The sequence below is a fragment of the Callithrix jacchus genome, chromosome 1, assembly GCF_049354715.1.
Source record: "Callithrix jacchus isolate 240 chromosome 1, calJac240_pri, whole genome shotgun sequence".
Lineage (NCBI taxonomy): Eukaryota > Metazoa > Chordata > Mammalia > Primates > Cebidae > Callithrix > Callithrix jacchus.
In genome coordinates, this window is record NC_133502.1 from 68,164,741 (window position 1) to 68,236,829 (window position 72,089).

Below are 72,089 nucleotides of genomic sequence, written 5' to 3' on the forward strand. Positions count from 1 at the left end.
AGCTCTTGTAAAGCAGGCCTGGTGGTGACAAAATCTCTGAGTACTTGCTTGTTCGCAAAGGATTTTATTTTTCCTTCACTTCTGAAGCTCAGTTTGGCTGTATATGAAATTCTGGGTTGAAAGTTCTTTTCTTTAAGGTTGTTCAATATTGGCCTCCACTCTCTTCTGGCTTGCAGAGTTTCTGCCGAGAGATCTGCTGTGAGTCTGATGGGCTTCCCTTTGTGGGGGACCCGACCTTTCTCTCTGGCTGCCCTTAGTATTTTCTCCTTTATTTCAACCTTGTTGAATCTGACGATTATGTGCCTTGGGGTTGCTCTTCTTGCAGAATATCTTTGTGGTGTTCTCTCTATTTCCTGCAATTGAGTGTTGGCCTGTCTTGCTAGGTGGGGGAAATTTTCCTGGATGATGTCCTGAAGAGTATTTTCCAACTTGGATTCATTCTCTTCATCACATTCTGGTACACCCATCAAACGTAGGTTAGGTCTCTTCACATAGTCCCACATTTCTTGGAGACTTTGTTCATTCCTTTTTGCGCTTTTTTCACTGATCTTGGTTTCTTGTTTTATTTCATTGAGTTGATCTTCGACTTCTGAAATTCTTTCTTCTGCTTGGTCAATTCGGCTATTGAAACTTGTGCATGCTTCGCGAAGTTCTCGTATTGTGTTTTTCATCTCCTTTAATTCATTCATATTCCTCTCTAAGTTATCCATTGTTGTTATCATTTCCTCGAATCTTTTTTCAAGGTTCTTAGTTTCTTTGCATTGATTTGAAACATGTTATTTTAGCTCACAAAAGTTTCTCACTATCCACCTTCTGAAGTCTAATTCCGTCATTTCGTCACAGTCATTCTCCATCCAGCTTTGTTCCCTTGCTGGTGAGGACTTTTGTTCCTTTCTAGGAGGCGAGGTGTTCTGGTTTCGGGTGTTTTCCTCCTTTTTGCGCTGGTTTCTTCCCATCTTTTGGATTTATCCACCTGTCGTCTGTGTAGTTGCTGACTTTTTGATTGGGTCTCTGGGTGGACCCCCAGATTGTTGATGATGAAGTATTTCTGTTACTTGGTTTTCCTTCTACCAGTCTAGCCCCTTTGCTGTATGACTGTAGAGGTCCACTCCAGGTCCTGCTTGTCTGGGGTACACCTATAGCAGCTGCGGAACAGTGGGGATGCTACCAGTTTCTTTTTCTGCTATCTTTGTCCCAGAATGATGTCTGCCAAATGTCAATCTTTTGGATATAGAGGGGTCAGGGAGCTGCTTGAGGAGACAGTCCGTACTTTATAGTAGCTCAAGTGCTGAGCTGTGAGCTCTGATGTTCATTCAGGGCTGTTAGGCTGCTACGTTTAGTTCTGCTGCAACAGGACTCAAAAAAAGCCCTTTTTTTCTCAGCTGCTCTTTCTGAAGGGGTTGGTGCTTTGTCTTTGAGTGTCTGCCGGGTTGTCCTGCCCAGCTAGGAGGCAGTCTTGTCCTGCCGGGGCTCCGCCCTGCTGGTGTGAGGTTTACCCTGTTTCTGCAGGCTCCGCCCTGCAGCCGCGGGCTCCGCCCTGCGGCGGAGTCTCTCTGTTGTACCAGGTTGCCTCGGCAACGGCAGGATGCGTCAGCAATGGGCGTGTACCTCAGTAGGGGCTGATTGCCTCGGTAATGGCGGACGCCCCTCCTGCACGGAGCTGCGCCTTAAGGTAACCTCCTAACAGCCAGCGTTTCGAATCCCATTTTGTTTGTTGCACTGCGCTACCCCTAACGCTTTGTCCTGGGCTGGCTCACTGTTCAAGTCCCGTTCAGTCTCAAGTTCAGCCCTCTCAGGTCTCAGGTTGCCAGTTCAACAGGGTACCCGGAACAGTGCGCTTTTGTGCGGACCTCTGTGGAGTGCCTCTGCGCTCCAGCGCGGGCCGCAGCCGCTCCGGCTGCTGGGTACACCAGTCAAGATCTCTGGCTGGCGTCCCGCGTTTGTTTTATATCTGGGAATTTCCCCGTTCTGTGGGCAACAAAGGTCCGTTTGGAAATGCGTCCCTGACTCACCTACTCCGCGCATCCAGCGAGAGCCTCAATCCTGGGTTGTTCTCACAGCGCCATCTTGAGTCGTCCCCTTCGCTCTTGTCGAGAATCTCTTTAAACCAGGAGGTGGAGGTTGCAGTAAGCCAAAATTGTACCACCACACTCCAGCCTGTGTGACAGAGTAAAACTGCCTCAAAAAAAAAAAAAAAAAAAAAAAAATTGTTGGAATGCCTAGGGCCATAAAATATGTAATACTTAAATGTTCATAAGATATGATCCAAAGGGATATTTTGGGACACATTAAGAGCTGCTGGGGCATAGGCAAAATGATTAAAAAAAAAAAAAGACACGAGAAAGCACTGAAGAAAAGAGACCCTCTGGTTCTCTTTGCTCATGGTCACCCACAGCATCACCTTCACAATGCTAGTAACAGCTGCAGCTCCTGTCCTGTCATATTCAGCCTAGCCCTTGCAGTCTGTGGCACTTAATGCAAAGTCTCTGTGGAGATACAATGACAGATTGCAGGCTTGGTTGTGAGGGTGGGATACAGCTTTTGCTGTAAAGGCAATAAACAGGCTGTGTTCTGGGCCTGGGATCGTCATGGATGAAGTGGGAGCCTCCTCCTGTCCACCTAGGTTGCTACCTAGCCTGACTGAGAGGTAAGTTATAAAGTGGGCAGTGAGTCTTCAATGTTCGGTCCCGCTTCTGCCTTCCCGCAACTGCTTTCATCCACTACCTGCTCTCCCAAGCAGCACAGTCGCTGCTGGAGAGTCCAGCATGACCATTAGCTCACTTGGTGACTTTGAGTGAATTCCTTACTTCATTGAGCTTCAGTTTTCCAATCTGCAAAATTGGGCTAATTTCAATGACTGTCATCAGGATTAGAAAAAAGGCATTTAGAGCAGCCTATGGTTGGTGTTTTGTACATTTTACCTGCTGCTGGCTGGTGTGCAGGGAGAAACAGGGAAAAAGACTTTGTGGGCTACACAGGGCTGTGTGCTGGTGATCATGGATACCTAGGGCAGCAGAGAGACAAAACTGTTAGTCTGGAAACTGTGTTCCACTATGGGCTTGTGCATTCACCTGTCAAATGGGCAAGTGACTCCTATTGGTTTCCATGGAAATATAGAAATTCATCTGTTGTTTATTTCACGTAAGGATGAATTAGGAACTTAGAGTTTTTGGAAGAAAAGTGCCCATTACATTCTAAGTTAAAAGATTTAATCATCCAATTTCAATCTTCAACATTCTTGGCAAGTGATGCCGAAAGTTATTGTTTCATTTATTATACTAATTAAGTGTATTCATGGAAAGGATGCATGCACATTAAAAATAAATTTATTTGTAGGAATATATCTCTGGTATTTACCTTCATTATGTGCATCAGTGGAATAGGATTCAGGTTATATCTAGTCTTTGGATAGGAGTGTCCTAAACATTAATTCATAAAGCAGCATTTTGGTATTTGAAGGGCATTTGTTGCCCTTAGGAAACCTGCTATGTATGCACTGTGCTAGGCCTGTTTGTAAATGTCTTTGGGACACAATGTAGCTAAATTGCTGATGTTAATTAATTCTATAATTCATTATGGAATAGAACTCATGGCATGCAGAAAAGGAAAGGGATCTTGACTTGTCCTTGGCATTCACCTACTCTGGGCAAATTTCTGGAATGGAACAGGCTAAGTGTGTCATTAGCATGTTCTGACTCCTTCTCTGCACTTCTCATCTGCCTCCTGGAGCACTCTTCTCTCACTCTCCAACATCAGTGTCCTAACTGATATCCTGAGGTACAACTGTGGCATCTCTGACTGGGAGCCCCTGCTCCAGACCACTTGTCCTGTTTCCCTCTCCCCACCTAGTCATAATGTTGCAGCTGATCTCAGCCAGGAGGATGAAGACAAGTGTGTAGATTAAATTAATTCACACTGTTGTCTGGATGACTGATATCCTCGTGTGTTTATAGTGCTATTCTTTAGAAAAGAGAATTTTTCTCCTCTCCTTTCTTCACCTTTTTTTTCCCCAATGAAAAAACATTCAGACCATTTGACAAAGTGAAGTGAAAAAATTCAGACAACCTGAAAGACAAATTTTGTAAGCAGGAGAGGTAATATATCCCACCTGGGAGTTTTTGCTGATTTCAGTTCTTTTACGACATCTCTTCCGAAGTATGTCCTCTGGTTGTTTAGAGGTGTTGCCAATATGGGAAGACCTTATCAGGAAGGACTACAGAATTTGTGGAATCCAGGGCAAAAAGAAAATATGGAGCCCCTTGTTAAAAAATTGTTAAAAATTTTGGCGGGGCATGGCGGATCACACCTATAATCCCAGCACTTTGGGAGGCCGAGGTGGGCAGATCATGAGGTCAGGAGTTCAAGACCAGCCTGGCCAACATGGTGAAACCCCCGTCTCTACTAAAAATACAAAACATTAGCTGGGTGTGGTGGTGGGTGCCTATAATCCCAGTTATTTGGGAGGCTGAGGCAGAGAATTGCTTGAACCCAGGAGGTGGAGGTCACAGTGATTTGAGATGGTGCCATTGCACTATAGCCTGGGGGACAGAGTGAGACTCCATCTGAAAAAAAAAAAAAAGAAAAGGAATTTCAAGATGTGACCACAGAGCATTTTAGTCTGTAGAAATTTCTTTTGCACACTTGCTTAGTGTTCTGCAGAGATTCTTTTGGGATGCTCAAAACTGTTTTCTTTTTATGGTGTTTCTCCTTGCTTCACTTTAAAGCTCCTATACTTGTATATCACAACTTCAGTGTTCAAAATGAAGCTCCACTATCCACTTGAGAGGGTGGATAGAGGGGTTTCCTTAAGGGGGCCACAGGATGAGGCCTGCGCTGTGAGTTGAGCTCCTTGCTGTGGCCAACTATGGAGGCAAGGGATCACCATAAGAAGTGAGAGGTAAGGAGCAGGACAGTCTTCCTGATGGTGTTCTGGCACGTGTGTACTCAGGCATCCTTCACATACAGTCATGCACGTATAACAACGTTTAGGGCAACAACAGACTGCATATCCAATGGTGGTCCCATGAGATCATAATACCATATTTTTACTGTACCCTTTGTATGATGTGTTTAGATACACAAATACTATTGTGTTAAAATTGCATACAGTATCCAGTACAGTCACATACTGTACAGGTTTGTAGCCTAGGAGCAATAGACTATACCATATAGTTTAGGTGTACAGCAGGCTGTCCCATCTAGGTTTGTGTGAATACAGGCCACGATGCTTGCACAATGGTGAAATTGCCTCATGATGTATTTGCTGAACATATCCCTGTTGTTAAGGAATGTATGACTGTATATCCAAACTTAGAGGATGCACAAAGGAAAGTGTGGAAAGTGTTAAAAAGCAAGTTGCCCTGCTTCTGTCTTCTGGTGAATTTAGTAGATGTTTGTTTCCTCAGAGATTCTGATGGTATTAGCAATCCTTCAACCTTATATTTGGTTTTAAATTAGAGTCTTCTAGCTGGTAATTGTTCTCATTTTCTGGGACTAATATACTCACTTCAGAAAGAAAGGAACCAGACCCCTAACCCCAACATATGTGCTTCAGTTATTTTATAGTCTGTTTACAGGAGAGAAATATATATATAAGAGCCAATATGCTTTCTCAATTGCATCTCCTAGTGAGACTTGTTTTACCTCGAAATTCAGGTTTATTTTCTTTCTAGGAAAGGTATTTTTTTTTTTTGAGACAGAGTCACTTTCTTTCACTCAGTCTGGAGTGCAGTGACATGATTATAGCTCAAACTGTAATCAAACTCTTGGGCTCAAGGGATCCTCCTGCCTCAGCCTCCTGAGTAGACAGGACTACAGGCACAAGCAATAACCCCTAGCTAATTGTATTTAAAGAGATGATGTCTCACTGTGTTGCTCATGTTGGTCTTGAACTCCCGACCTCAAGTGATCCTCTGGCCTTAGCTTCCCAAAATGCTGAGATTACAGGCATGAGCCACTGTATTTGGCCAAAAGGCAGTGTCTTCATTCCAAAAATTAAAATAACCACTTAAATACAATTTTTGGGGAGAAGACACAGTTATGAGATAAAAATAAAACATACCCCAGAGCCTACATACTTAACATTTTTTAGTTAGATGGGTTTTTAAAAGTCAGTCATGTGAGATTTAAATTATAGGGAGGCACACTGATCAGCCTCTCTGTCCATCTACACTGCAGCCAGGACAATACTTCTAAAAATCATCTTGGATTATATTATATAATAGAGGATCTTAAAAATGTGCACTTTGTGAAAGTGTGCATTACCAACTTAGTGATTGCAGTGGGTCACCATTCTTAACCCCAAGGGGAAACTCTGGGAGAGCAAACAAAATGTGTGCCTCACTATTGTTTAATATTGTGCCCTGTATTCTAGCTTCTATTATTTGAAGTGATTAAAATGTGCTTTATAACTATATACTGGGCCTGTAGGTGAAATGTTGACAAGCCAAGGCACAGATGAGAATCCCAAACTGAGACAGCTTAAGAAATGTCCAGGGTCTTGTAACAAATGAAAATGTCACATGGCATGAGGTCATGTTAGAAAACCTCAAAGAGGATAAAAGATGTTCCACAAGCAACAGGCCAGTTTATAAATGGATCTATGTGGGATTGTTGTTAGTGTCCATCCTTGACCCAAGGAAAGACCTGATCCATTGGAAATGTTTTGTCTCTCTAACAAAAGGAAGCAGGGCATAGAAAGGACAAAAGAGGGATTTTGGATTATTTTCATGGCAGAAGTCCATACTGGTGAGCTACCTTTGAGACCTGACAGCTTATCAGGACGTATTAGAAAACTTTGAAGAGGATACTGAAAGCCATGGATGAGGTCACTAAGGGAGTGAGGCAGGTGTGGAAGAGGAGAGGCCTGATGAGGAGCAGCTGGGGCTGGCAAGGGGCTGGTGATGTAGGAGGAGCAGAGAGCACTATGTCTTGGGACACTATGCTGGTAGGTCAGTTGCAGTAGGAGCAAACTGAGAAGTGAACATTGGGTTTGCCAACAGTAGGGGTGGGGTTAGGCCTGCAGTGGGCTCAAGAGAGGACCAGAGGAGAGGGTTAGAGACAGTGTAAGTGACTCTTGCAAGAAGTTGTACTTAGAAGGGTGATATGGTTTCACTGTGTTCCCAACCAAATCTCGTCTTGAATTGTAGTTTCCATAATCCCTATGTATTTTGGGAGAGACTTGGTGGGAGGTAATTCAATCACAGGGGGGTTACCCTCATGCTGTTCTCGTGATAGTGAGTGAGTTCTCACAAATCTAGTGGTTTTATAAGGGACTTTCCCCTTTTTTGCTTGGTACTTCCCCTTCCTGCTGCCATGTGAAGAAGTATGTGTTTGCTTCTGCATCTGCCAGGATTGTTAAGTTTCCTGAGGCCTCCTTAGCGCTGCAGAACTGTGGTCAATTAAACCTCTTTTCTTTATCAATTATCCAGTCTTGGGTATGTCTTTGTTAGTGGTGTGAGAATGGACTAATAAAAAGGGAGGGAAAGCAAAGGTGGAATAGAGAGATTTTTATTGGGGGGATGGTTGGGATGCTCAGAAATGTTCCTACAGACTGGGAAAGCTACATTCAGCATCCTGGCTTTTGTTTGATTTTGTAGGACTGAGAAAGCGTCAAAAAATCTAAAGTCTGGAGATATTTCTAGGCACTGACGAAAGATTGAAACCCTTTGTAATAGAAATGCAGCAGCCAATCTGGTCTTGCCAGACAGGGGAGAGCTAGGCCTCCATGAGTTTGCTGTGGGAGCGGCAGGGAATAGTCTGGGTTTTGCTCTTCCCCGGTGGGCCCTGTCCTGCCTTGGTCCATCCACCCCTGGGTCCTGTCCCTAAAACTGGTCACAGAAGATTATGGGAACAATATAACCAAGACATACTAAATGCTTCAGTAACTTATTGTAGACTTCATGATAGTTACTACTTATTGAGGCACTATGCTGGGTATTTAATATATGTTAGTTTATTTCTCACAACAGTCCTACAAGGTAGGTACTTTTGTAGATGAGGAACTTTATAGATGAGGAACCTGAAGGGCAGATAGGTGCACTTGAATAGCAGGGCAGCTATTCAACCGAGGTCTATTTGATTCCAAAGTTTATATCATGTAATACTGTTTCTTTATTGCTCTGGTGACCAGAATTTTGCTTAATCTTTATATTTTTACTTTTTTTCTTTTTAAACCTTTGCAAGTTTGTTATGTGGATATATTGCATGATGCTGAGGTTTGGGGTACAAATGATTCTGTCATCCAGGTAGTGAGCATAGAATCCAATAAGTAGTTTTTGAACCCTTGTCTCCCTCCCCAGTAGTCCCAGTGTCTGTTGTTGCCACCTTTATGTCCATGAGTACTTGATGTTTAGCTCCCACTTATAAGTGAGAACATACAGTATTTGTTAACTTTTTTAAGACCCCACTTTTTTTTTTATATTCAATTTTTAACTCTTGAGGTAGGAAGTGAGGGAAGATCCCATAACACCTGTTGCATGAAGTACCCTCCATATATGGTAACAATTGCTCTATTTTGTCTTTGTCATATTTCTGTTAGATATGAAGAGCTGTCTTTTAAGCCTAATATTCTGAAATGTGAAGAAGAAAGACATTTATTCCATTTTTGCCACTTACTCTTTGTTTCTAGCTTATCACTTTTCTAACTTTTCACCTCAACACTGCAAGGCTAACTTTTCACTGTATTCTCAAGTGGCTGCCACCTTCTCTCTTCGGCCTTGTGTTCTGCCTTCTCTGGACTCTTCTTAGTAGCATTGTATTAGTCCATTCTCACACTGTTAATGAAGACATAACTGAGACTGAGTAATTTATAAAGCAAAAGAGGTTTAACGGACTCACAGTTTCACATGATTGGGGAGGCCTCACAATCATGGAAGAAGGCAAATGAACAGAGGCATGTCTTACATGGTGGCAGGCAAGAGAGCATGTGCAGGAGAATTGTCCTTTATAAAACCATCAGACCTTGTGAGACTTATTCACTATCATGAGAACAGCATGGGAAAAACCTGCCCAGTGATTCAATTACCTCTCACTGGGTCCCTTCCACAATGGGGAGCTACAATTCCAGATGAGATTTGGGTGGGGAGACAGCCAAACCATATCAAGCATGATGCCGTACTTAAGCAGAACTTCCCACAGAGCTCTATCAGGGATGCATAATGGCTCTGAATGAGACAGGAAAGTGTGTTCTATTTTGTTTCTATTCTGACTCTGAAGAACGCCTAATATCATTGTAAAGATAAAGCCAAAAGTCACAGCAGCCCACTGGACTGATGCTGTTAAGCTGATGTCTAGTTTAGAGTGACTCTCAGAGTGATCAGCTTGGAGCTCATTTTTTTTTTTTTTTGCACCAAGCCAGCACTTCCCAAGGTGAATTTTATGGAACACTGTTCAGGGAGATGTGACAGGAATGCCACAAAAAGGTGGACCCAGTGACAACACATTTGGGAGCTACTGCATGTGCTCTGTCTCTCCTGAGGACTGATAATACTCATTAATGTGTCAAAATGCTAAGAAGTCACATAGGGTGACTTAGCCTGGGTTTTCCTAGCAGCAAATTGTGAAACCACGGAGATGTAGGATATGATAGAAGAGAAGTGGGAAACTGATACAAGGATGGAAATAAAGCCAATAAAGTGTGCATTCCCAAGAAAGTGAGCAGAGCTTTACCCCAAGGGGAAACTTCAGGAGATCATGTGAAATGCATGCCTTAGAATGATCCTACCTGAGGGAAAAAGGGGCTGTGTTATTTTTACACCAACTGCTGTCAGTTATTGCTGATGGCTGCTCCCAATTTCTTGTACTTCTAGCCTGTCACTGGCAGAACAGCCTCTCAGGCTTTGCAGAAGTCTCTCAGACAAAGCACTACAGATCAGGCCATGGAAGTCAGTTGGAGAAATTTAGGATGAACAGAGGATGTGGATGTTGTTTGTTTCGTAGAAAGAACCCTAACCCAGTATTTCAAAAATCTGAATTGGGCATGGAACACTGGTTAGGGATCCAGTTTAGGAAGTGCAGATGTAATAGGGTCACAAATTTAGTATACTACACAAGACTCCTGAAGAAAATAAAACTGGCTCTTATAGACTATCTGGGTCCTCTCACCAGAGCACTTAGGACATTCTGAATCTCCCAAATGTGTCACAAAGATTGTGAGAAACCAGCAATACTGTATTAGGGTCAAACACAACCAATACCACACTGCTGCCCCCAGACCAGATGGACACAGCCACAGGCAGGGCAGCTCCCAGAGCTGGGCTGTCTCAGAGGGTAGCCGCTAGTGTCATCTGGAAGTCGAGCACTTGGAATATGGCTAGTACAACCAAAACACTGATATTAATTTTTATTTTAATTATTATTATTATTTTTGAGATGGAGTTTCGCTGTTGTTACCCAGGCTGGAGGGCAATGGCACGATCATGGCTCACCACAACCTCCGCCTCCTGGGTTCAAGCAATTCTCCTGCCTCAGCCTCCTGAGTAGCTGGGATTACAGGCGTGTGCCACCATGCCCAGTGAATTTTTGTATTTTTTTTTTTTTTTTTTAGTAGAGACGGGGTTTCACCTCGTTGACCAGGATGGTCTCAATCTCTTGACCTCGTGATCCACCTGCCTCGGCCTCCCAAAGTGCTGGGATTATAGGTGTGAGCCACTCCGCCTGGCTATTTTAATTATTTAAATTGTAAAGGGATCTGCATGCATGTGGCTTGTGGCCACCTTATTGGACAGTGTGATCCTAGAGGCATGCTGCCTCCCCGGGGTGCACGTGGGGAGGTGTGCCCCATGCCCACGTGGATGTCCTCCAGCTCCTTCTTACATATAAGGATGTCTCACTATTCTTCTCCCACTCTGGTTTCCACCTCAAGGGTTGCTTACATTTCCTGGTCCTGGTGTTCTTTCAGTAGGCACCTGCTGCCTAAGACTTCTCCAGCAACCCAAAGGGAGCGGCTTTCTTCACAGGCATCCAGAAGATTCCTCTGACCCCTTCCAAACGACCTCACAGCCAAGTGCTGCCATAGAGACACCTTCTCACGCTTGCCTTCTTTAACCCCTCATGGGACTTTGAAGTGAGGTCCCAGGTGAGGCACCTTTTTGAGGCTACCTTTCTCCTGCACCCCAGAGGGGCAGTTTGCAGCAAGCTCCACTCCCGCGGACCCTCAGCAACTTCTCTGTCATCTAGTGACACCTCTCCCATGAGGTCTGCATCTCAGCCTGAGGGAAGGAGCTCTTCCTTGGGGGCTCCCTCAGCCTCATAGTCATGGCTTTGCCTCCTTTTGAGATTCCTAAATTCTCAAGAGTTCTTTTTACCTCTTACTAGTCAGTCTCCCATCATGCCAATCCCAGTTTAGTTAATAATTCCTTACGTTCAATTTCCTGCTCAAATTACTAGTAGTTGCTGTCTCCTGATTGGACTCTGACTGATACCCTGTAATAATCTGACCTTCATTTGGGAAAAGATAACATCAAAAATTGTCACCAAGAAAGGATAGGATGCCTAGAGATGATATATACAAGTTATACACTTACAGACAGAAAATGAAAACATAAGCTATATTTCAAAACTCTCTATGTTTGACTATATAACTTGTGATGATAATTTTGCAACTTTCCAATATCACTATTAGAGAATAGAGGAAGTCCACTGTTCATTGCTTCAAATGAGAAATTAAAAGCTGTAATGGGATATATTACTGTCAATTATTCAGGATAAAAGGGAGAGGAGGTGACTTCACCTTCAGGAATAGTGAGCAGGGATGGTCCATGGAGGTTGACAGTAGAAGAGACTCTTTTCACTTGACTTGGTAAAGACAGAGGAGTCCTCACCAAAAGACCTTTCAAAGCCTTTTATGACAGAAAACTCACCAGCCAAGGACTGAGTACGAAATAAAAGGAATTTGTGTAAAAATCCTTCTGGTTGATGTCTACCTCCTGGTGTTCTGAATTTTTCCTTCACAATCTTATAAAAATGATTTGTTTATTAAATTAGGACTTGGCAAGTAGAAGACAGTGCCTCTTACCTTGGCTAAGAATTCCCCTAAAATGGAATCTTCCTTATCGACTTAATTCTGTTAATGCTGTAACTATCACAATTTAAAGCTGTCATATGTTGAGCTAGGTCTTAAGCTCAGCACTTTTCATTTATGTCCTATTTAACCTTTAAAAAATGCCAGTAGACAGATGAATAAATTGAAGTTTAGAGGTTAAGTAACTTCCACATGGTCATATGGCTGTGGCAGAGCTGGGTTCTGAAGCCAGCTATGACTGACTCTAAATTCTCCTGTTCCTTCTATCCTGCCACTAACATCACTGTTCATCAAAAAGCAATTTTCAATTTTGCCGATTCCCTTAGAAAGCACCATCACTGCCTGCTTTAGTTCCTTCTCATGTGGCTATAAAGACATACCTGAGTCTGGATAATTTATAGAGAAAAGAGGTTTAATTGACTCATAAAAATGTTCTACGGGCTGTAAAGGAGGCATGTCTGGAAGCTGAAGGGGAAGCAAGCACATCTTCACATGGTGGCAGGAGAGAGAAAAAGCATGGAAGGGAGATGCTGCACATTTTCAAACTGTCAGATCTCATGACAACTCTCTCTCTTTCACTATCATGAGAACAGTAAGGGGGAATCCGCCCCCATGATCCAAATCCACCCCCATGATCAAGATCCAAGGGACCTCCCACCAGGTCCCTCCTTAAACATTGGGAATAACAATTCAACATGAGATTTGGGTGAGGGCACAGAGCCAAAACATATCGCTAACTGAAGTAAAAGAATAGAAAGGGCTCCTGAAGAACGAATGCTAAAGATAAATGGGGATGTTAGGGGTAGAGTAGATATGTAAGGAGAGGGCTTTAGAGGATCAGATGGGCAAGGACACTGAGAAATAAAGATAAACACATCAGACCCTGTTGCAGTCTGAAGGTTGGCACAGGCTAACAAGACTAACAGACCTCTTTGGAGCAGGGTCATGACAGGAAGTGGGGGAGAGTGGGGCGGATAGTCTCCAGGATGCTGGGAAGAATGGTGGATGAGAGTGAGGCAGGGTAAGACATTTGCCTGATTTCTTTGGAATTCTCATAGCTGATGGTGGAAATGGGAAAGGGCACTACAGTATTCTTAAATTCATAACTACCCTGTAGCTGATATGTACTCAACCAGGATTGTATACTGGGGATGGTAGAAGGTTTAGTTTCAAAGTATAGTGGCAGAGCAAATATTCTTAGGATTCACTGGCTCACCTTTTCCATGTACGAGTCAAGAACATAATAAAAATAAAGGGAAGCAGAAACCATCTGGACCCATCTGGATCAACAGAACTACTTCCTGGGGAACCTCTTCTGATACCAGATACCAGGGGCAGCCAAGAAAGGGGGACAGATGAATTCCCAGGACTGGAGCTGCAACTTTCTTCCCGGCTGCATCTTCCTGGCCTGCAGAGATGGTGCACGACTCTGTAACACAGTCATCTGGAGAATTCTTAAAAGGTGGAAGGATAGCTGAGGTCTGTGCCATGGCTTCCCTGGGAGTGTGGAGGGTAGTAGCTCTTATCTACTTACAGAAATCCCCTTATGCAGGGAGGAGGGGATGAACGTGTCCAGTTTATGAGCTTTGATAGCTGCTCAGAAAACCCCCAAGTCTACAAATTATACCCAGAATCAGAGCTGCTAAGGAGACTTTAATAGTGAATGGTGATGGTGATGATAACATCCTCAATGATGTCAGTAACAGTAGGAATGTTCCCCACAGCCATCAGTGCCCACCACGTCTCATATGTTGTGCCTACTTCTTTACATGCAGTCTCAGTTAATCCTCAGAACAACCATCTGTATGGATGCAAAAACGGAGGCATGAAGAGGTAAAATAAGGTTAAGTTCTGAAGGTAGAATTTCAGTGCTGGTCTGTTGGACACCAAAACCCAGAACTCCGATCATGATGCTATTGCAATGGACACTGTTGGCTGCCTCTCCTCTCCCTCCTCCAGTCCTCAGGACAATCCTCTGATTTGATTCTGGTATCCGCTTTTCTTCATCTAATCCTGTGATTTGGGGAATTGACTCCATCCCCAAGCCCTGAGTGAATCCTACTTAGGCTAAGCCAAGAAGCATGTGACATTTCTTCAGTCAATTATTGGTCTAGGTGGGGCATAAGATTTAAGTAGGCTCAAGCATGGCCTTGTATTTCATGATGAGAGGAGAGATTGTCTCACCTACAGCAAATAAACAAGATAGTAAGTTGTGCTAGTTACGGCTGGTAGCCTCCTTGTATTAGGACAGGTGATCCAGTAACCTATGAGGACAGGGAACCTGGGGACAAAATGTATACATAGAGGACACATAGAAGACATCTGAGCCAAACGAGCTGTAGGCAAACAGAAGTGGAACTCTGGTCATTTTGTGTGTGCAGCCCCATTGACTATCTATTGACTTCCTCATAAGTAATCTAATAAACTTATTTATTTAAGCCAGTTGAATTAGGTTCCTGTTACTGGCAGTCCAGCATATCCTAACTGATACAGCTCTGCCCTCCCTCAGTAACTTGCAGAATCAAGTGTCCAATGTCCTTAACGGGCATGTACTATCTCAATTATACAAAACATGTTCTGGTTTTATTTAACCTTTAAACATAAACCTACGTCCTCTAGTAGTTAGTTCTTAAAGCTGTGTTCTTACTTTTCTTACTTCACAAATAGTCACTAACTTCCCTTACACCAACGCAGTAAGGGAGCCTAATGATATTTCTTAGCCTACTTTCCCCCCACTCTGATTTGATCAATATTCTAAATGAAAGATTACAAAAGTCATCTTTTCGAAGAAAGTAATGATGAATTGCAGGGAGCAAAACACACCATCCAGAGGGAAGCCTCCTTCTTATAATATACAATAATGCCTGTGGCATGTTTCCAAGCCCCATGGAGAGCTGAGTGGAGGGAAGTGAATGGGGACTGATCATATTCACAAAGGGGGTTTGGATGAGGCTGAGGTGGTGGGAAGGGAGGTGGGATCCAGAAAGGTCAGAGGCCTGGTGCAATTATTCCACTGCTCTTAAGAACAGAAGGTTGAATAGAGAACATCAATGCCCTACTCTTATGTTATGAAGCACTGATGAGAATGGGAGCATAAAACACAGAGAAGCAAGTTAGAAATAACTTCAATTGTATGTACACAATGAAGAAGTTCTGTGTGCAGGGAAAACCTAAGGTCGAGGAATAGTGGCCACAGAAGGTAGAGGCTGGCTTTTTAAGGGACTATGCAGAGAACCTAAGAAATGAAGTTGTTATGAGTTATTAGGGAAGATGGACTGTCATCAGATTCTGTATGCAAATTATTAGTGGAGGCAGATTTGTTCTACATGGCATCATACAGAGAGAAAAGGAAACAACAGTTTTAGAGTTGCCTGATGATATTCAAATCTTGGATCTGGGCTGTTATTTTTTCAATACTGTCAACTTTATACCTGGTTGACAGTATTTTATCACCATGGCTTTGCAGTTTAATCTTAGAGCATCTAATATGCTATCAATACAAGAAGGGGGGGCTTCCTTTGGCATAGATTATGTCAAGTGTTTTTTTTCCCCAGGGTGTAGGTAACATCATCAGTTGTTTTCTTTTGTCTCTGCATTCGCCTTTTGATATTCTTTATAGAAAAACAATGTTATTGCTCTCTCTTTATTTTGTCAGAAAGGACGGTGGAAGCTGGTCAAATACTTATGGCAGGTCATTGCTTTAAGAAGGAAAACTTGGTTAAAACAGATGATTAAAAAAAGGAGAAATAGGAGGAAACTAGGTTTTATGGTTTCAACTTGCTTCCTAATTCTATCCTATATGATGATTGTATTAAGTCCTTATTTTTTCTAAAAGCAATATTGTAAATTAAGACAGTATTCCTGGAAACCCAGTTAACAGTACAAAAATACTGAAAATATTGATCATAATAATAAACGGAAAATGTACAACGGGAAAATATTTTACAAATAATAACTAGATGCATTTAAATATTCCTCCTTAAGCAAAGTTTTCCCTGTAGCCTTCCATCTTTTCAGTACCATTAAGTTGTTGTGAAAATAAGCACGAGTAAGAGAAAATTACCTAGATTAATTTAGCAGATCAAGAACCAGTCCTGCAGGATGCAGGGATCATTCCTTTGCCTCCAGAATCTCAAAGTCTTACTTCCCAGTGGTGGAGAAAGGGTATGAAACAGAAAAAGTAAAGTACAAACTCCATGGTTGCTGATTGCAGAGAGCGACAAGGAAAGATAGGTGTAAGGACCAGGTGTCCTCTGTGATCTGTGTGAACAAGAAATAGACTTAGAATATTTGTTTTTATCAAATGTTATTGCAAATGCTTTTTCATAAGCATTGAGTAAAACTAAGAGATCAGAATTTTTGATGAAGGGAGAAAGTTAGTGCTACCTGTGGTGTTTGCACCTGATTATGGAGTTAGAAGTATTATATCCATATTTCATTTTTAATACATTTCCTGATTATAAAAACATGCTTATTGTAAAAAAAAAATAACTACTTTCATCATCTGGAGCAATCACTTTGCTTTAGTGTATTTCCTCCTGCAGTTTTAAAAATGAAAATCCCAAGAGTTTTCAGAAGTTTCTGGGAAACATGGATATGAATTTAAAAAGAAAAATTTAAGAAGACAAAACAGGAGATAAGAGAGTAATAAATGCATGAAATACTCAGAGCTGAATCGCCAGATCTTAGAAACACTGGAATAAATCTAAAAGAGTGGTCTTGTATATTTTATAATCTTAATTTATATTATAATGAGAAATGAAGCACATCTGACTTCAGAGTCCTCATCTTCTACTGTTTTAAGGATGCTATAAAAGTGACCCATTGTAGAGAGAATTAATAAATGAGAACTAATGGACCCAAACCAGGGACAAGTAAATATGACATAAATATACAAACAACTTTTAGGCACGACCAAAGTATGAATCATATGAAGGCAGCACTCAGTGGATGACTTTTTGCTTAAGGTATCTAATGGTCCTTGTCCAAAATAAATTTAATTGTTACTGTTTCATTACATTTTTTCATATCTCAGTAACCTGGAAATTCCTTTGAGAGTTGTAGGTTTAAAACAATTAAATTGCCGCTTAACAAGCATTGACTTTTGAATTTTGTAAGCTTTTGAATTTTGTTTTGCATGAAATTGTTAGTAGCAGAATGAGGAGATGTGGTATAGACCAGATGTTTCCAGCATTTCCTCTTTATGAAGTATGTTTCCTCTTTATGAAGTAAAATGATGTTAAGACCCTCGTATAATAATTTTTTTTTTTTACTTCGCTTAAGTAAATATGTTTGTGGATTAGTGGGTTCTGTGAAATAATTACCCAGCCCCAGCCCATAGGCTGGGCTTCAGCCATTGAATAACTAGAGAAGAGGAAACTTGTAAAGAAAGACTTACTGTGGGAAATGGAAGTGTTCCCAGGGGCCCTCTTCCTCCTCATGGAAATGTCTTCATATTGCAGAAATGTTTCCAGCTTCCTTGTTTTGTGAATTAGTCTTATTTAGGTCTCTCATGCCAGTCCCACACAGGAAATCATATTTCTGCAATATGGCCCTGTGTCTCCTTCCTTTGGAATATGGTAAACACCTGCTTTGTCCCAACAGAATTAAGCCAAATGATGACATTGCAAAGAGTCTCTTAGCTGGCTCTCTGTTGGTCTTGTTTTTATTGTTATACGTGGACCAAGTGTCTCAGAACTTTTCTCTTAATTTCATGTGCCTCTCACCCAGATTGGCTTTGGAGAGCAATCATGCAACTTCTGTGCGATTCTGCAGATTTCCCTCCGAAGTGAGAGAAGAAACAGAATCACATTTTGAGAAGATATTGCATTGCTGAGACTTCTTTTGATTTATCTGGGGTGCCAGTCCTTCAGCCTTCTGTCCTGTTTTAGCTTTAGATGTAACCATTCCTAGTTATTATTAACTCAGAAGGAGAGAGATGTTTTGTCAATTCAGTCCATTCAGTGACGGCTGCAGAACATTCATGGCACAGTTGGAAAAATAGTCTGTTGCTTTTATTGAAAGGATGATCTTTCCTTTGGGAGGAACAAAACCCATATTCCATGTTATCTGGCAGAGAAACACTTATGTAGTCAGAAAGACAGTTGCTTTTAGCTTTTAAAAAATATACCAATTGAGAACGGGTTTTGTGATGCAAATTTGGTGCCAATGACTAAGCTTCTTTGAAGAGTAAAAGTTGAGAGGTACTTTGGCAGAGCCCTGGAACCCTCCAGGATATTCTGAAGAGATGCTGAAGTTCTTATCTTTCTTGGTTTGAAGGTTGTCTCTCTCACACTGAACATAGTACTTGAAGAAACTTTAGGAATGTAGGCATTAAAGTTTTTTTTTTTTTTTTTAAATTTTTTATTGGATTTTAGGTTTTGGGGTACATGAGCAGAGCATGCAAGACAGTTGCGTAGGTACACACATGGCAGTGTGCTTTGCTTTTCTTCTCCCCTTCACCCACATTTGGCATTTCTCCCCAGGCTATCCCTCCCCACTGCCCCCTCCCACTGGCCCTCCCCTTTTCCCCCCAATAGACCCCAGTGTTTAGTACTCCCCTTTCTGTGTCCATGTGTTCTCATTTTTCATCGCCCCCCTATGAGTGAGAATATGCGGTGTTTCATTTTCTGTTCTTGTGTCAGTTTGCTGAGGATGATGTTCTCCAGATTCATCCATGTCCCTACAAACGACACAAACTCATCATTTCTGATTGCTGCATAATATTCCATGGTGTATATGTGCCACATTTTTCCAATCCAGTCTATCATCAATGGGCATTTGGGTTGATTCCAGGTCTTTGCTATTGTAAACAGTGCTGCAATGAACATTCGTGTACATGTGTCCTTATAGTAGAACGATTTATAGTCTTTTGGATATATACCCAGTAATGGGATTGCTGGGTCAAATGGAATTTCTATTTCTAAGGCCTTGAGGAATCGCCACACTGTCTTCCACAATGGTTGAACTAATTTACACTCCCACCAACAGTGTAGAAGTGTTCCTTTTTCTCCACATCCTCTCCAGCATCTGTTGTCTCCAGATTTTTTAATGATCGCCATTCTAACTGGCGTGAGATGGTATCTCAATGTGGTTTTGATTTGCATCTCTCTGATGACCAGTGACGATGAGCATTTTTTCATATGATTGTTGGCCTCATATATGTCTTCTTTCGTAAAGTGTTTGTTCATATCCTTTGCCCACTTTTGAATGGGCTTGTTTGTTTTTTTCCTTTAAATCTGTTTGAGTTCTTTGTAAATTCTGGATATCAGCCCTTTGTCAGATGGGTAGACTGCGAAAATTTTTTCCCATTCTGTTGGTTGCCGATCCACTCTAGTGACTGTTTCTTTTGCCGTGAAGAAGCTGTGGAGTTTCATTAGGTCCCATTTGTCTATTTTGGCTTTTGTTGCCAATGCTTTTGGTGTTTTGTTCATAAAGTCCTTGCCTACTCCTATGTCCTGGATAGTTTTGCCTAGATTTCCTTCTAGGGTTTTTATGGTGCCAGGTCTTATGTTTAAGTCTTTAATCCATCTGGAGTTAATTTTAGTGTAAGGTGTCAGGAAGGGATCCAGTTTCTGCTTTCTGCACATGGCTAGCCAGTTTTCCAACACCATTTGTTGAACATGGAATCCTTTCCCCATTGCTTGTTTTTGTCAGGTTTATCAAAGATTGTGTAGTTGTATGTATGTTGTGTTGCCTCCGGTGCCTCTGTTTTGTTCCATTGGTCTATATCTCTGTTTTGGTACCAGTACCATGCTGTTTTGATTACTGTAGCCTTGTAGTATAGTTTGAAATCCAGTAGTGTGATGCCCCCCGCTGTGTTCTTTTTGCTTAGAATTGACGTGGCTATGCGGGCTCTCTTTTGGTTCCATATGAAGTTCATGGTGGTTTTTTCCAGTTCTGTGAAGAAAGTCAGTGGTAGCTTGATGGGGATAGCGTCGATTCTGTAAATTACTTTGGGCAGTATAGCCATTTTCACGATATTAATTCTTCCTAACCATGAACATGGAATGTTTCTCCATCTGTTTGTGTCCTCTCTGATTTCGTTGAGCAGTGGTTTGTAGTTCTCCTTGAAGAGGTCCCTTACGTTCCTTGTGAGTTGTATTCCAAGGTATTTTATTCTTTTTGTAGCAATTGTGAATGGCAGTTCGCTCTTGATTTGGATTTCTTTAAGTCTGTTGTTGGTATAGACGAAAGCTTGTGATTTTTGCACATTGATTTTATATCCTGAGACTTTGCTGAAGTTGCTTATCAGTTTCAGGAGTTTTTGGGCTGAGGCAATGGGGTCTTCTAGGTATACTATCATGTCATCTGCAAATAGAGACAATTTGGCTTCCACCTTTCCTATTTGAATACCCTTTATTTCTTTTTCTTGCCTGATTGCTCTGGCTAGAACTTCCAGTACTATATTGAATAGGAGTGGTGAGAGAGGGCATCCTTGTCTAGTGCCAGATTTTAAAGGGAATGCTTCCAGTTTTTGCCCATTCAGTATGATATTGGCTGTTGGTTTGTCATAAGTAGCTTTTATTACTTTGAGATACATTCCATCGATACCGAGTTTATTGAGGGTTTTTAGCATAAAGGGCTGTTGAATTTTGTCAAATGCCTTCTCTGCGTCAATTGAGATAATCACGTGGTTTTTGTTTTTGGTTCTGTTTATGTGGTGAATTACGTTGATAGACTTGCGTATGTTGAACCAGCCTTGCATCCCTGGGATGAATCCTACTTGATCATGATGAATAAGTTTTTTGATTTGCTGTAGCAATCGGCTTGCCAATATTTTATTGAAGATTTTTGCATCTATGTTCATCATGGATATTGGCCTGAAGTTTTCTTTTCTCGTTGGGTCTCTGCCGGGTTTTGGTATCAGGATGATGTTGGTCTCATAAAATGATTTGGGAAGGATTCCCTCTTTTTAGATTGTTTGAAATAGTTTTAGAAGGAATGGTACCAGCTCCTCCTTGTGTGTCTGGTAGAATTCGGCTGTGAACCCATCTGGACCTGGGCTTTTTTTGTGTGGTAGGCTCTTAATTGCTGCCTCAACTTCAGACCTTGTTATTGGTCTATTCATAGTTTCAGCTTCCTCCTGGTTTAGGCTTGGGAGGACACAGGAGTCCAGGAATTTATCCATTTCTTCCAGGTTTACTAGTTTATGCGCATAGAGTTGTTTGTAATATTCTCTGATGATGGTTTGAATTTCTGTGGAATCTGTGGTGATTTCCCCTTTATCATTTTTTATTGCATCTATTTGGTTGTTCTCTCTTTTATTTTTAATCAATCTGGCTAGTGGTCAGTCTATTTTGTTGATCTTTTCAAAAAACCAGCTCTTGGATTTATTGATTTTTTGAAGGGTTTTTTGTGTCTCAATCTCCTTCAGCTCAGCTCTGATCTTAGTTATTTCTTGTCTTCTGCTGGGTTTTGAGTTTTTTTGATCTTGCTCCTCTAGCTCTTTCAATTTTGATGATAGGGTGTCAATTTTGGATCTCTCCATTCTCCTCATATGGGCACTTATTGCTATATACTTTCCTCTAGAGACTGCTTTAAATGTGTCCCAGAGGTTCTGGCATGTTGTGTCTTCGTCTCATTGGTTTCGAAGAACTTCTTTATTTCTGCCTTCATTTCGTTGTTTATCCAGTCAACATTCAAGAGCCAGTTGTTCAGTTTCCATGAAGCTGTGCGGTTCTGGGTCGGTTTCTGAATTCTGAGTTCTAACTTGATTGCACTATGGTCTGAGAGGCTGTTTGTTATGATTTCAGTTGTTTTGCATTTGTTGAGCAGTGCTTTACTTCCAATTATGTGGTCAATTTTAGAGTAGGTGTGATGTGGTGCTGAGAAGAATGTGTATTCTGTGGATTTGGGGTGGAGAGTTCTGTAAATGTCTATCAGGTTTTCTTGCTCCAGGTCTGAGTTCAAGCCCTGGATATCCTTGTTGATTTTCTGTCTGGTTGATCTGTCTAGTATTGACAGTGGAGTGTTAAAGTCTCCCACTATTATTGTGTGGGAGTTTAAGTCCTTTTGTAAGTCATTAAGAACTTGCCTTATATATCTGGGTGCTCCTGCATTGGGTCCATATATGTTTAGGATCATTAGCTCTTCTTGTTGTATTGATCCTTTTACCATTATGTAATGTCCTTCTTTGTCTCTTTTGATCTTCGTTGCTTTAAAGTCTATTTTATCAGAGATGAGAATTGCAACTCCTGCTTTTTTTTTGCTTTCCATTAGCTTGGTAAATCTTCCTCCATCCCTTTATTTTGAGCCTTTGTGTATCCTTGCATGTGAGATGGGTTTCCTGGATACAGCACACTGATGGGTTTTGGATTTTTATCCAATTTGCCAGTCTGTGTCTTTTGATTGGTGCATTTAGTCCATTTACATTTAGGGTTAATATTGTTATGTGTGAATTTGATACTGCCATTTTGATGCTAAGTGGCTGTTTTGCCTGTTAGTTGTTGTAGATTCTTTATTATGTTGAAGCTCTTTAGCATTCAGTGTGATTTTGGAATGGCTGGTACTGGTTGATCCTTTCTATGTGTAGTGCCTCTTTTAGGAGCTCCTGTAAAGCAGGCCTGGTGGTGACAAAATCTCTGAGTACTTGCTTGTTCGCAAAGGATTTTATTTTTCCTTCACTTCTGAAGCTCAGTTTGGCTGGATATGAAATTCTGGGTTGAAAGTTCTTTTCTTTAAGAATGTTGAATATTGGCCCCCACTCTCTTCTGGCTTGTAGTGTTTCTGCCGAGAGATCTGCTGTGAGTCTGATGGGCTTCCCTTTGTGGGTGACCCGACCTTTCTCTCTGGCTGCCCTTAGTATTCTCTACTTTATTTCAACCCTGTTGAATCTGACGATTATGTGCCTTGGGGTTGCTCTTCTTGCGGAATATCTTTGTGGTGTTCTCTGTATTTCCTGCAATTGAGTGTTGGCCTGTCTTGCTAGCTGGGGGAAATTTTCCTGGATGATGTCCTGAAGAGTATTTTCCAGCTTGGATTGATTCTCTTCGTCCCCTTCTGGTACACCTATCAAACGTAGGTTAGGTCTTTTCACATAGTCCCACATTTCTTGGAGACTTTGTTCATTCCTTTTTGCGCTTTTTTCTCTGATCTTGGTTTCTCGTTTTATTTCATTGAGTTGGTCTTCGACTTCAGATATTCTTTCTTCTGTTGGTCAATTCGGCTATTGAAACTTGTGTTTGCTTCGCGAAGTTCTCGTATTGTGTTTTTCAGCTCCTTTAATTCATTCATATTCCTCTCTAAGTTATCCATTCTTGTTATCATTTCCTCGAATCTTTTTTCAAGGTTCTTAGTTTCTTTGCATTGATTTAATACATGATCTTTTAGCTCACAAAAATTTCTCATTATCCATCTTCTGAAGTCTAATTCCATCATTTCGTCACAGTCATTCTCCGTCCAGCTTTGTTCCCTTGCTGGTGAGGAGTTTTGGTCCTTTCTAGGAGGCGAGGTGTTCTGGTTTTGGGTGTTTTCCTCCTTTTTGCGCTGGTTTCTTCCCATCTTTGTGGATTTGTCCGCTGGTCGTCTGCGTAGTTGCTGACTTTTCGATTGGGTCTCTGAGTGGACACCCAGAATGTTGATGATGAAGTATTTCTGTTGCTTGGTTTTCCTTCTACCGGCCTAGCCCCTTCGCTGTCCGACTGCTGAGGTCCGCTCCAGACCTTGCTTGTCTGGGGTGCACCTCTAGCAGCTGTGGCACAGCGAGGGATGCTACCAGTTTCTTTTTCTGCTATCTTTGTCCCATGATGATGCCTGCCTAATGTCAGTCTTTTGGATATAGAGGGGTCAGGGAGCTGCTTGAGGAGACAGTTTGTACTTTATAGGGGTTTAATTGCTGAGCTGTGCGCTCTGTTGTTCCTTCAGGGCTGTTAGGCTGCTATGTTTGATTCTGCTGCAACAGAGCTCATTAAAAAACCCTTTTTTTTTTTTTTTTCTCAAATGCTCTGTGTTGAGGGGTTTGGGCTTTATTTTTGGATGTTCGATGAGGTGTCCTGCCCAGCTAGAAGGCAGACTAGCCACTGTTTGGTTGCCAGGCTCCGCCCTGCTGTTGTGTGATTCGCCCTGTTCCTGCAGGCTCTGCTGTGGTCTCCACCACGCCCTGCGGCGGAGTCTCTTCGTTGTAGCGTGTTGCCTCAGCAACGGCAGGCTGCGTCAGCAGTGGACGTGTATCTCAGTAGGGACGGGTTGCCTCGGCAACGGCTGGCTGCGTCAGCAGTGGGCGTGTATCTCAGTTGGGGCGGGTTGCCTCGGTAGTGGTGGACGCCCCTCCCCCACAGAGCGTCTCGGACCGTCTGCTCGGGATAGTTTGAAATCGCGGTTTTGTTCGTCCCACTGGGTATTTCAAACGATCTGTCCCTGCAATCCCCTGGGCTGGGCTACTGTGCAAGTCTCGTTCAGTCTGAAGTCCAGCCCTCTCAAGTCTCAGGTTGCCGGTTCAACAAGTCACCCGGACAAGCGCGCCCTGTGGGGATTGCTGGGTAGGGCCGGCCGGCCGCCGCCGCCCCGGCTGCCGGCTTTGCCAGGCAGACCTACTGTCTGGCGTCCCGTGTCTTTTTATACTTGGGAGTTTCCCCGTTCTGTGGGCAACAAAGATCAGTCTGGAAATGCAGCACTGACTCACCGTTTGCGGATTCAACGCGAGCTCCAACCCTGGGTTGTTCTCACAGCGCCATCTTGAGTCCAAGCCCCCCGGCATTAAAGTTTAATCCCCTCTGAAAGTAAGCCCTCTGTAGAAAGGTCAGTATAATATCTGGGTTTAAAGCTGGTTCCACCACTTACTGTGTGAACTTGAACAAGGTACTTCATTGAGCCTCAGATTCCCTATCTGTAAGGGGGGAAGATAATAGAATCAACCTCATAGTGTGATAGGAATTAAAGGAGAGGGGGCACAGGATCTGGTAGAGTGTAGTGACTCAAGTAGTGCTAGCTATTATTACTATTATTAATCAAATATCTAACAGTAGCTGGTATTTTTAATCATTCTAAGTCTGAACTTCTCACTCTTGTCTCCTGCTTCTTTCGGGTGCAATACCCCATTAATGATGTCCAGCCAAGACCTCCAGAAACAACTCTTGTACCTGAATAAGGCTGTTTTATTGCTCGTTGCAGTGAGAGAGAACACACAACATGGAAATCATGGGAATCATGGGGGTCTCAGTAAGAGAGTGTTAAAAAGGACCCATGGGGTTTGGACTTTGATTGGGTGATTTGAGGCACGGTCTAAGGTAGCAGGGAGATGCTGTTAGAAAGCAAGGCAATTCTGTGATTGCGAATCTCAACGACTCTTATCAACGAGATTGGGGGGAGAATAAAGCTGTCATTGGTAAAGAAGGAGCAGTCTTCATTTCAACCAAGATAGAATGTTTGATATTTCATAGATGGTACAGTGACTTGCTTTTGTCTGTACTTAGACAAAATTATGAAGTGGCCCTGCTTGGTCTTATTTTATCATGGTCTCAAAGAAGCCTGGTCAGAGGCTGGTTTTCTGTGAGATGGTTCATGTCTAATGGGAGAATCACAGGGTCTGCCTGTGAGACCCAGGCCAGCTTCTGGGTTTCAGGGGCTGCTCTTTTTCCTTTCTCAATGGTTACAACTAGAATTCTAAAGAAACATTCCAATGATTTCAATGAGCATCATCTTCCTTCTTGAAGAGTTGAATAGATCAACCAAGCTTTCAGGAAAAACACATCATTCATTTGTTCATTCAACAGATTTTTCTTTGGAATTTCCTACTGGCATTGTCATATGTGCTGAGGCTCTGACAATGAACAAGAAAGAGGATGTGTGTACACCAGAGCATCTAGCAGGGGAGACATTCTAGTAGGGGAGACGGACACATGAGGAAACAAATGAGGAAACCCAGTGTTTTCTGCTCTTGATAAGTCTCCAAACTGACTGTATAGAAGGTACTCTGTACTGTCCATCCCTATTTTGAGATACGTCTCTTTTTTATCCCTGGATTTGATGCCTCTTTAATAGAAAATGGCAATATTTTGAGACATAAACACCTATCTATACCATACGTGACTACATTTCTTTTCTGATGTGCTGGACATAAAGTGAGAAAGGCTGAGAGAAGTGAAAATAGGGATGTAGAAGACTTCCAGATATTAAACATAAAAGATGAGTAAAAGAAAGATGATTTTATTGATTTTGATGTATTTGAAGGAAGAAATCAGTGATGATTTCCCTAGATTCCTGTGCTATTCCAGTGAACAGGCTGCTCTTTATGCTAAGAATATTTGGAAAAGTCAGGTTTCATTTGTGGTTTCCTTATCTACTCCAATTGGTGCTTTGTGAGTGGGTTTTTTCTTCACTCAGAATTCTCTTTCCAGTCCTTCTCTGTCTTATTTTGGTTTCCCTACATTGGTTGGCAAGGTCCCTGCTAATACTTATTAGGTTTGGGATGAATGCCTGTGGATTGATGCTTGGGTTCCCCATATCCTGTAACCCAGATGTCAGCCATACCATCATCCTCTGTCTCCAGAAGCCACAACCACCTTCCCTGTTTATCCTGTGACCACCTGAATGCAGACCCAGCAACTCTTTGTCATCTGTTAAAGAAGCAATTTAGCCAGATACCTGGTAGACCAAAGAAGATGTCACTGAGGGTTTTGCAGGGAAGACAGAGAAGATTTTTCCACATCAATCGACTTGCACATTTTCACTCAACCAGTGTGCAGCAACCGAGGCTCTCTGCTCACCTTCCCCAAAGTGAGACTCTTCTCTCAATTTCCTGGATTTTCTTAGGGCACTGCAACATTTTCATCTTTTTATCCTGGAGAACAATGAAAACTATCATTATGAAAATTCTTTTACCAGCTGTGATGGTTAATTTTATGTGTCAGCTATCCTGGGCTAAATTCCCAGAGAGCTGGCAAACAGCACTTGTAGACGTGTCTGTGTTTCTGGAAGGGATTAGCCTTTGAATCTCTACGCCGAGTACAGCCCAACCTCACCAAGGTGGGCAGGCATTATCCAATCCACCGTGAGGTTGAGTAAAGCAAACAGGCAGAGTAAAAGCCAGTTTTCTTCCTGTTAGAGCTGGAACATTTATTTTCTCTTGCCCTCGAATGTCGGTGCTCCTTGTTCTTGTACCTTCCGACTCAGACTGAATTATACTGCTGGTTTTCCTGATTCTCCAGCTTGCAGGTGGTAGATTATGGGACTTTCTGGCCTCCATAATCACGTGAACCAATTCCCATGATATAGCCTTTCTCTCTCTATTTATGTTGAATCTATCCTATTGGTTCTGTTTTTCTAAAGAACCCTTGCTAAGAGACCAGTTTTAATTAGCATAGTAACTGTCTATTAGCTTCATTCTAAAGCCACTTTGATGGCAGATTGCACCCTTTTCTCTCCAGCTGGCCGCCTCCCTTACTTGAGAGTGAATGTAGAAAGCAAAATTGGAAAATTGTGTAAGTGAATATGTGACTTATACTGTTACAAATGATTGCTATAGTTTTAGGCCATTAATTTTAGAAAATAAGACAAAAAAGTTCAAAGAACAAATTTCCTCTCGTGTCTTGGATTCATGGCTTCCCTCCTACTGTGTCTCTGGGCTTACTTAAGTTGTTGGCCGCTTTTGTCATTTTTCCAGAGCTTGTTATTTACTGGCTTTCTGACTGTCGTTGGATGAAGCTGGGATCTGTGTGAAAAAATGAATTTACTATCCCTATTGCTATCACTAAACTTTTTTGAATATTTATTTCAGCTTCTTTGAGAAGAATTTCACAATGAACTTATTTGAATTTTATCTTCCTTGCATTTTTAGCCTATCTTTGCTGAAGAAACATGTTCAACGACGAACCCAAATGTTGAAGTAAGTAATGAGTGCTTACATTGACGGTTTGCTCTTCAGAATGGAGACCTATTCAGAAAAATCTATATCAAAACTTTGAAGAGAAACAACTCAGAATCTATACTCTCTCCTACAGGCGATCTTTCTTATCTTAATGTTCAATTATTCTATGTGTCTTTGGAAGTAATTTGTGATCAGATGCAGTGGTCAGTTTCACTTTACACAGCGCTTTTGGTCAGAAATGATTTATAGTGGGTGGCTGCATCTTGTACTTACATATCCATCTTTCCTTTTCTAACCGAGCTGGAATTTATCTGCAAGAGTCTCTACTAGAGGGATGTTAAAGGTAATAACTGCTCTTATGTGTTATTTGGTAATTTTTGTTTAAGGAAAAATCCCCCTATGCCTGGGATAATATGCAGCTCCTCTGATAATTATGAAATAAATATCCCTTCAAGTTTCCAAACCCCAATCTTGATACAATTCCTCTTAATTTGGGCTAAGCTTCTCTGTGTTCTCCATGTTCCCAGATATAGTTAGTGGCTGTGGTGAAAGGATAGATCATTATATAATTATAATCGCTTACATTCATTTTGTGTTTGTTTTGTAGAGTATTGCAGAAGGTTTTTTTATAAACATTTTCTTTAATTTCCACAACCATCATGAAAGAAAGGTATGAACATTCCTCATTATAAAAATGAAACTGGTTCAAGAGGAGCCCCAGTTACATGGATAAGGAAGAGCAAAGCTGAATTTCAAGCCACGTCTCTCTGGCTCCATGGCAGAGCCATCTGCTATGCCATGTTGTTTCTCTGCTCTTTTCCAAGATGGTGACGCAACTCTTCCCAATTCTGCATTATCCTCTGACCATGACTTGCCCTGGCTGCCAGATTACAGCCCCAGGGCTATATCTGCAATAACCGCATTCTTTGGATACTTCAGTCCATTTGGCTGAGCTCTCCCTGGCCAGCCATTGCTACTGGGCCCCTTGCTACAAGTTTTTGCTTAGTTTTTCTTTACACCTCACTTTGCTGGCCCCCAAGTTGCCCTCCCATCCCAGCATGTCTTGCTTTTGAATTTATTTACATTGGGAAAGAGCCAAGAGTTGAACCAGCCTGAGAGCTGAATTTTGGAAAGAAACTGAATTAAATATTTTAAAATCAAAGAACATATTCTCAATTTTCTATCCACTTAAGGTACTGAAGGATTTTTAAATCTTTTAAGGAAAAAAAAGCTCAGGTCACAGCTTTGCTTGATTTGTTTTGAATGAAATTGCTCAGTTGCTCCTGCTTTTTTTGTTTTGGGCTATCTGATATTGAAAAATATATCCTGGAAACTGAGTTCTGTGCTCAAATTTGAAAAAGAGAGAGAGTGCAGAAGAGCAAGTATTTGTAAAAGTTGGGAAAAATGGGGGCAGCAGCGGTTACTTCTGTTATCCTTATTGTTGCAATGCTGGAATTTTGGGTTCTTTGGTCAGTTGTATTATCATCAGAACCTGGTAAAGCAAAACCTACCACCAACCCCAATAGTCCTAGTAATTTACCCTGGGTCCTACCCACATGAGCATTCTTCTAAATGTAAGAAGAAATTCAAAGGTCAAGTCAACTGGCCAGGTTGGAATCCTGATTCCCAAATACTTAGAAAAATCTCTTCCCTCCTCAATACATCAAGGTGTGAGATTTTGAACCCCTTCCTCCAAGAGTTTAAGAAATCATCTCATTCACTAGGTTTGAACTGAATCCCTTGATATGATTAATATCTACCCTCAGTATCTCCAGTAACAGGTGCCAACGTGATAAATTAGATCTCCGGATACTAATCACATATGAGCCTGGAGGCATAAAATGATGGAACCAGCATCTTTGCAGGCCATCCTAGCTAGTGTGGCAGAGAGAAACACGCTTGATATTTGAAGCCAGAGGAACTTGTGAGTCCAGCAGGAACCTCTTTCTTAGTGTGAGTGATTTTTAGATCAGTCAAAAAACAGGGGGGGGGGGGGAAATACTTGTTTCACAGGGTTGTTATATTTATTGGATGGGAATTATGAGTATTAAAATACTTTGTAAAATGTAAAGTACTCTACAGGTGTTTGCTATTTCTGCTATTCTTGTTTTAATTATAGTTACCTTGTTAAAGACCAGGGAATTATTTTATTCAAAAGGTTCCAACAAGCGAGGAAGGGGAGTCTCATTTAAACTTGTGATCTCATGAAGCTAATTATGAATAATTCTGGATAGAGAAGTTGGGGAGTCAGTGTGTCAAGAAGCGCAAAGCTCTGAATGCTTAGGAATTTCACTCTTAGCCTCTTGGATGGACTTTCAAAGGAAACCTCAGGCCTCAGTTCAGATAGGATCAACAAATCTTTTTTTTTTTTTTTTAATTTTCTATTGTATTTTAGGTTTTGGGGTACATGAGCAGAGCATGCAAGACAGTTGCGTAGGTACACACATGGCAGTGTGCTTTGGTCAACAAATCTTTACTGAATTTCCTGTTCCATGTGCTGTATTAGGTGCTGGGATTCTGAGTTAAATGAGACATCATTCCTGCCTTTTAGAAGATAACAGGCTAAGAGAGGAGCCAACAAAACGTATTATTCTGACGCACCATGGTGGTCTTAGCAGGCAGGTGCATTCATAGTGCTCACCAGCTGTCTTTAGATCTCCAAATCCAACAGGGATTTTTCAGTCCTTAACTCATAGGAGTACTTCGCTGATTTTGAACCTTGATTCTCCTTTCTTGTTGTAAGTTGAGGATTCATCCGTTTTTGTCTCTTTCATGACTTCTATTACGCTGTCTTACCCTTAATTAAACATTGGTGATTCCAAAGCTTTCAGTCTTGGTCTTTTTTCTTTTCACTGAACGTTCTCTCCCTGGTCTGTCTCATCTGCTCTCCTGGTTTTAGCTATGACCATATACTATGATTCCTTATCTGTATATCGCTATGTGTAAACTCTCCAATGAGCAATAGATTTCCATGTCTAGCTCTCTGTTGTACTCTTTTGGATTTTCTTCAGGCTCAACTTGTTCCATACTAAGTCTCTTCACTATAACTTGAGACTTGAGTTACTTTCTAGATTTTCAGCATTTTGTTAGCTTCCCATATTGGTAGTCTCACCATTTCATGATAGATTAAAAACAGTTTTTCTAGGCTATTTGCAAGAATGTGATTCAGGTACTTCCAGTCAGATATACATCAGTGTAAGACTTGGATAGAGACGTAACATAAGGAGGCAGCTGTGGGAATACTGACCATCTGGCAAGTGATGGTGGAGGAGTCTGGTTTTTTCTGGGGCTCCTGTGGCAGAGGTTTTGGCATCCAGTCCCATGTGTGTTCAGGGACAAATGGCTGGTGGCAATGGTGGCCAATCTTTCCTGTGATTGAGTATTGCTCATGGATGGTTTCAAGATATGTACCACTTAGATAAATTTCTTTGGTTTCTCTAGAAATTCTGCAAGCTAGCCATATCCTTTAATAAATTGCTTTCTGTTTAAACCAGAGAGTATTGTCTGCAACTACCAATACTGATTGCCAAGGGCCTCAAATGAAAACCTTAGATGTTGTTACTCAGTAGAGTTATACATACATTTGTATTTATGTGTGTGTGTGTGTTTATGTACATGTTATAAGCATTACTTTTTTGGATAGATTATTTTTTAGAGCAGTTTTAGATTCACAGCAAAATTGAGTGGAAAGTACAGAGAGTTTCTGTATTCCCTGCCGCCACACATACATAACCTTCCCCATTATCAACACCCTTCACAAGACTGGTAGATTTGTTATGATTGATGAATATACAATGACATACCTAACATCCATAGTTTGCATTATAATTTACTTTTAGAGTTTTATACTGAATGGTTTTGGCAAATGTACAATTATATGTATCTACTATTATAGTATCATACAGAGTAAGTTTGCTGCTCTAAAAATCCTCCATGCTCCACCTCTCTCTCTCTCTTTCCTTCTAAACCCCTGGCAATCACTCATCATTTTACCCCTCTATAGTTTTACCTTTTCCAAAATGTCATAGAGTTGGAATCACATAGTATGTAGTTTTTCAGATTTGCTTCTTCCACTTAGTAATAAGCATTTAAGTGTCCTCCATATCTTTTCATGGCTTAATAGTTCATTTCTTCTTAGCACCAAATAGTATTTCATCATATGGATGTATCATAGTTTATTTACCCACTCACCTACTGAAAGACATTTTGATTGTTTTCAAGTTTTGACCATTATCAATAAAGCTTCTATAAACATCAATGTGAAGATTCTTGGGTGGAAAAAAATTTCTATCTCATCTACATAAGTATCAAGGAGCATGATTGATGGATTATGTGCATTCATTTAGTAAAAACTTGCCAAGCTTTCTTCCAAAGTAGCTGTACCATTTTGGATTCTCCTCAGAATTAGAATGAATGAATGAGAGTTCTTGTTGCTCATTCTTGCCAGCAGTTGGCATTGTCAGTGTTTTGGATGTTGGCCATTCCAATAGGTATGTATTGGTATCTCATTGTTTTATTTGAAATTCCCAAAGGACATATAATGTTCAGCATCTTTTAAAATGCATATTTGCTTAAACATATTTCTTTTGAAATCATAAATTTGAAATTCTGTTTTGGCTTATGTGTAGCAGCTCACCAGTGACCTCAGGCCTCAGGAAGAGTCATTTTGAAGTGTTGGTGATCATTCTTGTTATATAGGAAATACCTCTGCATGCTTTCACCTTGACCCACTTCAAAGGAGGGAGTTTGCAAAGCTTATTGGTCTATTAGCAAAACTAATTTCCCCTCTCTTTTTCTGAACAATGAACACCTAGTATAATAGAGATGTTATTAAGATAAAATGGGATAATGATGTGTAGGTGTTTGGAAAATATAAAATATTTTACAAATGAAAAAATTTACAGGATTGATTTTCTGCTTTGGCTTCTCATTGACTCATTCACCTAGTTTATGGGAATTTTAGGGTAAAATGCTCATATAATTAATGGGAAGATTTATTTCATTTCCCAAACTTGTCTATAAACACCATATCATTTCCTTCTGTAGTAAAATGTATTTTCTGGCTACTGAATAATGTTCTTGATAATGATGTGGATGTATTATTTAAACACAATTTATTACTCTTTCCAAGGGCTTTCAGGTAATAATATCTTTTATAGGAACTTCCTTTCACATTAAAGATCTTCTAAAACTTGAAATTGGGTTTAAAAATGTGTCCTATTTTCATAGAGAAAAAAAATAATGTCAATCACATTTTTAATTGTCTCCAAAACCTTAAGGTGCTATTTTAAATGTCTTTTTTTGGTCTAAATATTATGCTTTTAATTTTGGAAAGAGGTTTTCTTTTCCTTGGAGAACTAAAAAATTATATTTTAGAATAAAATTTCTAAGAAAGTAACTAGAATAGAAATGCTGGGTTATAAATTTTTTGTTGAACATTTATTATGCACACTGTGAAAGGAAGCAATAATTACAATACTGTTTCCAGTATTGTAATACGGCCAAACTCTTATGTGCAATAGCATTAATTCTTTCAAGGCTTAACACTAGTCAGACTTCCGATTAATGTTTAGATAAGCTAACGAATGTTGATGGGGACTAGCTGGATAATTAAACACTGTATGACATAGCTTACAACTCTAGCTTCTGCAAATTTTAGAGATATTCATTCATCAGCATTTGACTATAACCAGGATTACAGAAGTCTAAAATGTTTCTAGACTTCCTACTTTGGGACAACACTGTACCTTTGGTAGTTGTGTGTTAAGCCCTAGGGTGAAAACTTTCCATCTTAGAGCAAGATAGTTTTAAGCTGGTTGTTTGCTTAAGACTCATGACTCATTCTGAGGGCTTCAGGGAAACTAAGTTTTTCTTCATTTCAGTGGAAGGCATCAGAAAGTGGAACTGAGGAACTCAAGTTGAACATGTTGAAGAGGCTTTTTAAAAACAATTCATTTTTACGGTTTTGAAAAATCTTACACCTAATAATTGCTAAATCAGCACATATGAAGATTCTATACTTAGGATTGCAAAGCAGTCACTTGACATTTAGTGATGGGAAGGGGCATCCAAGGGTTATGCCACTAGTGAAAGAATAAATGACATTAGAGGGAAGGAAGTTAGAGGCAGATATGGAATTTATGTGGCTCTGCACTGGGCAGCTGAATGCTATGGAAAATAGAGGAGAATAAATTAACTGGGAAAATGTTGGCAATGACCAATCTATATTAATGGAATTTAGCAAACCAAAGAAACATTCATGCAAGTTAATTTAAATCTCCTTTAAATATGTGTGCAACTTGATATACCTGAGCTCAGCATCTTCTCCGCCTTCCCTGTCCCTTAACCAGCTTTTCCTCTTGAGTCTTTTTTCAGCTAGTGGCTCCTGTGCTCTTGAGGTGTCTCAACCCAAGATCTGGAAATCATCTGAAGTTCCACCTTCTTGGGTGGCCTCACATTTGGCACAAAGTCTTAATCAGTGTTACCTCCTAAGTATTTCTCAAATCCATACCTTTCTCTGAATCCATCAGCTTCATTAAATCACTAGAAATGTTCCTGGCTTATCTCTTGTCACTCCTCTCTCTCGCCTAGAAAACATCTACTTGATTTTCAAAACTTGCTCCAAAGATTGCCTTTTTCCCATTAAGACTGACTCCAGTTCCTTATTGTTCAGGTAAAACAGTGATTCTCAGCCTTGGCTGCACTTTGGAATAACCTAGGGTGTTAAAAAAAAGAAACCTGATCCACCCCCGGATATTCTGATTCAGTGGGTCTGGAGTGGCCCATCATGGGATTGCTAAAAACTCCCCAGGTGATTCTAAGGTGCAGTCAAGTCTTGAAAACCATAACATTAAAATAATCTCCTCCTTGTTTTGCCTCCTCTTCTGTATCATATAACATTATTCTGAAGCCTGGTTTAACATCAGTGTCACTGAGGTGCTTTACAAAACACAGATTATTGGGGTTGTGGTGGGCCAGCTTTAAGGTGATCCTTGTCAAGTCTAACTTTTGGTGTCCGCACGCTTGTAAACCCCCTCTTTCAGTTTGGGTGGGGTCTGTGACTTGCTTCTAATCAGTGGAATGTGGCAACAGTGATGATGATTGTGTCAGATTACGTAAGACTCCTAGCGAGTAGACTTGTTCTTCCCTTTGCTGGCTTTGAAGAAGAAATTGCCCATGCTGTGAGAAGGCAATGAAGAGAAAGGGAGGAACTGTGAGCAACCTTTGGGAGCTGTAAGTGGCAGTGCTTAGGAGCTGACCAGGGCAAAGGAGTAGATTCTGCTAACAACCCCAGTGAGCTTGGAAGATTTATTGCCTGTTGTACCACCAGAGGAGAACTGAGCCCTGGTTGACATCTTGGTAGCAGCTTACGGAGGACCCACATAAGCTGTGCCCAGCATCCTAAGCCACAGAAATAGTGAGATAATAAATATGTGTTGTTTTAAGCTGCTAAGTTTGTGTCAAGTTTTATTGCAGCATAGAAAACTAATATATAATAGGAGACCTGGAATGGTGGCTCTCACCTGTAATCCCAGCACTCTGGGAGGCTGAAGTGGGTAGATTGTTAGAGGCCAAGAGTTTGAGACCAGCCTGGGCAAGATGGCAACCCTCTCTCTACAAAAAATACAAAAATTAGCTGGGTGAGTTGGCTTGCACCTGTAGTTCCAGTTACTTTGGAGGACATGATGGGAGGATTGCTTGAACATGGGAGGTCAAGGCTTCAATGAGCTGTATTGTGCCACTGCACTCAGCCCGGTGACAGAGCAAGACCCGGTCTCAAAAACAAAAAAAACAAAACTAATGTACCTGTTAACATATTTCTTTATATTTATAATCTATCCTACTTAAGGCCTCATTTTAAGGTGAAAAGATGCAGACTACTTCCCTGGTCAAGTATCTGTATGCTTCTGGAATGAACTAAGAGCTGTCATCCTGAAATCCATTCAGGTTAACCTCAGGACCCCCAATCCAGCTCTTCCATTCCCAAAGCCTTTGTGTAAGATGAATGTGCTGGTAATGAGAGCAAAGGCCAAACCCATGTTGTTTTTGGGGGCTTCTGATCTTACTGGTGATGCTTGGAGGGAACCTCATGTAGAAGGAAATGCCAAGGTGTACTGTCAAATAGGTGGTTCCTAGGACTTGCAGGGGTGGTTACTGAAATGAGAGGGCTGACTGGCCTGGTTAGTGAAACCAGTTCTGGCAAAGAATCACCATTCATCTTTTTTCTGCTGTGAAATCTTCCTATTGAGGTTTGAAAGCTAAGGGCCAGGTAATAATATTGAGACACCTCTTTTTGGGCTTTCTCCTTTGGGATGTTTCCTTTGGAACAGGTTCTAGGGTCCCTGTTTATCTAACCTAGCAATGGAATAGGTGATTTGCAAAGTAAAGACTATTGTCAGCCATATTTAGACAAAGGTTTGATGGGCATGTTGGGGAGGAAGTGGAGGAAGTGGCAGGAATCTACACTGGGCAAGAGATTGGATAATACAACTTTCAAGGTCTTTTTCAATCTAAGATATTTGATTCTAGGAGGTGCACTACTCCTAAAATAATTTAGTAAGAAATAAATTAGGATCTAGGTAAATCAGATGGTCATTAGTACTACTCTGCTGATAAATGTCCACTTGCCTCTCCTAGTCCAATAACATCTATAAGTTAGCAGGATATTATCAGACTTTCTAAATCAAATCCCTATTAGAGTTCCTTTTATCATTATTTTAGATTTTAAAAATGCATATTATTTAAAAATGAGATACTATTTTGGCTTCAAAGAAACATATTTCTGGTAATTTACCTTTGGTTTTATAGGCCACTTTACACATTAGCATTCAATTCACTATTTTTAATAGTAAACTCTCTAGTAATTATCCTACTTTGAATTTTACATTTAAAAGGAGATCAATTTTCTTTCTGAAATACAGTAAGGAATAAAATATCTTGTTAATTGGGTTTCTTTCATTGTATTAGAGATATTGAACATTCCTTGGAATGCCTAAAGAAGAGTCACAGAGTATTTTTCTTATCATTTTTTGATAAATTTTCTTATCATTTTCCTTATATTTGTCTTGATAGTAGTAATCCTTTAGTACTAGTGAATCATTGATTTATTGCTAAATATTGAGTGGATTTTTTTTAAATCACATCACTTCTATACAAAATGAGAGGTTTTTCACCTCCTGACACCAAATACATGATGTCTTTTCCAACAACACTTTTCTAATTCTTTGAAACCAACTTGGCATCAACCGTTCCGTTCCGTTCCGTTCCGTTCCGTTCCGTTCCATTCCATTCCATTCCATTCTCCATTCCATTCCATTTTGCATTCCATTCCATTCCACTCCTACACTATCTATCTGTAGATAAGGTTGGATCCCACAAAGTAAAGGGCTCAATCCCACAAGACTGCCCCATTTCAGATGCCAATTTCAAGTCCCAGGCTAACTGTATTTCTGACTGACAGGTTATAAATTGGGGATTCTCACAACCCTCAGGTTTGATAATCTGCTTAAATGGCTCACAACTTAAGAAGGCACTTGACTTACATTTAATGGGTGAGTTGTAAAGGATACAGGTGCATTGCCTAATGAAGAAGTATATAGAGTGAGGTCCAGAAGGGTCCCAAGCACAGAAGCTTCTGCTCTTGTGGAGTTGGAATGCACCATTTCCCAGCATCTCTGTGTGTTTACCAACCCAGAGGCTCTCAGAACTCTATGACTTAGGGCTTTTCATGGCAGGTTCATTACTTAGGTATGATTGGTTTTATCATTGGCCATTGGTGATTTATCCAACCTTCAGCCTCTCTCTCCTTCCTGGAGGTTGGGGTTAGGTGGACCTAAAGGTTTCAAGCTTCTAATTAAGGGTTGCTCTCTCTAGAGACTGCCTTAATCCTGAAGATATCCAGGGGCTCACCCTACCAAGAGTCCCCTCATTAGAATAAAAGATGTCCCTATAAAATCTCTTATCACTCAGGATATTCAAGGGTTTTAGGAGCTCTGTGCCAGAAACCTAGGACAAAGACTGAATATCTAACTATGATATCACAAGTGTACATAGTGGGTCCACACTCAACTAAGTGAAAAATAAAACGAATTCAATACACAAGAATCTTCAGTCCAGTTGAGGATAAAAGATCTACACCCATGAGACAACCAAGGGGACAATTTTGTGGAGCACAAATAACAAGCTCAAGGAAGTAGGAGATGAAAGCAGGCTGAAGATTCAAGGAACAAGCACTCTGGAGGAAGAGCCACTTCAGCTTGGCCATCAGGGGTTGTAGGAGGTGAATGGGAAAAGGAGCGGAAGGCAGATGCTGTGTGTAGGGGTAGAAACACGATGAGGAAAGAAAAAGAGCTCAATGGCATTTGTGTTAGCTTCCTACAGCTTCCAAAACAAAGTACCACAAACTGGGTGACTTAAAGCAACTGAAATGTGTTCTCTCACAGTTCTAGAGGACAGATGCTCAAAATCAAGGTGTGGGCAGTACCATGTTCTCTTTGATGGCCCTGGGGAAAACTGCTTTGTGCCTCGCTCCTAGCTGCTGATGTTCCTTGGCTTGTGAGCACATCCCTCCAGTTTCTGCCTCTGTCACCACGTGACATTCTCCCTGTGTCTCTTCACATTGTCTCCCTCTGTGTATGTGTGTCTGTGTCTTCTCCTTATAAGGACTCCCACCAGTCAGGCTGGTGCAGGGCCCATTCTACTCTAGTATGACCTTATCTTAACTTAAATCTGAAATATATCCACAAAGCCCCTATTTCCAATTAACGGGTCACATATATAGTTTTTGGGGAGTACGACTTTGCTGTGTCTCTTTGGGAGTCATAACTCAACCCATAGCCCCGCTTACGGGGGTTAGTTAGGAAGCATTGAACCTGAATACCCTGAATGCTGCACTGAGGGCTTCAGCTGTGGGCATTATGAGCCCAGGAAGAGGTCTGAATGTGTGTGCCTGTTGCAGAGGAGGGCAACAGGCTTAGACATAAAGGGATACTAACTTGCTAGCTGACAGTTGGGGAAACTGGAAAGACAAATGGTTTCAGGAGGGTAGGACAGATAATTAGAGTTGGAAGGGACCTAATAAATAAGGTATTTGAACCTCATTTTGTGGACAAGGAACTATTTAGGGGACAGTGTGAGGGATGATGGAGCCTGGATTGCTGTGGCCTGGTGCTGCCTGGTTCCTGCCTCCACAGCTCTCTTTCTGCCTCTCCAGAAGCCACTCAACACGTGTGTCAGCTGTATTCTCAGCCACCGGGGACTGATTCTAGGAGATCTAGCTACATACTGAGGAATTCGGCATCAAGTGCCCTTCTAACCTCATGTCATAGCCCTAACAATTTGGCCCCTGCCCTGTCTGGGGTCCCAAATCCTCTGTGTGCTTGCTTGTACCCGAGTCCATGTCCTTGACACTGGGCCTCTGTCTTTTTGTCAGGACCTGCTCTGACTCATGAGTCCCACAGCCTACTGGAAGGCTGCTGAATGGCAGCTTTCTGCCTGCACACCTGGACGGCCAGGTTCCTCCTTCCCCTGATCCTGGAACTGAAGTCTGTTGCTCCATCCTCTAGATGCAGACTGTCTGCAGCCTTTTGTTTTTTGGGTACTTCTTGCTGAATCCTCTGGATAGAACGTGCAGGACCTTTGTTTCCCTGCTGCCTGATTTGTTGTAGAAGGTGGTGATGTTCTAGATGCCAGCCCTTCCTGGTTTTCCCTCCTCGTCCAGTTAATCAGAGTGGGACTAACTGTCAAGAAGGTATGGGGAAAGCCTGGAGTCCTATCTGACGCTGGGGTGAGGAGAATCATAATTAACCATTTCAATGCACTTAGAGGAGCAAGATATATAATAGTATATAACTCTATAAACTCACAGAGTTCATATTGGAAAAGTGATATATACTTCTATATGTAGAGAATACTTTGGGAATTCTACAAACTGGTCACAGTAGTTGCCTCTGGAAAGAGGAACTGGGGGCCTTTGTGGCAGGAGTGAGAGCTGAGACTTAATTTTGATTACATTTAACTTAAGCAATATTTAATTGCTTTCATTTTTTTTCTTTCTGAGACAGAGTCTTGCTCTGTCACCAGGCTGGAGTGCAGTGGTGCAGTGTTGGCTCACTGCAGCCTCCACCTGCTAGGTTCCAGCGATTCTCTTGCCTCAGCCTCCCAAGTAGCTGGAACTACAGGTTTGCATCACCACGCCCAGCTAATTTTTGTATTTTTAGTAGAGAGGGGGTTTCACCATGTTGGCCAGGATGGTCTCAATCTCTTGACCTTGTGATCTGCCCACTTCAGCCTCCCAAAGTGCTGGGATTACAGGTATGAGCCACCACGCCCGACCTCTATTTTGTTTTTATTATTTGTTTATAGAGACAGAGTCTTGCTTTGTCACCCAGGCTGGAGTACAGTGGTGTAATGATAGCTCACTGCAGCCTCAAATTCCTGGGCCCAAGCAATCGTTTCACCTCAGCCTCCAGAGTAGCTAGGACTATAGGCACCACCATGACTACCACACCTATATTCTTCTTTTTTTGTTTGTTTTTTTGAGATGGGATCTGGTTATGTTGCCTGGGCTGGTCTCAGAACTGCTGGCTTCAAGCAATTCTCCCACCTCAGCCTCCTAAAGCTCTAGGATTACACTTGAGAGCCACCTTCCTGGCCGAATTGCCTCCATTTTAAAACTCTGTATATGTATCATCTATTCTATAAATAACTTTAAAAAAAAGCAAAAAATACATTTGAGGCATTTTACTAGGTAAATCAACCTTGTGGTGACTTTTTAAAAAATTTGCAATATTGTCATTAGAGAGTAAATGTATTTGTTCTCTAGATTTCAGTGTCTTTTTATTGCATTTTCTAGATTAAGCAACTCTGTGTGTAAAAGAACCAGTCTTATGTGATAGCAAATAGAAATACGTAGTTGGCCTGGGTGTTTGAATGCTGATGCTCTATTTGTGGATGTCCTTTCTGATGTCCATGTTGCTTTGGGCATTTAACAGTAAACACATATTTTTCTCCTTGGTATATAGTTTAAAGTTACATTCTATTTCTTATGGAGTGAAAGATAAGACTAATTATACTGCCTGTAGGACCGAGAAAGAAGGATGACCTTGTCCCATATGCTGAAGGACCTGGAATCTAGAGAACAACTTGACACATCTATTTCCAGCCAGAGCAGCAGTGACTGGCAGGACGACAAGGAGGAGGCGGGTCTATAAGGAAGACGTCTGGTTGGCAGCGGTGAGTGGGAAACGTTCACGTGGCCACTTGCACGGGGCCCTGCATGGAAACCTGGCCGAGAGGAGAAATGGGGACTGAATTACGTCTGCCGTGGGTGTGTGATGGAGACTGCTATTCTTATTATGCCTTTAGTATTACCTTTATCTCCAGGCAAGTACATTCAAAGAGACAAGAATGAATAATTATGGGAACCAGATGGGACATTCTTGTCATTTTAGCAGTGTTTTCCAGAACATTGTTACCAAATCCCCAAATAAGACAATATTGCAAAAATATAATTCTTGGTCTTTATAATTTTTGGGTGGCTTGAACAATGGAAGTACTTGGAATTGGCAAATAATGGGTTAAAATTAGGCATAACATTTACTTCGTTTTTAATTACTTCAATACAAAGAAGTTTAGAGTTCATTTGAGCTGAGTACCCTGTCCTTGCAGTTTGGCTATCCATGGGTATCCCGGGGCTCTTTAGGGAAGAGCCCCTAGCAAATGGGAGAGAGGCTCACCACCCAAGAATGAGTCAATTAAACTCAACATGCTTACGAAACACGCCATAAGCTAGAAATTGGGGAAGATAAATAAAGCATTGTTTTTAGTCTCTGCTGGAAAAGATAGACATTTAAAAAATGTACAGGTCCATAATCCCTGACTCACATTTCTGAAATCCAAAAACCTCACAAAATTGAATTCTTGTTTCCACAACTTTTCTGGCAGCAAAACTTGAACTGATGTGAGACTATTTCTATATATCCTTTATTTGTCCCACTTAGTGTGGATCTTCATATGTTTTGCTTAAGAAAGATTAACGGGGTGTTGCCCCAGATCCCACTGTGGAAGTTACGTAATATTGTTGATTATGCACCAGATTGCTTTCCTGAAATTCCCACGATTCAGAATTCTAAAACATACCTGGTGCCAAGGGTTGGGATTAGTGTCTTTGGACCTGTAGTTCTTCAAAACTTCTTCCTCTGGAGAAGACCCTACTTTGAGGGCACCTGATATCTTCTGAGATGAGGACGTAGGCTATATTGTCTCTGCTTGCTACAAAGAACTTCAGTAAGTAGCAGCCTCAACCTGGCTTTCTCTAGAACTAAGGTCTTCTTTTTTTTCCAGTTAGAATCCTACAATTTCCTTGGGCTTTTCTGAATAATTTTCTTTCTTCACTGAAAGTAACGTGTTGCCAAAGGCTTATCCCCTTTTCTTATTAGAGATTAATACCTTCTAAGTTTCTCCTTATAGATTTTGTTTAATCCTGGTATAATTTTCTTTCCAGAGTTTTAATTAGTCTGTGTCCTACTTAAGCTGTGGAGGACTCCATTTGAAATATTAGGTATGGTGGCACTCAGTAGGTTCTGCCCCCAACCCAGGGAGGTTCCTTCAGGTAAAATAGCTTTCTGCAGTCTTAATAGAAAGTTTCGAAATAACGTTCATTTCATTTCTTCTCTCCTCCTGGTCTTTTCCCTGTAGATTAACACTGTCTTGTTTAAAGTGTTTTTTGGAACAGGTGCTAAATTCTCTTTCTTTGGGAATACAAGAGCAAGCTCACATGAGAATGTCCCTGGATAGCCAGTTCTTTCACATGAGTAGAACAGTGGCTTGAGGTGGCCATCATTCCTGTGAACTTTTAGGAGGCTGAAATTGTGTGCATAGAAAGATTCCCCTTTAGGGCTTCTCTGGCATTTGAGATGCAAATTCCTCACTGGACCAGGTGGGGGCCTTTTCCAGGGGCTTGAGGAGACTGCAAATGCAGTGTTGAGTTCCAGATACTTCTTGTAAGGGGAACCCTTTCCTGGTTCAGAGGACCCAGAACCCAGGGAGGGACTAGCCTGGGTGACTCCCCCTACAGGAATTGAAGAGAAGAGCAGGAAGGTTTTAGGTGTCTAAAGAATCATCTGACAAAGCAGAACCAGGATTAAAAACAGCAAATAAATTTGTAATAGTTTTAGTTAACGTCGTCTGTTTCCCACCCACATCAGTTAGAAGAAAAGCTGGTTAAAAGACAATAAAAAGCTAGTGTGATTATTTTTAGGGAGAGCAAGTGAGAATTCCTTTTATTATCTGGAAACTTCCCCTCCCTTCCATTTAAAAATTTTGCTCCAAAATACAGTTTTTCGTAGAAAATTTAGAAAATACTGCTCAGTCATAGCAGAAAAGAAAAAGTCCTCTTATCGTGCTGCAAGGAGATAATCACTTGTATCATTTTGGCATACACCCTTACTTTTTTTATGCCTGTTTTTAAAGTGCCCTGGCATTTACACGCTTAACATTTATTTCTTTTTCTTATTTCCTTCCTTACCAAACTTGTTCAGAACAGAGTCTCTCTTTGCAGAATTAGAAAATGGTGAGTTTTACCCTGAGCTTATCCTGAGAAATGTTTAGGTTAAGAAGTTTCAAGGTGGTAGGAAAAAGAATCCCCAATAACTTTAAATTTAATACTCTTTGCTGCTGTGATCACTCACCAGAAACAGCAAGGAAAACCCTGGAAATGTACATGCAGCAGGGAGTCATCATAGGACATGTAGACTAAATTGTAGCTAGAGCAATGAAGGTGCTGGGCACAGAGTAAAATAGGCTTTGAAGAACCTCAGAGTAAAGCACTGTTCACACCCACTAAGGAAGTACACTGGGGGCTGCACTCCCATGGGAGGCAGAAACCAATTATTGCCTACTTTAGGGTCTAGTCAGATCTTTTCTGAGTATGAGCACCCCAGTCTTGTGAGTCTCAGAGGGGTGCTAATTAAAGACGTCAAATGACTGAGTAGTATAGTTGTTCATAGCAGCTGATACAAGGGCAAGGGCAGTTCTCACCTAGAAGTAAGGTACTTTAAAAAGTTTTTTTTAGCAAATTCACTGCTTAGGTAAAATTGCAAATATGAAACTATAGAGAGACAACCTGGCAGTCCCCTCTCATTTATTTTGCATCTCAGATAACCCTTGAGCACATGGTGATAAAGGGGATGCTGGGCCTTTTACTCCCTGTCTCTTGTAGAGGATATGTGAAATGAAAAGCTAACATGAGGGCATTTGAGAAACTTTCAGGGGAAAAGTAAGTGCTGACTTAGTGGGTCAAAAAGCATAGCCAGCTTTATGTTATGACTTCTTCCCCGCTCGAAATTTACCTAGGATATGTTGGAGACATGTATATAGATACACACAGACAAATATATATATATATATATACACACACACACACATGCATACACATCTACCCACCCACACATAAATAAGTTGTAAATATAAATATGTAAAAATTATAAGTAAATTAAAAATAGAAAAATACTTATAAATACATAAATTATATGTTTTATATGTAAATACATATGAAAGATATAAAAATTTAAAACTGCTATCTTCTTCCATCAAGCCATCTATCTGGCCTGAAGCCTTTGGAAATGCCCCCTCTGAAGATCTGGAAGGGAATTAATCTGTACGGGGTTACAAAGTCAGTCAGTGTCGTTCCCTAAACCTGCCCACAATTTTACATGCATTTCTTGCCATATTGGTTGCCAAAGGTGTTTCTTAAAAAAGAAATGCTTTCACCCAGCAAATTTCCTTGCACAGATCTCAGTTACATTGTGTTGTCTCAAACTGCCCTGGTGAGTTAAATGTGTTGTCACCAAAAATAATTTTTAGTTTCTTTGGAGATTGGATATTTCAGATGCTCATTGAATAGATACCTGGGATGTGTTTACTTCATTATTAGAATGAGAGTGAATCACCTCAGATTCTCATCTTTCAAGGTGAAGGCTCTCAACTAATAATTTCCCCCCGAGTTAGTAGATAAAAGCTAAAATTTTAGAAAAAAATCTTAAAATTGAAGTAATTTTTAGCCTTTCCAACTAAGAGTCTGCAATTATAAATAAATCAATTGTTAGTCTTGCAAAGGTGGTGGTTAATTCTGTATGGAAACATCTTCTGGCAATTCATTTGCTTCTGATATTCTCTGAGGATTCCCATGGATTCTGATCACAGTCTTGTGTTTATTTACCTTCTTTACAAAATACAGTCAAGGGCTGAGCAATTAGGATTTTAATTTTATGCAACATGATTGCTCTCCTTCACTTAAAAAATTGAAGAAACGCCTGTGCAGAAGAGAAATATGATTAACCTTTTCTTTATTAGGCATCTATAGCATGCATCAAACTACTCATATAATATCATGGAATGAATTGTTTTTATCATTATGCACTGCAAATTTTTTCATAATTTTACTGATGGTCGTTTGCATACAGCAGGTACTCAGTGTCTTACAAACTGACTATAATACATATTAATATATATTGCTTTTTGATCTTATACCTTTACAGTAATCTTTCATTTAAAAATTATTAACAGCTCAACTGAGCTCTAGTTATATCCATGAGATGTAATTCACATACCATACAATTCAGCATTTAAAGTGCTCATTTTACTGGTTTTTAGTATATTCACAGTTGTGAGACCATCATTGCTATCGATTTGGGGACCATTTTCATCATCTAGTACTCATTAGCAGTCACTCCTTATTTCCATCTCTTGCTCCTAAGCCCTAGACAACCACTGACACACTTTCTGTCTCTATAGACTTGCCTATTCTGGACATTTCATATAAATAGACTCATACAATATATAGTCATTTGTGAATCTAATGTATGATGATCTGAGTTGGAACAATTTCATACTGAACCAAAGAACCCAATGATCGCCCCAGTCCCTGGAAAAATTACCTTCCATGAATCCAGTCCCTGGTGCCAAAAAGGTTGGGGACCACTGCTATAGAGGACTGTATAAGGATAATGATAATAATAGTCACTATGTATAAGCTAAACACCTCATACAAACATATACATCATCTACTATGTTCATCCAACCCTGATCACTGAGAAGATTGCATTTCAAAGATGTTAATAAACCTAAGGGTACTAGCAGTGGTGAAGCTTGCTTCAAATCTGGCCATAATGGTCTCTAAAGAATGAGTTCCCTCTATGACCACACTGTCTCCCTTCCTTACTACTCCAATGATGCCTGTTTTAAGAAGGTAAATGATGTTATCCAATTTGTAGAACTATTTGAAGCTGATGGATACAAACATAAAAGTTTGATTTTTTTTCTCCAGTGCCTCTTTCACCTCTGCTTGGTTCAGTCTTCTTTCTGCATCCATAAATGATGTTTTGGGCAGCACCGTAGCCTTCGGATCACTCTCAGTTATTCAGTGAATGCATCCTGCGGGAAGCAGCTTCTGGAATGACCCTCATGTTGGAGAGGCCCATATGGCAAGGAAGTCAGGGTAACCTCCGGCCAGCAGGAAGAGAGATACTCAGTCTAAGAGCTCACAAGGAATGGAATTCTGCCAACAACCACATGAATGAACTAGGAAGTGGATTCTTCCCAGTGGAGCCCTGAGATGACTGTAACCCCAGCCAGCATCTTGATTGCAGCCTGAAGCAGAACACCCAGCTAAGTTGTACCCAGATTCCTGATCCAAGAAAACTGAAAGTAAATGTGTGTTGTTTTAACTCACTACGTGTTATACAAAGAGAAAACTGTGTTAGTTCATTCTTGTATTGCTGCAAAGAAATGCCTGAGGCTGGGTAATTTATTTTTATTTTATTTTTGAATTTTCCTTTCTTTTTTTTTTTTTTTTTTGAGTTGGAGTCTCACTCTCTCACTCTGTTACCCAGTCTGGAGTGCAGTGGCACAATCTTGGCTCACTGCAACCTCCACCTTCCGGTTCAAGCAATTCTCCTGCCTTAGCCTCCTAAGTAGTTGGGACTACAGGTGCCTGCTACCATGCCCGGCTAATTTTTGTATTTTTATTAAAGACAGGGTTTCACCATATTGACCAGGCTGGTCTTGAACTCCTGACCTTTTGATCTGCCCTCCTCAGCCTCCCAAAGTGCTGGGATTACAGGTGTGAGCCACCATGCCCAGCCTCGGCTGGGTAATTTATAACAAAGAAAAATTTATTTTCCATTATGGCTCTGGAGGCTGTACAGGAAGTGTGGTGCTGGTATCTGCTCCTGATGAGGATCTCAGGAGGCTTCTAATTACGGTGGAAGGAAAAGGGGAACAAGTACGTCACATAGTGAGAGAGGGAGCCAGAGAGAGAAAGGAGCGGTCCCAGACTTGTAAACAACCAGGTCTTTCTAGAACTAACATCGAGAACTCACTTCTCCGCAAGATGGCACTAAATCATTTATGAGAGATCCACCTCTATGATTCAGTCATCTCCCACCAGGCCCCACCTCCAACACTGGGAATCACATTTCAACATAAGATTTGGAAGGGACAAACATTCCAACCTATATCAATAACTAATGTACTGACCCAGCTTAAAATTTCAACTGGGCATTCAATTTAATGATGATTTTCTATCGTCCTCCCTTCCCCTTTCTGGCTGTGGTCAGGAGACTTGCAGAGCCTTCCCTTTCTTTTCTTACTTCATCTGTGCTTTTGGGTTTCTGTCTCCCCTGGTAGGAGCTGTAGAGGGATATGGAAAGACACACTGTTTCCTACTTGACTGGCATCTTCATCATCTTTCTGCTGTTAATTTGTTTCTCTGGCTTTGAGTAAATATCTACTGGACAAGCATTCACCTCTTTTAGGACATACGTGTGGGTGGGTTCTTTGCAGAACCTTTTGGAGCTTGCTCGCAGTTTCCTGCTCTGATTCCCCTACAGAGTCTCCAGCCCAGGTAATCCACTCTGCAGGTTCTTAGAGCTGGGATCTCCTTGCCAGCAGGATCTTGCATGGTCACCTGAAAGCGGGCTCAAGTCCAGCTACCTTCAGTTGTGTCCTTTTTCTGGTGTTCCTCTGCCACCAGCTGTCTCTGCTCTGCTGTTCCTCCCAGTTCCAGTGGCTGGAGTGAACAAATAAAACACAGGACACCCAGCTGAATTTGCACTAGATCTTAGGCAAAGAGCCAAGAAGGGATTGATACCTAGTTAAACTTGAATTTCAGATAAACAATGAATATTTTTTTAGTATAAGTAAGGTCATGTATCATATATTTTATCTGGCAACCCTTTCCCCATGCTCTTGCATTTTTCTCAAATAGACACACAGAGAGATCAGCAAGGCCACTGCCTAATGAGAGAATAAAACGCTAGTATTCCTTCTAGAGGCCAAGTAGAATGATTCTCTTGGCCAGTTCCTTGCTTGACTTGAGATAGAGATCCAGGGGAAGGGAAGGGAAAAACCCATTTCAAATGCTGCATTTCTGTTGACTTGTATCCTCCAGTGATTTCTTTGATTCTCAGGCTTGTATTTATAGACTAAGAGAGGAATAGGCAGTGAACTTTGAGGGTGTTCTCTGGTGGGTGTCTGGCTCTAATTGTGTATTATGTGTTGTTTTCGTGATCTCAGCTTGAAGTAGCTGGCTCCAAATCCTGGGAATTAGGAAAAACTCTCTTCCACATCTTGTACATACTACAACACAGCTGCCTCAAGGCAATCCCAGACTTTCTCTTCTAAAGTTGTGATTGAACTTGCTTTTGTTATTATAAGTTTTCTCTTGTATTTCAACAGTATGTGGTTTTGGAATTTGTCAGTTTCCACATGGTGAAATAAGTCACCTTGTTTAGCTTCCCTCCCTTTTTCTTGTTTAAATATTTTAAAACAGGTTTCTTGCTGCCTGTTTGAGAGTTTGAATTTTCATTCAGACATCTGTTCTTGAGTTAGTGAGACTGTTAAGCTCTGATGTACCTGGAGTTCTCTATGGCATCGTCCCGTACCTCTTCCTAAAGTCCCTGAATGTCCTGCAGATGCTCTTTGCCCACAGTGTTGCTAAGCACTACCCAGATTCCCCAAGAGCACCTGGGATTTGCTTTCCAGGCTGCTGACAGCTCACAGCTTTAGTCACTTCTAAGGGAATCGCCCTGAGGTAAAGGAAGCTGCTTCACCCCTGGGGACAGCCTACACTTTATACCTAATCACTGGGGAAAGCTGAGGAGCAGGTGACACAAAGGCCTGACCACTTCTGACCTATTTAGGACAATCTCACATCAACTTCAAGGGACCTCCCTGAGGTCAGTCCGTGTCAGTTGTTTCAATTGTATTGCTGAATTCTGAACGCTTTCTTCGTTGTTGTTGTTGTTGTTAACAATATCAAAAGCTAAAATGTCCTTCAGAACTAGCTTGGAAAACACAACAGGATTAAAACCCAAATGTTTCTATTTCAAATGTTTTTTTCCTGTTTTTTTTTTTTTCCTCAAAACTATCTTGAAAACATGACATGCATTTCAACATGGTTAAATTTCACATTTTCTGTTAAAAATAGTGTTTTCGACCAGATTTTTACTCAAAAGTTGCTTGAAACTTCATTTCTTTTTTATCCCAGCAGGCATTCTGTACTTTTCTGTTAAGAATTTCTTTTATTAGATTCTCCCTAAAAATTAGCTTGGAAACATGATTTCATCACAACACATTTAAATCCCTTAGTTTTCAGTGGAATTTGAATGCACTTTGATGAAAATAATTTTTACAAGCTGGATTTGAGGGAAAAAAATCTAGTATAAAACAACTTTTTAACAGAAAAGTGTTCAATTTAAGAATATTGTGATGATAATTTTTCCAAGGTAGTCAGAGATTTCTTATCAGTATTATGAGATTGTTTTTCTTGCCTGCTCTTGATAATAATTTACAAATAGATTTTATATATATGAATAAATTCAGTTCAGCATGTTTTGTATGTATTGATGTCTAATATTATTTGTGGCCTTACACCTGTCAAAAGGCTGTCTGTCCTTTGGTGAAACTCTGACAATCTTGCCATCTTGTTCTCACTCTTACCTAGTCCTCCTCATACCCTTAAAAAACATCCTCTGCAGAATGTAGATGATGTGGTGATATCATCCTCTGATTTAAATTCTTACCCAGTTTTACGTCATCCAGAAACTGGGTTTGACCTGGTACTCTGCAGGGCTCTTGGGTCACACATCATCCTTTGCAGACACACAGGCAGCCACACAGCTGTGGAGGTTGGGGGCCTGGAGACCCCCCACATTCAGACTGATAGTTTCTGGAGTATCTAATTCCAGAGTTTCTAATATATTTCCTCTATAAAAAGAATTCCAGGGATCTTTAAAAAGGCTCCTCTTTCTGTGAAATGAGTTGCAATTTTTTTCCTGTTTGAATTGCTGTATATACAGTACTGCAGGACAGTTGTGCCTCCTGATATTTTATGAACTCTAAGGACTTACACATTTGTAAGGGTTGAGATTAGTGAGGGGAACGTGGAGATGGATCAGATATTGTCATTACTTCTTGCTACCACACGGTGTCACTGTGAACAATCAGTCATTTTGACAGATACTGCCTGCCTGCCCCTGGCTCAGGTCTGTATAAACCACTGAGAATCTTTGAAGGACAGACTTCAGTGGTGGATAACCCAAGGTCTCTTTGTCATCTCTAGTCAAGGGTATCACACACTTGAGTTCTTAAGGACACAGCCTTTGACATTCAGTTCTTTCTGGCCTATCTGACGTCATCTTCCAAGGCACCGGAAGCCCGATGAGCACTGTTAACAAACTGACACTGGGGTTTGCTACTTGCAAAACAATTCCTATGTCTCTTTGCCAATTTATGTTATTAGGAATTGGACTACAAAGAGTCTCATTGCATTAACTTTCTTGAAGGTTAGGATTATCTACACTTCCTACCTTTAACAGGGTAGGAACCCCAACACCTTCCCCAAAAGCCTTGTCTTCCATGGTGATTTTCTTCTCATGGTAATTAAGATGAGTTTCTGTCATTCCTTGCTAGGTAAGAGAATGAATTTTCATCCTCCTCCAGTCCTGGTTTCAGTCATTAGCAGAACATATTCCAAGTGATCTTGGTCACTTCCTTTGAGAAGTTACTATCTGGCAAAAGAGAAAAAGATATAAGCCATCATTATTTCATATTTTGATAAGTATAACACTTTATAGCTTACTATTTTTCCCTTGTCTTTAAGTGGGACGTTGGTCAATCCCTCCTCACTGGGCAGGGACTCCCTGTGGGAATTTCAGCAACTGCGGACAAGGTTATATGGACAGAACTCTGATCTCTCCCTGGGACAGGGAGGTACAGCTGATCTTTCTGTGGTTCAGTTGACTCAGCCTTTCCAGCCTGGTGGCTCTGAAGAGTCCAAACAGTCTGGGCAAGAAAGGGGTCCCCTCAATATAGCACACCTTCTCTACCAAGAGCAGCCAGATGCTTCTTCAAGAAGATTTCTGATCCTGTCCCTGCTGACTGGTGAGACCTGCCAACAGGGGTCTCCAAACACCTCCTACAGAAGGGTACACACTGACAACAGGTCACCAGCCACCTGAGGTGGAACTGCCAGAGGAAGGAGCAGGCTGCCATTTTTGCTACTTCACAGTCTTCACTGGTGATACCTTCAGGTGAGGGGAAAAACCAAGGCAACTAGGATCTGGAGTGATCCCCCAGGAAACTGCAGCAGCCCTGTGAAAGAGTGGCCTGACTATGAAAAGAAAAACAAATAAATGGAAAGCAACAGCAGCATCAACAAAAAAGACCCCACAAAAACCCCTTTTTGTTTTGAGATGGAGTTTTGCTCTTGTTGCCCAGGCTGGAGTGCAGTGGTGTGATCTCAGCTTATTGCAACCTCTGCCTTCTGGGTTCAAGTGATTTTCCTGCCTCCACCTCCTGAGTAGCTGGGATCACAGGCATGTACCGCTATGCCTGGCCAATTTTGTATTTTTAACAGAGACAGGTTTTCTCCATGTTGGTCAGGTGATCTGCTCTGATCTCCATGTTGGTCAGGCAATCACCGAACTCAGGTGATCTGCTCTCCTCGGCCTCCCAAAGTGCAGGGATTACAGGTGTGAGCCACCACACACAGCCTAAAAACCCATTTAAAGGTCAGTAGCCTTAAAAATCAAAAGTAGATTAAGTCCACAAATATGAGAAAGAATCAATGCAAAAAGACTGAAAACTCAAAAACCCAGAGGTCCCCTTCTCTTCCAAATGACTGCAGCAACTCCCCAGGAAGGGCACAGAACTGGGCAGAGGCTGAGATGCTGGAATTGACAGAAGTAGGCTTTGTAGAGTGGCTAAAAATCAATTTCAGTGAGCTACAGGAGCATGTTGTAACCCAGTGCAAAGAAGCTAAGATTCATGATAGAACAATACAGAAGCTGATAACCAGAATTGCCAGTTTAGGGAGAAGTGTAACTGACCTGATGGAGCTGAAAAACACAACGTGAGAAAAATCACAAGGCAATCACAGGTATCAATAGCAGAATAGACCAAGTGGAGGAAAGAATTTCAGAGCTTGAAGACTATCTTTCTGAAATACAACAGGCAGTTAAGAATAGAGAGAGAAAAAAGTGAAAAGAAATGAACAAAACCTCTGAGAAATATGAAACTATGTTAAAAGACTGAACCTATGACTGATTGGGGTACCTGAAAGAGATGGGGAGAATGGAACCAAGTTGGAAAACATACTTCAGGATACCGCCCAGGAGAACTTCCCCAACCTAGCAAGACAGGCCAACATTCAAATTTAAGAAACTCAGAGAACCCCAGTAAGATACCCCATGAGAAGATTAAACCCCAAGACATATAATATCAGATTTTCCAAGGTTGAAATGAAAGAAAAAAATGTTAAGGATAATCAGAGAGAAAGTCCAGGTCACCTACAAAGGGAAACCCATTAGACTAACGAAGACTTCTCAGCAGCAACCCTACACGCCAGAAGATACTGGGGGTCAATATTCAACATTCTTAAATAAAATCATCTCCAACCCAGAATTTCATATCCAGCCAGACTAAACTTCATAAGTGAAGGAGAAATAAGATCCTTTTCAGAAAAGAAAATGCTGAGGGAATTCACCAGCACCAGGCCTGCTTTGAAAGAGCTTCTGAAGAAAGCACTACATATAAAAAAGAAAAACCATTACGAGCCACTACAAAAACACACTGAAATACACAGACCAGTGATACTATAAAGCAACCACATAAACAAGTTTGCAAAATAACCAGCTAGCATTATGATGACAGGATCAAATTCACACATAACAATATTAACTTTAATGTAAAAAGGCCAAGTGCTCCAATTAAAAGACACAGAATAACAAGCTGGAAAAAGTCAAGACCCATCAATATGCTATCATCAAGAGACCCATCTCCCATGCAAACAAACACAGGTTCAAATTAAAGGAATGGAGGAAAATTTACCAAGCAAGTGGAAAACAGCAAAAAGCATGTGTTGCAATCCTAGTTTCTGACAAAACAGACTTTAATCCAACAAAAATAAAAAAAAGAAAGACCAAGAAGGGCAAAAGGGTTCAATTCAATAAGAACAGCAAACTATCCTAAATATAATATTCACCCATTCCAGGAGCACCCAGATTCATAAAGCAAGTTCTTAGAGACCTACAAAGAGACTTAGAGTCAAACAATAATAGTGGGAGACTTTAACACCATACTGATATTATTACACAGATCATTGAGACAGAAAATTACCAAAGATATTCAGGACCTGAACTCAACTCTAGATCAAACAGACCTGATAGATATCTATAGAACTTTCCACCCCAAAACAATGGAATATGCATTCTTCTCATTGCCACATGGAACTCACTCTAAAATTGATCACAGAATCAGAAGTAAAACACTCCTCAGCAAATTGAAAACAAATGAAATAATAAAACACAGCTCTTCAGACCACTGCACAACCAAATTAGAACTCAAGAATAAGAAATTCACTCCTTACCACACAACTACATGGAAATTGAACAGTCTGCTCCCGAATGACTCCTAAGTAAATAATGAAATTAAGGCAGAAGTCAAGAAGTCTTTGAAAAGAACAAGAGCAAAGAGAAAATGTACCAGAATCTCTGGGATGCAGCTAAACCTGTGGTAAGAGGGAAATTAATAATACTAAATGCTCACATCAAAAACCTAGAAAGATATCAAATTAACAACCTCACAACACAACTAAAAGTAGTAGAGAACCAAGAGGAAACAAACCCCAAAGCAAGCAGAAGACAAGAAATAATCAATCAGATCAGAGTGGAACTGAAGAAGAGAGAGACGCACAAACCCTTCAAAAAATCAAATCCAGGAACTTTTTTTTTGAAAAAAATTAATAGATAGACTGCTAGCTAGACTAATAAAGAAGAAAATAAAGAGGAATCAAATAGAAACAATTGGAAATGATAAGGGGGATATTACCACTGACCCCACAGAAATACAAATAACTATCTGAGAATACTATACACACCTTTATCCACATAAACTAGAAAATCTAGAAGAAATGAATACATTCCTGGATGCAAACACCCTCCTAAGACTGAACCAGGAAGAAATTGAACCCATGAATAGACCATCTAACTTTGCTGAAATTGAAGCAATAATTAATAGCCTACCACCACCACCACCAAACCCAGAACTGGATGGATTTATTGAGGTACAAAGAAGAGCTGGTACCATTTCTACTGAAGCTACTGCAAAAAATTGAAAGGAAGGACTCCTCTCTAACTCATTTTATGAGGCCAGAATAATCCTTAACAAAACCTGGCAGAGATCCAACAAAAAAGAGAAAACTTCAGGCCAATATCCCTGATGAACATCGATCAAAATCCTCTATAAAATATTGGCAAACTGAATCCAGCAGCACATCAAAAAGCTTATCCACCATGATCAAGTTGGATTCATCCACAGCATGCAAAATTGGTTCAACATATGCAAGTCAGGAAATGTAATTTATTAAATAAACAGAACTGAAGACAAGAACCACATGATGATCTCCACAGACACAAAAAAGGCCTTTGATAAAATTCAACACCACTTCATCTTAAAAACTCTTAATAAACTAGGCTTTGAAGGAACATACCTCAAAATAATGAAAGCCATTATATTACAAACCCACAGCCAATATTATATGAAATGAGTAAAAATTGGAAGCATTTCCCTTGAAAACCAACACAAGACAAGGATGCCTATTCAACATTCGGCACTCCTATTCAACAGAGTATTGGAAGTTCTGGCCAAAACAATCAGGCAAGAGAAAGAAAGAAAGGGTATTCAAATAGAGTGAGAGGGGATGTCAAATTATCTTGTTTGCAGATGCTATGATCCTATATCTAGAAAGTCCAATTGTCTCAGCCAAAAAGCCTCTTAAGCTGATAAGCAACTTTAGTGAAGTCTCAGGATACAAAATCAATGTGCAAAATTGCTAGCATTCTTATAAACCAACAACAGGTAAGCAGAGAGCCAAATCATGAATGAACTCTCATTCATAATTGCTACAAAAAGAAAAAAATACCTAGGAATACAGCTAACAAGGGAAATGAAGGACCTCTTCAAGGATAACTACAAACCACTGCTCAAGGAAATGAGAGAGCACACAAAGAAATGGCAAAACATTCCATGATCATTGATAGGAAGAACCAATATCACGAAAATGGCCATACTGCCCAAAGTAATTTCTAGATCCAGTGCTATTCCCATTAAACTACCATTGCTATTCTTCACGGAATTAGAAGAAACTATTTTAAAACGCATATGCAACCAAAAAAGAGCCTAAATAGCCATGACAATCCTAAGCAAAAGGAACAAAACTGGAGGCATCACAGTACTCAACATCAAATTATACTACAAGGCTAGAGTAACAAAAATACCATGATACTGGTACAAAAACAGACACAAAGACCAATGGAACAGAATAGAGAACTTAGAAATAAGATCACATACCTGTAATCATTTGATCTTTGACAAAAACAAGCAATGGGGAAAGGATTTCCTATTTGGTGCTGGGAGAACTGGCTAGCCATATGCAAATAATTGAGACTGGACCCCTTCCTTACACCTTATATAAAAATTAACTCAGAAGGATTAAAGACTTAAATGTAAACTCAAACTATAAAATTCTGAGAGGAAAATATAGGCAGTATCATTCAGGATATAGGCATGGGTAAATATTTCATGACAAAAACGCCAAAAACAACTGCAACAAAAGCAAAATTTGACAAATGGGATCTAATTAAATTAAAGAACTTCTGTACATCAAAAGAAACTATAATTGGAGTGAACAGACAACCTACAGAATGGGAGAAAATTTTCGTGACCTATTTATCTGACAAAGGTCTAATATCCAGAATCTACAAGAAACTTAAAAAAATTTACAAGAAAAAAAACCAAAAACTGGGCAAAGGACATAAACAGATACTTCTCAAAAGAAGACATTAATGCAGCCAAAAAACATAAAAGTAAACAGATGCAAATCAAAACCATCTGCTTATTTTCACATGTTTTGTTTTTCATATGTTTTAAATAATTACCATTCTGGCCAGCATGAAATACCATCTCATGCCCATCAGAAGGGTGATTATTTAAAAATCCAGAAACAACAGATTCTGGTGAGGTTGCAGATAAAAAGGAATGATTTTATACTGTTGGTGGGAGTGTAAATTAGTTCAACCATTGTGGAAGATAGTGTGGCAGTTCCTCAAATATCTAGAGGCAGAAATACCATTTGTCCCAGCAATTCCATTACTGGGTATATACCCAAAGGAATAGAAATCATGCTATTATAATGATACATGTAGACATGTGCTCACTGCAGCATTATTCACAATGGCAAAGACATGGAATCAACCCAAATGCCCATCAATGATAGACCGGATAAAGAAAATGGGATACATATACACCATGGAATACTATACAGCCATAAAGAGGAATGAGATCATGTTCTTTGCAGGGAGATGGATGGATCTGGAAGCTGTCCTCCTTAGCAAACTAACATACAAACAGAAAATCAAACACTGCATGTTCTTATAAGTGGGAGCTGAACGATGAGAACACATGGACACATGATGGGAAACAGCACACACTGGGGTCTGGTGGGGGTGGGGAAGTCTGCCTCTGCTAAGTCTGATGAACACACATCCACAATTAAGGACTATGACTTAATGTCATATAACACTGCATTTGTCCTTGATTTATTTTTAAATCAATGTGAAGCTGTAATGAGACAGAGTTCTATTAAAACCAATAATTCTTCAGAAACAAAAGTGTGTGCAGTGACAAAACATCAGAGTAGTGAGAAAGGGTAAGACCATGCAATTCTTTCACATTACAGCATGCCTCCAACTACAATATAAGGTGCTATCCATGACAGCCCACTGTGCTCCAGGCTATGCTGTTTGTTGAAAGAAATCAAGAACCTAGGCTATAAACCAAGAGTTTCTGACATACCATTCAGCTGAGGAAGACCCAGAAACTTATAGGCCACGTGAGCCACAGCCACAGTCTCATTAGCAAGCACCAAAAGCACTCGGGAGGCAGGAGTAATGCTGATGGCAAGCATCACCACAGGATCAACTTTGACAAACCTCACCCAGGCTACTTTGGGAAAGTTGGTATAAGGCTTACTACTTAAAGAGGAACCATAGCTCCTGCTCAAATGCCAACCCTGATAAATTGTGGACTTTGGTCTGTGAACAGACACAAGTACATGCTGCTAAAGGCAAAACTAGAGGTGCTTCCACCATTGATGTGGTGTGATCAGGCTACTAAAAGGTCTGGGAAAGAGAAAACACCCAAAGCAGCCTGTCACCATGAAGGCCAAATTCTTCAGCAGAGGAGCTGAGGAAAGGATTAAAATGGGGTTGAGTCCTGGTGGTATGAAACCACATAGAGGGAGGTTTTTTTAAGTGCTGACAACTGCTACCAAAACAAAACAAAAACACACAAAAAAAATGAAGTTAAATCCAGGTACTGTGATTGCTCACCTGATTTTTTATTCTTGTGATGGTGCTTTCCTGTGTGCAGATATTTGTTAAAATTTGGTGTTCCAGCAGTGAGAAGATAAATGGTGTAGACTTTTCTTTCTCTACTTGCTCTACCCTCTGTGTTTTTTTAAATTAGTTTTGGAAAGTTATTGGTCATTATGTCTAAAAATATTTATCTGTTTTGTTCTCTCTCTCATCTCTGTGTGCTACTGCAATTACATGTGTGTTAGAAAGCTTGGTATTATCCCACATGCCTCTCACATTGGGTTTCCGCCCCGCCACTTCCTTCTCTCTCTGATCTCCACTATGAATAATTTAATTGACATTATTCAAATTCATGGATCATTTCTTCTGATGTTGAATCTGTAGTTAAGCTTTTCCAATTTATTCTTAATTTCAGATACTATGTTTTTCAATCTTAGGTTATATATGAATTAGTTTTTAGGGATTTTACTTCTCTTTTGATGTTCTCCATATTTTTGTTCATTTTATTCATCTTTTACTCCCATTTATTTAATCTACTTATAGGTTAATTTAGCCTATGATAGTAAATTTAAAGTCATTTTCTTTCTTTCTTATTTATTTATTTATTCAATATATTTTATTGCACTTTAGGTTCTGGGGTACATGTGAAGAACATGCAGGATTGTTGCATAGGTACATACATGGCAATGTGGTTTGCTGCCTCCATCCCTATCGCCTGTATCTGGCATTTCTCCCCATTTTATCCCTCCCCAACTCCCTACCCCTGACAGTCCCTCCTCTAGTCTCCCCCAACAGACCCCAGTGTGTGATTTTCCATGTGTTGTCATTATTCAACACCTGTTTCCATGTGTTGTCATTATTCAACACCTGCTTATGAGTGAGAACATGCGGCATTCGATTTTCTGTTCTTGTGTCAGTTTGCTGAGAATGATGGTTTCCAGGTTCATCCATGTCCCTATAAAGGGCATGAACTCATCATTTTTTGTGGCTGCATAGTATTCCATGGTGTATATGTGCCACAATTTCCTTGTCCAGTCTATGATCAATGAGCATTTGGGTTGGTTCCAGGTATTTGCTGTTGTAAACAGAGCCACAATGAACATTATGTGTGCATGTGTTTTTATAATAGAATGATTTACAATCCTTTGGATTTATATCCAGTAATGGAATTGCTGGGTCAAATGGAATTTCTATTTCTAGGTCCTTGAGGAATCACCACACTGTCTTCCATATTTATACTCCCACTAACAGTGTAAAAGTGTTCCTATTTCTCCACATCCTTTCCAGCATCTGTTGTCTCCATATTTTTTAATGATCACCATTCTAACTGGCATGAGATGGTATCTCAATGTGGTTTTGATTTGTATGTCTCTAATGAGCAGTGATGGTGAGCATGTTTTCATATGTTTGTTGGCCTCATATATGTCTTCTTTTGAAAAGTGTCTGTTCATATCCTTCACCCACTTTTGAATGGGATAGTTTTTTTCTTGTAAATCTGTTTTAGTTCTTTGTAGATTCTGGGTCTTAGCCCTTTGTCAGATGGGTAGATTGCAAAAATTTTTTCCCATTCTGTTGGTTGCCGATTCACTCTAATGACTGATTCTTTTTTTTTTTTTTCTGAGACAGAGTTTTGCTCTTGTTGCCCAGACTGGAGTGCAATGGTGCGATCTCGGCTCACCGCAACCTCTGCCTCCTGGGTTCAGGCAATTCTCCTGCCTCAGCCTCCTGAGTAGCTGGGATTACAGGCACATGCCACCATGCCCAGCTAATTTGTTGTATTTTTAGTAGAGACGGGGTTTCACCATGTTAACCAGGATGGTCTCGATCTCTTGACCTCGTGATCCACCCGCCTCGGCCTCCCAAAGTGCTGGGATTACAGGCATGAGCCACTGCACCTGGCCATGATTGATTCTTTTATGGTGCACAAGCTGTGGAGTTTGATTGGGTCCCATTTGTCTATTTTGGCTTTTGTTGCCAGTGCTTTTGGTGTTTTAGTCATGAAGTCCTTGCCTATGCCTGTGTCCTAAATGGTTTTGCCTAGGTTTTCTCCTAGGGTTTTTATGGTGTTAGGTCTTATATTTAAGTCTTTAATCCATCTGGAGTTAATTTTAGTGTAAGGAGTCAGGAAAGGGTCCAGTTCCAGCTTTTCTGCACATGGCTAGCCAGTTTTCCCAACACTATTTATTAAACAGGGAATCCTTTTTCCATTGCTTGTTTTTGTCAGGTTTGTCAAAGATCAGATGGTTGTAGATGTGTGGCATTGTGTCTGAGGCCTCTGTTCTGTTCCATTGGTCTATATCTCTGTTTTGGTAACAGCACCATGCTGTTTTGATTACCGTAGCCTTGTATTATAGTTTGAAGTCAGGTAGCATGATGCCTTCAGCTTTGTTCTTTTTGCTTAGAATTGACTTGGCTATGCAGGCTATCTTTTGGTTCCTTATGAAGTTTAAGGTGTTTTTTTCCAGTTCTGTGAAGAGGGTCATAGGTAGATTGATGGGGATAGCATTGAATCTATAGATTACATTGGGCAGTATGGCCATTTTCACAATATTGTTTCTTCCTAACCATGAGCATGGAATGTTTTTCTATCTGTTTGTGTCCTCTCTTATTTCCTTGAGCAGTGGTTTGCAGTTCTCCTTGAAGAGGTCCTTTACATTCTTTGTTAGTTGTATTCCTAGGTATTTTATTCTCTTTGTATCAATTTGAATGGCAGTTTATTCTTCATTTGGCACTTCTTAAGTCTGCTATTGATGTATAGGAATCAATGATTTCTGCACATTGATTTTGTATCCTGAGACTTTGCTGAATTTGCCTACCAGTTTCAGGAGATTTTGGGCTGAGATGATGGGTTCTTGTAAATATACACAATCATGTCGTGTGCAAAGTGAGACAATTTGACTTCCTCCTTTCTTATTTGAATACCCTTTTTTTTTTCTTGCCTGATTGCTCTGGCTAGAACTTTCAATACTATATTGAATAGGAGTGGTGACAGAGGGCATCCTTGTCTAGTGCCAGATTTCAAAGGGAATGCTTTCAGTTTTTGCCCATTCAGTATGATATTGGCTGTGGGTTTGTCATAAATAGCTTTTATTATTTTGAGATATGTTCCATCAACACCTAGTTTATTGACAGTTTTTAGCATAAAGGGCTGTTGAATTTTGTCGAAGGCCTTCTCTGCCTCTATTGAGATAATCATGAGGTTTTGTCTTTGGTTCTGTTTATGTGGTGCCTTAAGTTTTGCATATGTTGAAATAGACTTGCATCCCTGGGATGAAGCCTACTTGATCGTAATGGATAAGCTTTTTGATGTGCTGTTGTAATTAATTTGCCAGCATTTTATTGAAGATTTTTGCATCAATGTTTATCATGGATATTGGCCTGAAGTTTTCTTTTTTTGTTGAGTCTCTGCCGGGTTTTGGTATCAGGATAATGTTGGTCTCATAAAATGATTTGGGTAGGATTCCTTCTTTTTGGATTGCTTGGAATAGTTTCAGAAGAATTGGTACCAGTTCCTCTTTGTATGTCTGGTAGAATTCGGCTGTGAACCACCTGGACCTGGGCTTTTTTGGTTGGTAGTATATTAATTGCTGCCTCAAGTTCAGCCCTTGTTACTGATCTATTCAGGGGTTTGGCTTCTTCCTGGTTTAGGCTTGGGAGGGTGCAAGTGTCCATGAATTTATTAATTTCTTCCAGGTTTACTTGATTATGTGCATAGAATTGTTTGTAGTAATTTCTTATAGTAGTTTGCATTTCTGTGGAATTGGTGGTGATATCCGCTTAACCTTTCTTTTATTGAATCTATTTGATTCCTGTCTCTTTTCGTTTTTAATTAATCTGGCTAGTGGTCTATTTTGTTGATCTTTTCAAAAAACCAGCTTCTGGATTTATTAATTTTTTCTAGGGTTTTTTTTGTGTCTCTATTCCTTCAGTTCTGCTCTGATCTTAGTTATTTCTTGTCTTCTGCTAGCTTTTGAGTTTTTGATCTTGCTCCTCTAGCTCTTTCAATTTTGATGATAAAATGTCGATGTTAGATCTTTCCTTGCTTCTCATGTGGATGTTTATTGCTGTAAATTTCCTCTAGACACTGCTTTAAATATGTCCCAGAGATTTTGGTACTTTGTGTCTTGGTTCTTTTTGGTTTTGAAGAACATCTTTATTTTTGCCTTCATTTCATTGTTTATCCAGTGAACATTGAAGAGCCAGCTGTTCAGTTTCCATGAAGCTATGCGGTTCTGAGTTAGTTTCTTAATCCTGAGTTCTAATTTGATTCACTGTGGTCTGAGAGACTGTTTGTTATGATTTCTGTTCTTTTGTATTTGCTGAGGGGTGATTTCCTTCCAATTATGTGGTCAATTTTAGAGTAGGTGTGATGTGGTGCTGAGAAGAATGTATATTCTGTGGGTTTGGGGGGAAGAGTTCCATAAATGTTTATTAGGTTTTCTTGGTCCAAATCTGAGTTCAAGTCTTGGATATCCTTGATAATTTTCTGTCTTGTTGATCTGTCTAATATTGACAGTGGAATGTTAAAGTCTCCTACTATTATTGTGTGGTAATCTAAGTCTCTTTGTAGGTTGTTAAGATCTTGATTTATGTATCTGGGTGCTCCTGTTGGGTGTGTACATATTTAGGATCATTATCACTTCTTGTTGCGTTGATCCTTTTACCATTATGTAATGCCTTTCTTTGTCTCCTTTGATCTTTATTGGTTTAATGTCAATTTTATCAGAGAATAGGATTGCAACTCCTGCTTTTTTTGCTCTCTATTTGCTTGGTAAATCTTACTCCGTCCTTTTATTTTTGAGCCTAAGTGTATCTTTGCATGTGAGATGGGTTTCCTGGATAGAGCACACTGATGGGTTTTGACTTTTTATCCAACTTGCCAGTCAGTGTCTTTTAATTGGGGCATTTAGCCCATTTACATTTAAGGTTAATATTGTTATATGTGAATTTGATCCTGCCAATTTGATGCTAGCTGGTTGTTTTGCCCATTAGTTGATGCAGTTTCTTCATTGTGTTGATGCTCTTTACCACTTGGTACATTTTTGAAGTGGCTGGTACTGATTGTTCCTTTCTATGTTTAGTGCTTATTTCAGGAGCTCTGTAAGGCAGGGTTGGTGGTGATGTAATCTCTGAGCAATTGTTTGTTTGTAAAGGATTTTATTTCTCTTTCACTTATGAAGCTTAGTTTGGCTGGATATGACATTCTAGGTCGAAAGTTCTTTTCTTTAAGGATGTTGAATATTGGCCCCCACTCTCTTCTGGTTTGTAGGGTTTCTGCAAGAGATCCACTGTGAATCTGATGGGCTTCCCTTTGTGGGTAACTGGACCTTTCTCTCTGCCTGCTTTTAGCATTTTTTTCCTTCATTTCTTCCCTCATGAATCTGATGATTATGTGCCTTGGGGTTGCTCTTCTTGTGGAATATCTTTGCGGTGTTCTCTGTATTTCCTGAACTTGAATATTGGCCTGCCTTGCTGGATTGGGGAAGTTCTCCTGGATAATATCCTGAAGAGTGTTTTCCAGCTTGGATTCATTCTCTCCATCACATTCAGGTACACCTATCAAACACAGATTAGGTCTTTTTACATAATCCCATATTTCTTGGAGGCTTTGTTCATTTCTTTTCACTCTTTTTCTCTGTTTCTCACCTTCTCTTTTTATTTCATTGAGTTGATCTTCTATGTCTAATATCCTTTCTTCTGCTTGATTGATTCGGCTATTGAAACTTGTGTATGCTTCGTGAAGTTCTCCTGTTGTGTTTTTTAGCTCCATCAGTTCATTTATATTCCCCTCTAAGCTCATTAGCATTTCATTAAACCTGTTTTTCAAGGTTCTTAGTTTCTTTGCATTGGGTTAGAACATGTTCTTTTAGCTCAGAGAAGTTTGTTATTACCCACTTTCTGAAGCCTGTTTTTGTCAATTTATCAGACTCATTCTCCATCCAGCCTTGTTCCTTTGCTGGTGAGGAGTTGTGATCCTTTAGAGGAATAGAGGTCTTCTGGTTTTGGATATTTTCAGCGTTTTTGAACTGGTTTCTTCCCATGTTTGTGGATTTATTTACCTGTGGTCTTTGTAGTTGGTGACTTTTCGGATGGGGATGTCCTTTTTGTTGATGATGAAGTTATTTCTTTCTGTTTTTTAGTTTTCCTTCTAACAGTCAGGCCCTTCTGCTGTAGGACTGCTGGAGGTCCACTCCAGACCCTGCTTGTTTGGGGATCACCTGCAGTGGCTGCAGAACAGTAAGGGTTGCTGCATTTCTTCTTCTGTTATCTTTGTCCCAGAATCATACCTGCCAGATGTCAGCCTGAGCTCTCCTTTATGAGGCATCTGTTTGGATATATGTGGATTGGGGAGCTGCTTGAGGAGACAGTCTGTTCCTTAGAGGAGCTCAAGTACTGAGCTGTGAGCTCCATTTTTTTCATTCAGAGCTGTTGGGCAGTTTTGTTTAAGTCTGCTGCAACTAAACTCATAACTGCCTTATTTTCCCAGGTGCTCTGTCTTGGGAAGGTGGGGCTTTATTTATATATTCCTGATGTACTGCTGCCTTTTTTCAGAGATGTCCTGACCAGCAACGAGGTAGCCTAGTCATAGTCTGCCAGCAGAGGTGTTGCTGAGCTGCTGTGGGCTCTGCCCAGCTACTGAGTGAACTTCCTTGCAGTTTTGTTTATAGAGTTATGCTTAGAACTGCCTTGGTAATGGCAGTCTGCCTCAGTGTTGGCAGACTGTCTTGGTAATGACAGACTACCTCGGTAATGGTTGATTGCCTTGGTAGTGGTAGACTGCTTCGGTAATACAGAGCTGGACCTTCCCGGGTCCAGCTGTGCTTTCTTGAATCTCACAATCCAGAGAGTTTCAGATTGCTGGTCTTTGTGGGGGTGGGACCTGCCAAGCCAGATCACTTGGTTCCCTGTTTCAGCCCCTTTTTCTCAGTTGAATGTGTGACTCTGTCTCCCAGGCTTTCCAGGTGCCAGTTGAAATGGCTGCCCAGATTTGTGTGAGTTTTCGTGCAGAGACCCACTGTGCTGGCTGAAACAGCCATGCTGGGAAGCCATGGAGCTTTTCTGCTTGGGAATATGCTGGTTTGTGGGCAGTAAATATTTATCTGAAGATGCAGTGATCACTCACCCTCTGAATTCTCACTTGGAACTGCACCCCAGAGCTGTTCCTATTTGGCCATCTTGGATCTAGCCTCAAGTTATTTTCTTCTAATTCCATGACTTTTTAATCTGTTGGTCTCCTTTCATTTATTGTTTTTTAACTTTCTGACTATCAGTCATATGTTACTCTTTCACATCTCATACATTTTTGTGGTATGCTGGATACTGCATTTAATAACCTTTAAAATTCTAGAATAACTTTAGATTTGTAGAAAAATTGTGAAATTGTATGTTCTACATACCCTGTGAGAAAGCATTTTAAACGGTCCATTTTCAAGGCATGATAAATCCAAGTAGTGGCAGCCAGCCTGCATATGTGACAAACCACACAGCCATTCACCTAGAAAATCACAATAAGCAAACAGAATGTAGAGGAGGGGTCAGCCCACAAAAGGGAAAAAGTTTCATTATTGGGAAATGAAAACTTAAGTGGGGAAGGGAACTGGGGTATAATCTTACAAGGAGGATAATGAAACTTAGATGGCATCTGGGAAGATTATAATCCCTTAGTACTTGACCAATGAGGAACTGAGTGAGGGACTTGCATGCTAGGGTATAAACTACCTGCTGTAACTGCCTCAGGTGTGCCCGCCTACCAGACACCTGATCTTGCAAGACTTCCATTAAAAGTCTTGCTTCCACTGTTCTTCATGTCTCTGAGTCCATTCTTTGGGTTTGAATGCTTAAATGTGTTTCTCACTCCCCACATCCAGTTTCTCTTCTTTTAAATATCTTACATTAGTATGGTATGTCTATTATAATTAATGAGCCAACATGAACATATTATAGGCATCCCACAGAAATACTGAAAGTTTGGTTTCAGACTACCACAATAAAGTGAATATTAAATGTAACTCACTTTTTTGAATATCAAAAAAAGTGAGTTACACATTTTTTTTGGTTTCCAGTGAATATGTAAGCTATGTTTTCACTATACTATAGTCTACTAAGTGTGAAATAGCATTACGTCTTTAAAAATGTACATAGCTTGGTTAAAAAATACATCATTACTATAAAATGCTGACACAGAGATATGAAGTGAGCACATGCTCTTGGAAAAACGGTACCAATAAATTTGCTTGATGTAGGGTTGCCACAGACCTTCATTTCATAAAAACTGTAATGTCTGCAAACTGCAATAAAGCAAAGTGCAATGAAAAGAAGTATGCCTGTGTTATTAACTAAAAGCCATACTTCATTCAGATATCCTTTAATGTTCTTCTTTTGTTCTAGCATCCCACCCAGAGTACCACATTACATTTAGATGCCATGTCTTCTTAGGCTTTGTTTGGTGGACAGTTTCTGATTCTCCTCATCATTAATGACCTTGAAAACCTTGGTATTGATTACACATTTTGTATGATATTCCTTAATTGGAAACTGTCTGTCATTTTCCTTGTGATTAGGCCAGGCTATGGATTTTTGGGAGGAAGACCATAGAGATGAAATGCCATTTTCTTCACATCATATCAAGCATACATACTACAAACAGGACTTATCATTGTTGATGTTCATTTTTATAAAGTAATGGTCTTCAGGTTGACCTCCTGTGAAATTGCTCTTTGTTCCCTCTTTACATGCTGTATTCTTTTTAAAGAAAATTTAAGTGCAGCCCACACTAAAGAGTGAGGAGTTAAGCTAAGTACTCCTGCTTGGAGAGAGTGTATCCCTTGCATCTCTTTCAGCCATAATTCACTGTTATTATGGAGGAGTCCTGTTGGTACAGCAGTAAAGTAGGAAGGATGCATGTTCTTTAATCTTAAGATTAATTCTCAGTCTCAGTGGGAATATGTTTCTCATGTGTGACTTTCACGATTTTGTTTTTTTTCCTAATACAGCTGCTTTTTATTTCCCTCCTCCTTTCCCTGGCCACAGTGTTTCCAATCAATTCCCAAAGCCTCTTGTCCCTGTTCACTTTCTTTCCTCTCTTTTCTCTTTAGCTACAGGAAGGTGAGGCAGGAAGGCTAGAGGTGTCTGAGGTGGGAGGGATCCCTTTCCTCAGCTAAGAAAGACTCACACATACATGGAAAGGGTAAGAGAAAGGATCTCACTTTGACTGTGTTGCCCTCACACTACCCAAGTTGGCACAGTGCCATATGGGGAGGAATCTCCAGGGACCAGTTTCTACAGAAGGAAAGGGAACTGGAGGTGGACATTCAGCTCTCCTAACATTCTGAGATGCTTCCCAGGAAGCCCACTCCCATTACACCTCAAAGATAACACAGTGGAAAATAGCACAGCACAGCCAGGCCACCAGGGGCCAGGAAGAAACAAAGTAAGGTGGCAGAGTGAGCACAAAGTAAGGAGACAGCAGTGAGCACATGAATCTTGGTGGTAGCTCTATGTACCTGTCAGTGGGGGCATTGAATCAGAGGTACTAGCTAACAGTATTGCCCACCTACAAAGCCATGTTGGTCACTACCAAAAACAGAGGGATGTTTTTTCTGGCTTGAATTCCTAGATAGCCAGTCTCTAGGACTAGTCTCAGACCTTATCCAGGCCAGTATCCTTGATGAACATGGATGCAGAAATCCTCAATAAAATCCTAGCAAGCAAAATTGAAGAACACATTGAAAGAATCATTCACCATAATCAGTGGAATTTCTCCTTGGAGGTAAAGATGGTTCAACATATGCATATAAATAAATGTTATATATCACATTAGCATGAATGTAGGACAAAAACCATTTGATCATCTCATATCATTATCTCATTAGATGCAGAAATAGCTTCACAAAATAAAACATCCATTCATAATGAAAACACTCCACAAGTTAGGTATAGAAGAAATGTACCTCAACATAGTAAAAGCTATATATGATAACCCCCCAGTTAACATTACAGATGGTGAAAAATGGAAACCCTTTCCTCTAAGATCCAGAACAAGACAAATACACTCACTCTTACTGCCTATATTCAACATGACAGTGGAAGTTTTTGCCAGGCAATTAGGCAAGAGAAAGAAATAAATGGCATCCAAATAGGAAAGAAAGAAGTTAGGTTGTTGCTATTTGCTGATGATATGATATTATATATAGAAAATCCTAATGCTTTCATCCAAAAACTGTTATAACTAATAAATGAAAACAGTAAAGTTGCAGGATACAAAATCAATATGTGAAAATCAGTAGTGTTTCTATACAATAACAACATTTCAAAAAAGAAAGAGAACAATTGCATTTAAAGCAGCAATTAAATTAATTAAAATAATAAAATTAACCAAGTAGGAGTAAATTAAACTAGGGAGGTGAAAGATCTGTACATCAAAAGACTTTAAAACACTAATGAAAGAAACTGGAGAAGACACAAATAAATGGAAAGATATCCTGTGTTCATAAATGTAAAGAATATTGTTAAATTGTCCATACTACCCAAATAATCTATAGATTTAATGCCATTCCTGTCCAAATTTCAATGTAAGTTTTCATTTTATGAAAATTAAATTAAAAATTCTAAAATTTATATTGAATCCTAAAACACTTCAACTAGCCAAAGCAATCATGAGCACAAAGAACTAAGCTAGAGGCATTACATTACTTGATTTCAAGCTATGTTACATAAAAATAGACTAATTGACTAATGGAACAAAATAGTGAGCCCAGAAATGAATCCATACATGTACAGTGAATTGATTTTTGACAAAGATGCCAAATATACATATTGGGAAAAGAACTCTTCAATAAGTGGTGTTGAAAAAACCTGTATATCCATATGCAGAGGAATGAAATTAGACCCTTATCTCACTTCATATACAAAAATCAACTCAAAATAAATAAAACACTTAAATGTAAGACCTAAAACTGTAACATTACAGAATTGACCTCAACAGGGAAAAAGCTTCATGACATTGGGCTGGGCAATGACTTTTTGGATATGACCTTAAAAGGACAAGCAACAAAAGCAACCATAAGCAATAGGACTGCAACAAATTACAAAGCTTCTGTATGGCAAAGGAAACAGTCAGCACAGTGAAGAGACAACATACTGAATGGGAGAAAATATTTGTGAACCATACATCTGATAAGGCATTAATATCCAAATATGTAAGCAATTCAACTCTATAGAAATAAAACAATCTGATTAAGAAATGGGCAATGTGGCTTGGCATATATAAAGGGAAAAATGGGCAAGGGACTTGAACAGGTATTTCTCAAAATAAGACATACAAATGGTCAACAGATACTTGACAAAATGCTCCATATAACTAATTATTAGGAAAATGCAAATTAAAACCACAATAAGGTATTACCCCACACCAGTCATAATGGCTAGGAACACTTGTACACTGTTGTTGGAAATGTAAATTAGTATATAATTATGAAAAATTGTGTGGTTGTTCCTAAAAAAAACATAGAATTAGCATATAATCCAGCAATCTGGGTATTTACCCCAAAAATTTGAAATTTAGTATGTCAAAGAGATGTCTTCACTCCTATGTTCATTGCAGTACTATTCACAATAGCCAAGTTATAGATAAATTTAAGTGTCCTTCAAGAGATGAATGGATAAAGAAAATGAGGTATGTGTATGTATATATATGTATAAAATACACATACATACACACCATGCCCTCACACATGCAATGGAATACTATTAAGCCTTAAAAAAGTTTTTGTCATTTGTGACAACATAGATAAAATTAGAAAACATTATGCTAAGTGAAATAAACCAGACAGAAAGGCAAATACTGCGTGTTCTTACTTATATGTGGAATCTAGAACAAACGAACTCAAAAAAGCAGAGTACAATGGTAATGTGTTAGTCTTTTCTGTTGCTTATAAGAGAATGCCTAAAATTGGGTAATTAATAGAAACAAAATTTATTTCTTATAGTTCTGGAGGTTGGAAAGTCCTAGGTTGAGGGGCTACCTCTAGTGGGAGACTTTTTGTTGGTGTTGACTCTCTGAAAAGTACTAAGGCAGTGCAGAGAATCACAGGGTGAGGGTGCTGAGTGTGCTAATGTGTAACTCAGGTCTGTCTTTCTCTTCTTATAAAACCACCAGTTCCCTGCCTCCCCATGATAACTCATTTATCTGTTAACTCATTAATCCTTGAAAGGATTAACCATTAATGGGGGCAGAGCCTTCATTGGAGCCTTCATGCTCCAATTACCTTTTAGAGGACCTACCTCTCAATATTACCATGTTGAGGATTAAGTTTCGACATGAGTTTTGGAGAGGACATTGAAACCATTGCAGGTGGTGACTACAGGCTGGGAGTTGGAGGAAATAAGGAGATAATGGTCAAAGGTTACAAATCCTCAATTATACAAAAGAAATAAATATTTTTTTCTTTGAAATATATTAGACAGCATGGTGAATATGTTACTGATACACCAGAGGTTCAGTCTAGATCCTGCTGCTCATTGCACAGAAAGCCAATGACTGAGATGATGAGTAATGCCAAGAAAGAAGGCTCTAATCGAGTGCTACCACTGAGGATATGGGCAATCAGTCCATATCCATCTCCCTGACCTGCTAAAACTAGGGGCTCACATAGCAGGGAAGAAATGTAACTATGTATGGGAAAAGGGGAACTGGAAAGCGGTAAGAAAGCAATTCATGATGAATGAGGGGCCTGGTGAATCATTGTCTGGATGTGGTAATCTTATGAGTTTCAGTTCTTTGGTACTTTTTGAGAGGCCTGGAGGTCTTCCCCTGAGGAAGGAACTCATTTAAAACAAATGTAGGTTTCAAGCTTTAAGACCAGAAGGGTCAATTTCTATGTTTATCCAAAACAAACAAACAAACAAAAAACTATCTATGGGACTATTGGTTTGGCTTTAGTCCCCCCTTTGTATTTATCAGTGCCTCAATCATGGGTAATCTTGTTGTTGATCTTTCTGGCTGGTTCATCCTAAGGAAAGGCATTGTGGGTAGCTCCATACCACGAATGGCTTCCCAGGAGTCAAAGGTTAATCTAATACTATCATTATCTTCTGAAACACAATCTTTCTCTCTCCCATTCACCACTTTTACTGAAGACTAATCTCAGCACGACCAGTCTACCTGCAGAATAAGCTTCAGTCTCATAGACTTGGCCTGATTATCTGGACAAAGTGTGGTAAAAATCATTGTCCAAACAGGCTCTCCTAAATTGGCCTTGCTGGAACCTTTCACAAGGCCATTTCAGTCAAAGTCCGGGGGAAATAGCTAGTTCCTCTAATTGTGTCCCGTTCTAAAACCAAACAGATTCTTATTGAACTCATGCAAACAAGCATATTGCCATGAATTAAGTATCTTCACACATAATTTACAAATTCTGGAGAAATTAGGCAAAGTAAGAAATGTGCCTCAAATTCCGTTTACAACAGTATACTGTCCTCAATTGTTAAGAGCTATAGATAGCTCAAAATATAAAAAGTTCTCCAGACTTTCAAGAATCAGCAGTGTTTCAAACAAAGCCATAAAAATTATTTCAGTCCCCTATTAGTTCAGTCCACACAATCAACTCCTGTGTCTCTTGAAAGCAGTTCATTTTGATTATCTGCTTCTCCTGGTTCTGAAGACAAGGCTTCAACTGGTATCAGTGCTCAAGATTTAGCAGGGGTCAGTGCCTTTTTCAGACCCAGAAGTTAAAGCCCTTTTACTTATCAGAACAAGGATTAGTTAATAGAATATTTATACCAAAGAAAGTCCTGTTATTCTAACGTCACAAATTAAAACACTGTGATTTGGTGTTCACTAGTTACTGCCTACAGCACTTCATATTGTTATATTACAGTGATTGGGTTATTCCTTGCATATACCTAATGACTAGGATTCTGGTGATGGAATGGTGATCAAAAGCACAAAAAAGTTATAGGTCCTGTGCCAAGCTTATCGAAGTAAGAAAACTAACTTTTCTCTCCATCATGAAAAAATGGTAAATGTAAATATAAGTTTTGGAAATTCAATGAGGATAAATAATCTCCTTTTACTTAAGTATTATATAACAAAACAGGGACAAAGTAAGAACAAGCACACAATAATTTCCTTTCGGCTATTTGAAAGAGCATCATCACACATTTTCTTTTTTTTTTGTATTTGAAATTTTTATTTTAAGCTGCAAAAACAAAAACAAGCAAACGAACCACAAATAACTTGAAAACAGGCTTGTCAAATGATGTAAATTCATCTTTTCCAGGGAGTAGGAAAGTAGATCCTACCACAAAGAAAAGATGCTTAGTTAATGGA

The 72,089-nt window shown here is 40.2% G+C and overlaps 1 long non-coding RNA gene across 1 annotated transcript; it reads left to right on the forward strand.

The window, feature by feature from the left end:
* Window positions 1–423: 423 nt before the first annotated feature.
* Window positions 424–52,932, forward strand: LOC144581261 (uncharacterized). The gene is made up of 3 exons (XR_013531841.1): window positions 424–1,672; window positions 40,910–41,060; window positions 46,153–52,932. It is a non-coding gene; the product is annotated as an uncharacterized LOC144581261 (long non-coding RNA).
* The last annotated feature ends 19,157 nt before the right edge of the window (window positions 52,933–72,089 follow it).